Below are 72,089 nucleotides of genomic sequence, written 5' to 3'. Positions count from 1 at the left end.
GTGAAATAGCTTATAATATATAGAACATAATTAGTTAGCATATTATGCATTATTTAAGTAAATAATTTAAACAATTTCTTACCCAAATACATTAAAAGAAAATAAATATTTATAAAAAATAATCTTTCAACAAAAAACTTTTTTTTTGGTAACATCAGATGACATTAAATCTGTATACATATAACGTCACATAGAAACTCAATATTCACTAGCAATCCTCTAATTGGTAACTAAATGAGATTTTTTTTTTTTTTTAAATATTAGTGGCGTGTCACCATCGGAATTTAAAAAAAAAAATGAATAAATTATTTGTCTATTTTTTAATACATTGCTTTAAGGAAATCAATTTTTGAAATTCTTTAACTTACATAAACATTTTTTACATGTTTATTTTCATTTAGTAGTAGTAAGCAATAAGCAACGAAAAGGATATATTCTCATTTATAGTTAATTATAAAAGAAAGCATGAGTATACATATCTGTGCTGTTGCAAATGAAATTTCGCATATATAGCCAGGAAATCAGTCATACAAGTTGCAATAATGGTGACTCAATGCATTTTGATGTCTGCTTTTTATATTTAATAAGGTTTTTTTTTTAATGTTTTATGCTGTTTTGGGTAATTTATTGTATACATATTTACTATGCTATCGTTTCTGATGATTACATAAAAACAATCGATATATCACACAATTTTATCAAAAATGAATGCCGTTTTGTTAAAAATTGTTGGAACCTGTCATATATTTACTGAATTTTGAGAAATTTAAAAAATTAGTCAATTACGCCGAAATTTCTTTAAAAAATTAAGACAGAAATTCTTGCATCCAACATTCTAAAATGGACTGTTTTAAAAAAAAATTATATTTTCGAAATAGTTCTAGAATTAAAATTCCTGCTTCAGATATTCTAATTTTGTTTTCTTATAGCCTTCTGAGGTAATAAAGTATAATATTTCTCCCTACAAAACAAAAATTGTCAAAATACCTATTCTTAATGACTTTTTTTATTAATTTTTTCTTGATGAATCCAGAGATTGTCTGCATAGATCCGATATAGTAAAAGCAAGGATATTTCTTCAATATATTACAAGATTTTCACGCCAAATGTTCTTCAAATCTTAATTTGGTAAGGAACTACATAAAAAGTAATGTTCCAACAACCACGAAATTTTTTTTTATATACAATTTAAATTTTAACCCCATCAACTTCATAACTGCATTGTTTATTTTTTTTTAAAAAAATGTGCCCATTTTTTAATAATATCTTCGATTTTCATCGTTAACAATTCCGTATGCATATCGTTGTCATGAAGAAAAATATAAGAGCAAAACCAATACCGATATTCATGTCACGAACAATGCCCAGCGGGTAATGCTAGTTAAACCACAAACAGGCACAAACATATATTTTTATGGAATTCAACTGATTCTATGATCATTCTATTCATACACAATGTATTAACACAATTCCTTCCAGGTTCTCCATATCTTAGAAAAAAATATAAAAGGTTTTATTACCTCATGCAGTAATGACAAAGGTACTAGTGTGGTAAAGTGTTCTCTATCACCGAAGAACACATGTATCATAAGTTTCGTTTAAAATCACACAATTCATTCTTCATATTCGTTATTTTATCGTTTGCAAAGATGGTTATCAAATGCAGATTCTGAGAAAATGAATTGGATTAAACACAACATCAATCAATGTAGGTACAATAACGGCAATTTAAAATATTTTTCTGAAAAATTACTTTGCTGCCTTCAACACATAAAAAAGGATTCTCCTTTTGCATTCAAACTGTAGGTTAGACACAGTTGATAATATAACAAATAACCAGATAGAAATTGAAAAGACATTTAGATTTGACCATAACTGAAAATACCTATAAGCATGGTTTTGAGGACTTGTAAAATAAAAGAAAGTATATGTACTTGTGTTTCATGAATAATGTGCAGGAAAACGAATTCTTATTGTATTCTTCTTTATAATAATGTTTGTTCCCAGGGTATCACCCGAGAAAATATAACACAACAGACATTAAAGATTCTCATCGGTGTGAGCACTATAATGGCAGTTTAATAAGTATTTCCGAGAAAATCCTTTGTTGCATTTATCACACACGTAAGGTTTTTCCATGGTATGAGAACGATAATGTCTTCGCAGATCACCATTTCTGTTAAAGGCTTTGTTGCATACATCACATGGGAAAGGTTTGTCTTTGGTATGGATCAAGTAATGTCTATCCAATGTGCTTTTCTGAGCAAATGCTTTATCGCACACACCACATGGGAAAGGTTTCGCTTCGGTATGAGTTAAATAATGTTCATGCAATATATCTTTCTGAACAAATGCTCTGTAGCATACATCACACACAAATGGTTTCTCTTTTGTATGATTACGAAAATGCTTATTTAAATCAACATTTTTTAAGAAAAAAGCCTCACATACATCACAAGTAAAAGGTTTTTTACTTGAATGCGTCAGATGGTGAGCTTTTAAATTCTGTTTTCGGGAAAAAGAGGAATCACATAAATCACATTTAAACAATTTTTCACTGGTATGGATGATTTTATGCCTAGTTAAGCCTCCTCTGCGAGCAAATGTCATATTACACAAGTCACAAACGAAAGGTTTTTCATTGGTATGAATACGGTAATGCTCAAGAAAATGGCATTTCTGAAAAAATCCTTTATTGCATACAGTACACGTGAATTTCTTATCATTCAAATGAGTATGATAATGATTTCGTAAAGTACTTTTGAGAGTAAATGCCTTGTTACATACATCACATTCATAAGGTTTCTCGTTTGTATGAAGCCGATAATGTCTTTCTAAATCCCATTTATAAGAAAATGTTTTATTACATATATCGCATTCAAAAGATTTCTGATGCTTTTGATAATGTTTTCTCAAAGCCCATTTTTGGAGAAACACTTTGTCGCATTGATCACATGCAAAATTATTTTGTTCTTGTTTTATAGAATTATTTTGCATTATGAATGCATATCGTAAAGCTTCATTTACTTTAAGTATCACATAACATAAATGCAAAGCAAATATTTTGAGCAATATTTGTTAATTCTATAGCTGTATAGATGTAATAAATACAGCTGTAATAAATTTTAAATATTAAATCAACTGTTAAACATTTTCTTCCGATGCTAGGTAAACAATGGCATTTTCAATGTTTTATATATGACTTCCAAAAAATATATATCCTGATTTCCAAATATTGGATGAAAGCACATTTGTTTCCTTTATGAATTCCTTCTCCATGTAAAGATATGAAACCTAAAAAGAAAATAGAATTTTCAGATTAGCCTTAATGATTTATATGTTTTTAATATCTTCTATATTAATAAGACAAGTTAATATAGCTTATCTATACTAATAATAAAGATGAATGAGTATATTTGCGCTCAACAGGCCAGACCGCATATAAACAGATACCAAATTTGACAAATATACTTTGGAGAATGGGTATAGACATTTTAAAAAGATTATTTTTGGAAATTTTAATTAATTAAAAACTAAGCTGAATGCTGACGTTTCCCCGTGACAATATTTTAAAATAAAAAATTTGTCTTTTTAATGATACTAATTTAACAATCGTACGGATTTTTAGCGAATATTAAGACGGCTAGTATATCTATAAGTAGAAGATAATTCTTCATATAGAAATTTTTATGTTTGTCCACAGACAATAGAAATCGGCAGAAAAATAATCTTACGGGAAAAATAGTAGTGACTTATAAAAATGAATCTCATACATTATTATATAAATATGGCATAATAAATTTAAATTAAATTAAACAAACCATACTTTGGAACAGAAGGTAGTCGATTAGTTTGAAATAGAAATGCATGATCGTTTCTTGCAAAGGATTGCTTTCGTCTAGTGTATGTGACAAAGTCTAGAATAATGCATTTTCATTTGTCCTTACAGTAGTTCTTTTCATGCATAAAATAGGAATGTTTCAAACGTTAAGGATTTATTTTAAATATTCATTTACAAAAATGATCTAAAAAATTATAGTTTGGAAACAGGATGCCCCCCCCCAAATATATATATATATATATATATATTATTCTTCCTCAAATAGAAATGTTATCTTTTTTTTTTTCTTCTTCTTCTTTTTTTTTTCAGCAAGCAAGATGACGGGAAAAGGAACTTGAGAAACTTAAGAAAACCGGTGTACAATAAAGACACCATGTTTCCTTTCTTTCCTTTTTTTATCTCTCCCAATTTTACGAAGGTGGTATGAAAAGTTTCCGGCCTGACTTAGAAGTGGCACTCCCGGAATTACTTTGACTAAAGCACTTCAAAAAGCAATCTTTATTTGATACTTCTTGCGTATTTTCAAAGATTTCTGTTTGATTGTTTTAAAATGTTTTTCTTTAACTTTCAGCCGAGGATGGAGAAAACTGAAGTGGAAGCTGTATTAATTTTTTTTTTTATTTTTTTTTTATAAAAAGCTTATTGCTAGTGGATATTAAAAATGAACTAGATACTGCACTGGGGGAATCTGCTCCTTCATTTACAACCTTTAAAACATGGATTGCAGACTTTAAACGTGGTCGACAAGCACTCTGGATACGAACCTTTCTGGTAGACCAAAATCAGCCGCTACATATGAAATCGTTAGAAAAGTTCACAGAAATATTAGGAATGATATCCGATTGAAATTGACAGAGGTTACTAAGTCTGTTGGCATATCCAAACAACGAGCACATCATATTTTAATCGATATTTTGGATATGAGAAAGTTGTCAGTATGATGGTCGCCGCGTTTGGTGACCTTGGATCAAAAACTGTAGCGCATGATGATACCGGAGCTGCATCTTTCAAACTCAATTTCTTGCGACGTTTCGTTACAGCGGATGAAACATGGATTCATCACTATACTCCAGAGACCAAGCAGCAATCAAAACAATGGGCAGCGAAGGACGAATCAACACCAAAAAAAGCAAAAAGTGCGTCATCTGCTGGAAAGTTTGTGGCAATAGTTTTTTGGAACGATACGGGAATTTTATAATTGGATTATCTAGAAAAAGGCAGGGCCATTAATGCTGAATATTATTCTAATCTTTTGAATAGTTTGCATTCCAAAATCAAAGATAAAAGACCAGATATGGATAAGAAGAAAGTCCTGTTTCACCAGGATAGTGCTTCCGTCTTCAAAGGCTGTCATTGTGATGGCAAAACTCCATGAACTGAAGTTTGCAGGGGTGTTTGTGCTCCGGGGAAACCCCGGAATTCCGGGGATTTTGAACTTCGATCCCCGGAATTTCCGGGGATCGTCGTTCAAAAGGAAGTAGGAATAATAATGAATTATTTATTTTGATCTGGGTAATTTTGTTTGCTTTTAAAGTAGAAAACGCAAGGTCAGTGTGTGTGGTGAAAACTTTTCCTTTCTTTCTCCAAAGGCAGTGATAATGCGTGAAAAGGGGGAAAAAACTTCTTTTTTGTTCTTTCCTTATTGCGAGTTATGACTCATTCCCCCGGTTCTCGGACATTCTCTTCTGGATTCTTTTCGGCAAGTAGGCGCGGCAGAAAAAAAAGGGGGAGATTTCGTTCGACCAGATGTGCGCTAACGTGACTCTGGGTTCAAAGGTCTTATCTCTACTGGCGTGGCGCCAATAAGTAGAGAAGGGGGATTTTTCGCCGTATTAGCTATTTGTCATTGATCGCTTCGGAACTTTTTTTTCTTCGCTGTGTAAAATTTTCGTTTCATTTATTGATGCACGTGTAAATTTTTCGTTTCGCTTATTGAAATATTTTTTTATTTATGTACGGAAGAGAATTTCTAAATGAAATTTCAGCATATGAAACAGAAATTACCCCTTAAAAATTCATATCTAATTAGTTTTACAGCATTAGATTCAGAGCTAAGAAGTAAAACCAGTACAATATTAGCTTTTGAAAAATTATCATCTTTTATGTCCCATATTTTTAGTGATAATGAAAAGTCAAAAGTAGAAGCTGAAATAAGGTTATACCAGAGTGATATTGATATCAAAAAAGAAATGCTCTACACATCTGATGAAAGTGGAAATCAAGTCAAGTGTACAATTGATAAATATTGGTCTAAAGTTTTTAATTTAAAAGATGATTTCACAAATGATTATAAGTATCCTACATTGGCTAAATTGGTCAAAGCCTGCCTTAGCTGCTTCCATGGCCCATTAGTGGAAAGTGCATTCAACTTAATGGATACACTTGTCACTGACTATAGAACCTCTCTTAAGATTGATTCCCTAGATGCAGTGCAGACTATTAAATATGATTTAATGGTTTCTAAAGAAACCTCATGTGAAAAATATGGCTCAAAAAATCCAATGACTGATCCAATTCACAAAGATCTCTTACTGAATATGAACAGAAGTTGGAAAACATATCAAGAGGACTTAAAAACATGTATTTCAGATGAGTCACCTATAAAAGTCTCTGAAAAACCTTCTACATTAGCAGAAAAGCAAACTGCTTCTACCTCTGCATGTGCAGTTCTCGAGGAAATTTCTTCAACTGTAAATGAGGAAAATAAAAGTCAACCTTCCTGCAATTATGAAGTTCACCACAAAAGAAAGACAAGCCCACAAACATCAGAAAATAAAAAAAAAGCAGCAGAAATTAGATAATTTTTTTTAAAAGAATTAATTCAGGTAATTTAAAAGATTTGCATAAAATGTAGTAGTTTATATGTTTGAAAATTTATGGTTATTAATTTTGCAAAAAAAGTAATTCATTGAACTTTTATAATTAGGTCATTCAATACTTCATAATTGTAATTTTTCATTTCTCCCCCCCCCCCCTTCTCGAAACTCCAAAATGCCGGTAGTAAGTCCGTAAAAGTTTCCGGGGATTTTTTGGGGTCCCACAAACACCCCTGAGTTTGAAACTCTTCCTCAGGCACCCTATTCTCCAGATATAACCTCCTCGGACTATCTCTTCCCCAAGCTCAAAAAAAATTTCTGCCTGGAAGGAAATTCTATTATGATACCGATGTCATTTCAGTGGCGTGCCTACTTTGAGGCCTTAGAAGAAAACTCTTATTGAGAGGGTGCCCAAGCATTGCCGCACCGCTGAAGCAAGGGTATATCTTTGGAAGGGGGCTACGTTAAAAAATAAAGAATAAACTTTTCTACCCACCTTCGTATGTCATATGATGGACAAGTAAAATCATTTCCAGAAACAAATTATGAGACTATTCAGAAAGTAAATTGCTAATACAAGATTTCGACATATTTTCAAATATGTCACTAGAAATTTTAAGCAGTGTTTAGATTATAACAGCTTATACTATCGATAATTATTCGTCCAGATTTTAAATTATCATCTGATATCAACTGATGAAAGTGTAGCTGGCACAAATTAAAAAAAAAAAATAAATAAAGTTCGAATAGAAAACCTACACGTTATCTAAAGAACAACTCGAACATTGAATATCAACAATGTAAGAAAAATACAGCATAATTTTTTTAAAAAAAATCACGATATGAAAAGATTTGAATTTCGTAATGAAAAAATATTGTTATTCAAAGAAAAATATTGTTATGAAAGTGTTTAAAAATATTTTCAAAAATTTATTAAAATTAAAGAAAAATAAAATAAATACCATTGAAAAGACAATTATTTGAATTTTAACACAATGTGAGCATTTTTATTTATTTATTTATTATTATTATTATTGTAGCGACAGTATCAGAAAAAATAAAAATATCTCTTAAATTAATTAAAAATTTAAAAAATCTACTCCGTCCAAAAATATTTGAGCTAACTTCGTCAGCTCTAGGTTCAAAAGTGTGCTCTAGAGTCAAAATACACACGTTTTCTTTTATTAGAAGAAGAGATGACTATATAGAGCAATGAGACTGTGTGGGGGAAAACTTGTTAGTTTCAGAATTTAATAGCCACTTTACACTGATATCACGATTCTTGTTACCTCATATTTTTTATTCCGAAAATCGTGAGCCCATATTAATGATGAGCACACAATTTACGAACCTGACTCCCGAACATATAAAAAGTCATATTGCAGTTACTATCTACTGTCCCTGACGGAAGTTTATTTTTCAATGCAGAGAAAAAAAATTTTATCTCGCTTAATGACAAGTAATTATCATATCATCAATTAATTGCTGTATCAGTTTCAAAGAATGTTTTCATGTAATTTTTTTTTTCTATTTATGGTCATACAGTGTATATTTCTAAATAAACTTTGTATTGTTTGTACTTTTATACGAACGAGAAATGATATACATCCTCGTTGAGTAACAAACTGTCCTATTGGGCAATTTGAAAAATTTTGTTTAAAAATATAAAATACTTAATTGCATATTTTCCAATATTTTCTTTTCTACTACTTCTCATTTTGTATTTCGTGTAGTAAAAACAGAAATAAACCAGACATTCTTTTACTAAAGGGAAATTTTCCTAATCCATCTAGTTATCTAAGCCCTACAGAATAATTTTTTATAGTCAAAATATATTTACAGCATTAAATTTATAGAAATAAAGCACCTAATTATGATTACTCAAACTAACTTAAATATGGAAATTTTATTTAAATGAAATCATAACGACATCTTTCATATACAAAACCTAATTAGAAAAAAAAAAAAAAATGCATGTTTAAAGATATGAAAAATTCTACTAACCCGCCTATCTGCAAGGGTGTAAGACCTGAAACGACTAGTTGCCATGTTAAAAGGTGGAATATTATTATTAATACTTAGAAGATTAATATTCGGGACAGTGCAAGAGCACTCGCAATACTTATAAAAAGAATATTTGCGTCCCTTGAGAGTGCAAACACATATACATCAGGATGCCCATCATTTCTGCTGTTTGATTTTCCATGACTTTTCCAAGATTTATAAACGATTTTTTTTTTTTTTTACTTTTTTGGATGCATCTAAAATCTTCATAATGATCACATTTCATTTCCTTCCCTTCCCTTTATTTAATGCACAGCAATGACAGATTTAGTCAATTTGAAGTTCTAGGCAATGCATACAATAAACAGGTAATTTACTAGTTTCACATTTTTTTTAATTATTAATCAGCATTATAATAATTTTATTTAATTTTTAATTTTATTAACTTTGAGAAAAAGTATTTGTTTTTATTTATTTATTATAACTTAAGATTGCACAGCATTCACATGTGTACAAATTAATATTGAAACAGAAATTTAGTGTTTAAAAACATTAAAATAACTAAATGAATGTAACGAAACTTATAGAAGCTTGAATAGATAAGCCTGATATACTGATAGAAGCCTGATATACTGAATAGAAGCCTGATATACTTAATGAAGTTTCATGGAAGAGAGAGCTGTACTTTTGTCCAATTATATCTATGCTGGCAGCAGAAGGAAAAATTTGAAGTCACTAATTAATTTAACTTGTTGCTAAAAATACCTACTTTGATGAATTAAAATATTTATCTAATTTTACTATTAAAAATTAAGTATGATAGTCATAACCTTTTGTCGCGTACCATTTTCATGCAATTATTAGTGTATGCATTCGATAGACAGATTAATAGTCTTATTTTGTGCAAATCTTGATCTTTCTATTTTAAACCCAAATTCAATTATAAATGTTTAGATATAAACTTTGACCACCATGACGTGTTGCTTCTTTGACGAAGCCAGAGGTACAGTATTTCTTATTTAGAAGAAACAACGGGTCGTTTAAGAAGGTCATTTTTTTTTTTTTTTTTTTTTCAGATTGTGAAGAAGATAATAATTTGTATTTGCCATCGGTATTTGAGCCATTTCATATGGCCTGTTCGCAAGCGATTTCCATTTCAATCTAAATAATTCCTCACGGCAAGCCGCAAGAGACAAGTAAATTCCTTTTCATTTAACTTAATAGCTTCAAATTTCTTTTAATTCTAACACAAAAACCAATGGGAATGGTCTTCCCGAAACATTCTCGCGTACCATCCAATTAATTTTCTCCCGTTTCCATAAAATGGTAGACCTTTGATAAGGCTACGAATACCTTGTATGGCGTTCACCAACGCCATATAAAATACTTACAAATTACAAACCTGGTTATAGTTATAAAATGCAGATCTGTGGTATAAATCTAGCATTTTTACTAAATCCATTTTGAGAATATGTTATTTTTGATGCTTTTTTGCAGACTGATTCACACCAAAATTTGACACGAAACTACAATAGTAGCAACAAAATACATAGCGAATTTCAATTATTTAAGTCATTGCAGTTATGAATTATCGCGTTTGCATGCTTGGGAATGTTCGAATCGAAAGGTAGTCAAACAATTGATAGATTTGGTTCAAAATTGATAGAATCTCTATTTGAGATACTAAATCTGTGTACCAAATTTTATTTGCATAGCTCTTAGCGTTTTGTAATTATTGTGCTCAGTTAGTCCATTTGTAGTCAAACAAACTTCATCTGAACCGATTTTACTCACTATTTGATAAAAATCTACAAATTTGGTGAAAAAAAAACCGTATGTGAAATTTCTTTTCCTGTCTCAAAACTTTTTTGAGTTACTTTTGTCACAGACAAATGGACTGACAGATTGTCATAATGCCAAAAATGTGTTTTTCGGACTGAAGGATATCCGAAAAGAAGAGTTTAATCAACATTTTCAGTTCGATTTTTTTTTTTTTTTTTTTGACGATTACAATACCTTTTCTATACGTCGTATAAGATATTACATATTGAAGTAAACATAGGTAATGCTTATATTGCTATCGAACAATTCAGTATTTATTACAAAATAAGTAATATACAAATCCAGGCTTGTAACAAAGTTATATTATATAAAAGCTTCAAAGTTTCTAGAAATTGCCAAAAGTTTGTATTAGTCGGCAAGAACTAAAAGCTAAACTATGCATTTTAAACCTATTTGAAAAAATTAACTATCGTTTGCAAATATTTTTCTTTCAATTAATTGCAAACAATAACATTTGATAGAAAGTACGAATTTATCGTTTGTTTTTTCATTTATATTGGAGGAAAAAAATCGTTTGCTTTTTTTTTAATTGATACTGTTGCTAAAATTTTATTTGTTGCGCATTTAAATATTTCAATTATAACTATTAATTGGAGTAAAAGAAAATTTACCATCAGCTTAAAAAAAAATATTCTTTGGCACTAGAATATTGATTGCGTGCCATTGGTAATTAATTGCTATTAGTCGGTGAATAAAAGTCCCATACATAGATAAAGCTATAAGGATTGTCTTTCATTATTACAATATTTTTTAATACAGTATACTCTCAGTAATTCGGTAGACATCAAACCAAAGGACCATCAAATTAACAAAAGCTCCGGAATAATGAGATTTATTTAAAAAATATATATATTAAGACCTAAAAACACACAGCTTCTGGAAACTGAGTAAACGGGCCATTTTTACATAATGTTGCCATTAAATCTTTCTTCACCTTTATTTTATTTTATTAGTTTCATTCATTTTTTTAACTCCATGTGCATTTAAACAGTTTCAAAATTAGTAAATAAAAAAAAAGTAGAAATTTTATTTCATTATTTTCCCCCCAAAACTGTCAACATAAATTTTTGATGTTAGAAACAGTCAAAATTAGGAGCTTGAAAATCACTTTTTAGCCCCCTAACCTCGAAGCAATTGCTGATATCGAAAAACTTTAAATACAAAAGTTATGTATATAAATTTTTGAACGAAGGGTGGTTTGGGGTTCTATGGATTATAACCAGTGAAGATCTACAAAAATTTTCCCAAAGTCGTGTCATGAGAACCATTGCAATAGATAGTCTTTCTAGAAGAAATCTTCCTAAAAACTATCTATGTTAGGAAATTAATATGTTGAGGATCCTAAAATAAATTTTCTCTTCTCATTCCTCTGCGAATTTGAAGTTTAAAAAAAAAAAAATTACTAAGTGCTACGTGTGCTTCTACCCATAATTTGATATACGATATTACGTAATACCTTACCTAATATAATTTAGATAGGTTAATGTTTACGTTAATTTTATATTACAATTTTTTTCCCACGAGATTATTTTCCGACTTTCAGATTACTTTTCGATCTTTAGATTACATTATAATTCCTATTTTCTTCATTTATTCAAGTATTCTATCGATCATATCAGATCCAGCACTGAAACACTTGTACTGTTAATGTGTTTTAGTATCCTTGTATAGATATCATGTGTGTTCGAAAAAGAACGATAAAACCAGAATAGAATGGAATTCGGAGGTCAATGCAAGTTTTGACTAGCTTAGAATGTGTTTAGCTGACGTAAAACTTCTATGTTGTCCTTTGGCTGATGCGAAACAGGCATTAGTTACGGATGTAGTGATTTTGGTATGGGAGATATTTCAAAAGAAATTACTGCAAAAGGTGCAAAACCATTAGCCCCCCCCCCCTCCCTAGAAAAAGCTAATCCCGGAACAAGCCAAATATTAGTATATGATCGAGAGCTTACTTCCATCATACATTTGAAGCTCGTCCTATCTCTTTATATTTTGATCATAAACCTTTGACTAACGCATTTAGGTAGGATAACAATAAATGTTTATTTAGACGTTTGCGACAGCTGGATTTTATTTCATAATTTACCATGGATAGTTGATTCATAATGGTAAAGAAAATGTCGTGGCCCAAAATTTATTGCGAATTTGCAAAATTCAATTTTCGTCAAGGGCTGATTTAGAGTTGCAGGTACGTAGTCAAAATTTGGATAATGAAGGATATCTTAGAAGGTGAAATTTTCTTGAAATCTAACTAAAGTAGGAATGCCCGATTCTCATATCTCAGTATAACGTGAGTTCAGAAACAAATGGGTTCAAAATTTTGAAGAACTGAAGAGGAAAGATTTTGAAAATATACATGATATGTCACATGGCTTATGCGCCACCACAGCTTTTAATAATAAACAAGCAGTTTTAGCCTAACCAAAACAAGGACTTAATTAAATGGTGTAGAATTTGTATTCCATGCCAAAAAAAGTAAGATACATCAATTAACAAAACCCCCAGTACGTTAGTTTTTGCCACATGATGTGAGATTGCAACTGTACACATGAAGCTGATATGTTCTTTACCGATCTCAGAGAATTTATGTATTACTTAACTTTGGTTGATCGTTTTACACTTCAAAACATTGGAAAGCAATTCCGTTGAAAAATGCAAGAGCGGAAACCACAGCAGTAACTTTTACGTTTAATTGGGTTTCACGCTTTGGTTAACCTAAGAAAGTCACATGTGATCAGGGTGAACAATTTGAATTTGGTCTTTTTCAAACGCTGATAAGATTGTTTGGTATTCAATGCATCCGAACGGCTGCTTTTCACCAAAGTTCTGATAAGATGGTGCAGCATATACACAGACCTCTTAAACAGGCCTTAATATTCAGTAAGCATACGTGGTTTGAAGCATTGCCTCTTGCACTGTTAAGTTAACGTACAATTTTGCAGGAGGATATCAAAGCAATAGCAGCTGAACTCATATATGGTATGAGTTTACAGTTGAATGGATAATTTTTTATAGACATTACGATAAGTATCTCTTGGCAGGATTAACTGGTTCGTCCGTAAGAACTCATGCAGAGGCTTGGACCCTCGAATCCAGTACATCATGGTCTTAAAGCGGTCTATATTCCAAAAGACATACAGACATATTCGCAAGTGTTTGCCGAAAACATTTCTATAAAAAGGGCTTTCTATTTCACTCCTTTCATCGTGAAAGAGCGGCAGGATAGGAATAGTTGTGGCGGTCAACAGTCAAGACAAAGTTATCAGTATAGGCAGGTTCCAATAAAAGATCCAAACCTGCTGTCATACTGGCTCCATACGTACAATCGTAAAGTCAATTTTCGTCTCCTATCAGAGTATTGTAAAACTGGTGGGCGAATATTTAACGGTTCATGAGTCTACATATCAACAACCATTCTGACAGCATCCGTCAACAGCGAATTTTTCAGGTTGGGATCTTCTGTTGGCACCGCCATCGAGCTTCAGCGAAAAGTATAAATTGTGAAGATCATTGAAGAACTACGCTATTTTTTTCTCTCGCAATAGCAAAATTCAAGTGTTATTATGTTTTAATTTAAATTGTTGGAAATAAATGTTTTAGTTATTGTTTTCCAGCTATACCTTCTGAATTGAAGACATTCTACACGCTCAGCCACATATTGAGCATATATATTAAAGTCAGCAAAAATTTTAGAACAATAATATCTTTCAATTTAAATGGATATGAATCATTTACAAAGGTCTATATAAAAACTATTTCTAGAAGAATAAGAGCTTATCCCCAAAAAGATCTTTGGAAAATTTCATTTGGATTGTGACAGTTTATATTGAAAGAACAAATAATTCGTTAAGCTATCGGCTGATTAAAATTTATATTGGTCAGAACCATGGTGCTATACACAGGTTTTAAAATGCCTTCGCAATATACGATGTATTTCAAAGTCATTTACAACCCTTTAACTATTGAATGAGAATTGTTATATTTAAAGAGATGCTTATGAACAATAAAGTGATTAGTTTTATTCAATTTGACGAGATCATTTTGAATGCCTCATGGCAGCAAAATCAACAGGATTCAATTAAAATATAACAAAGTTGTCAATTGAAAATTTGAAGAGCAATATAGATTTAGCACAAAATGACATGTTGCGAGCAAGAATGCTTAGAACGCATAGAAAGCGCTCTCGTTTATTCATGATTTCCCATATTGTTACAATATAGAATAAGTTGTTATAAGATGCATTTTACTGTCGGCTCTCAATCTGCTCTCCACAGACTCAAAGCACATTTGGATTAAAGAGTGCATCTAACGCTGAAAATTTAGTGAGACGTTGATACACTTTTGTGGGGGGAATTTCATACATCTACTTTTCACGTAAGTGTGGGGGTCACTCTGTACTACCACAATAATTGGCGATGTTGACCAAAAATTTTCAAGATAAGCTTCAATTTACAATCTGACAGAAACAGAGTGTTAAATGTACTTATTGATAATTACTGGTTTTTTTTGTACATCTAGTCAGGAAGTGGTAACTGAAAATCACGAGCAAACAAGTAAGCAATGTTGCAATTCGTTCGTATTCACGTGCACAAGGTGACCTTTCATACTGGGTGGTGGATTTAGGCATTTTGCGGCCCTACACTGTGCATATTACGAAACCCCTTTTATTAATCTGGTAAATTGGTTTTATATTTCTAACTTAACAACATGTCAATCGTTTATTTTAAATTAATTTTTTATTTCATTAATTTTATGAAAATAGATTTGTTTTCATTATCATAACTCAAGATAACATAGCAACTTCGTTAGTACAAAATATCTTTGAAGCAAAAGTGTTCGGTGTTCATAAATTTTGCAATAACTAAGTGAAGGTACGCATACTTTATAGTGCTAATATTTTTTTTAATAGTTTATAATCGGCATAGATTGTATTTCTTACAAATTATTTATTTGATAATTTGGAAAATGAAGTTTTTTAATCGACATGTATGCGGCTTCTTCGCAGTTCAGCGGCTCTCAGCAGCTGCCTACTCGGAAATCCGTCAACGTTCGTACTAAAGCCTACAACTTTACAAATAACAATTTTCATAATAGTTTTCGAGATAACACTCTAAATTTCAGTTTTCTGCTGAAAATTGTGCCTAATTGAATGGCTACGAAACATCTAGTAAATTCCAAGACAGTCCAGTTGATCAATTTGCAAAATGTCAAGATTATAAACAGTGCCAGTTCATATAAGCAGTATATCGAAAATTACGCTCTGTGTTTTAATTCCCATTTAAAAAGGTTTTTTTCTTCTTTTTTTTTTTTTCATATGAACCAAATGGATGTCAAGTATTTAATAAGAATAATAGTAGAAAATATATGAGCGTGTTGGCACTCTATAGGATAGATTGTTTGATTCAGAGTAAACTAATTCAACACAGATAAACTTTGGATGATAGAAATGCGCACCTTGGAGTAATTTAAATGCAAGTTGCCACTCCATCTAGCTGAAATTTTATGCAAAAATCAGAGAAAGGACATATCATGGAATAGTCGATATTTCGAAGTTAAATTGGCAATTCTCCTTCGAAACTATCCTTCAAAAAAACTGCAGAAATTTTTTAAAAAACATAGTCATTGGTAATAAATACAACTTTAAATATTTCTAGAATATTTTTACTGATAATAATCAATTATATAACACATTGATATAATTATTTTTGACCATAAGTATATAGATAGAAGATAAATATTTTTATTTAGCAATATTAAACAAGTTGAAAAGAGAACATTCACAATTTTCTCAAAAGATAACAATTTTCAAGAAATGTAATTAAAATTTCTGCGAACTAATATTAAATCTGGAAGCTGAGAGTGACTGAAGAGGTTATATTTAAAACTCAATTCTCTCAAGTCACGAATTAAACACAACGGAAATAATTCTAAAATAGATCATTCAATTTTTATTATTCGGTCGATATCTTATGTATATTTTGATTACACTTTAAGCAATAGGAAAATACACTTCTTCATTTTACCGTTATTTGCTATAAACTCAAAGTCACACGACAGACGTAATATGTTATCCAACATCTAACTTTACACTGCTGTGGCGTCACATCCTTTATACACTTTATATACGTGATGTGCATTGGTTTTCAAAACTGAATTGGCTGATGCAATTGACATTTGCATGAATATGAGGTGACTCAAAAAATTCTTAATAGATGACTGCTCATGGTATCTTCTACACATTTCGACTGCTATTAGGAGCAATCCAATGCGAAAACTCACTGATTTTTGACGTTATATACCATAAAAACATTAGTTAGTTTCCTAACGTCACAGTCAAATGACAAACGTAGCCGCGTATGCCATCTAACATTTACACGCATGGAGTTTTACGCTGTGTTGTAATGCCATATTCATTAATTTTCATGCAAGATGCGCACTAGATTACAAATTTAAACTGGTCGGTGCATTTGATGCTTACCATATGAGCTCACTAAATTCTTAAACAATGACGCATTGCTGGTTGTAACTAATGCACATTTTGTTTGCTAACAGAGGAAATCTAAAGAAAATGCTTCCCCTTGTTTGATATTATCTACTAAAAAAAATCATTTCCAGCGTATCAAATTCTTAGGTAACTGACTGTGGATCTTCAGATGGCCATGGATAAACTTCCTCTCCAACTCTTCCGACGTTGTCGCTTTTCTTTTCCTCCAAAAGATTTTCCACAGAAGGCCCTGCATTCGAATGGATTCGATAATGTTCGTTTAATTTATTCTTCCGAGTGTAAGACCGATCACATATCTCACACGCAAAAGGCTTCTTTTCTGCATGGGTATAATAATGATGCTTCAGCTTACTCTTCTCAACGAAAGCTTTATTGCATACTTCACAAACAAAGCGTTTATCTTTCATATGATACCGATGATGCCGTGTCAAATTGGCTTTAACACCAAATGTTTTATCACATATAGTGCATGCGAAAGGTTTCCACTCATTATGTGAGCGGTAGTGTTTAGTCAGTTCACTCTTTTTAGTGAAAATTTGGTTGCAAACTTCACACATATAAGACTTCACATTTGTATGAGTTTGATAATGCCATTTTAGGCTATATCTCCAAGGAAACGCTTTGCCACATATATTACACACGAAAGGCTTCTCATTTGTATGAGTCCGGTAATGAATTTTCAACTGCGATCTTTCAACGAAAGCTTTGCCACACACATCACAGACGAAAGATCTATCATGACAATGACAGTAGCGGTTATGAGAGATTAACTGATACTTAAAAGAAAACGCTTTATTACAGATATCGCATATGAATGATTTCTCTCCACTATGGAGTATCAAATGTCGTTTCAGATTATGCCTTTTGGTAAAAGTCTGATTACATTGATCACACTTGAATCGCTTGTGGGTTTTAGTGTGAATTCGACAATGAACTGTTAAAGCACTCTTCTGAGAAAATCCGACGCCGCAGGTATCACAAGTATAAGGCCTATCACTACTTGAGTGCGTTCGATAATGTTCTGTAAGGCTACTTTTCTGAGTGAATTCTTCACCACACGTCTCACACACAAATGTTTTCTTATTCGCATGAGATTTGTAATGTCTAGATAAGCTTATTCTCCAAGAAAACGCTTTGCTGCACAGAATGCAGACATATGGCTTTTCTTTTGTATGCATACGATAATGCTCCACGTACCTTTGTTTTCTGGCAAAGGATTTGCTGCACACATCACACACAAATAGCTTTGGATTTTCGTGCTTTGTACTTTCATGATTTTGCTTCATTACATTTTCTTCCTCCATGTTAAGTGAAACTATATTACCGCATGTTGCGAAGAGGGCATCATTTACATTTTTTGGTACATTAGACATTCACGATTCCACATTTCCTGAAAAGGAAAGTTTTCTTTGTAATTCTATGTTTCAACCTCTTAAAAAAAGTACTCGGAATACTAACAAAACACTTTCAAAAAATATAATACATGAACTGCATGCACAAGTTTAAAAAAATTATTAACAACACTTTGCAAATAAAATTTTCCAAAAAAAAAAATGTAACACATCTTTTACTGTAACGCAGATTAAAACTATATGCATCAGTCCTTAATACATTTTATTAAAAAAAAAATGGAAAAATCAATAGAGATTTTGGCATCATACGTGGTCTTTTTTTTATAGCAAAATTACTCAGGTAGGTTCAGCCTAGCTTTCCTTTCATGTGCACACTCTAATCACCCACAAAATTATTATTTAAGAATGATAATATAATGGGGGAAGGGAAGGGTACTTGAGAATCAATGGGACAGAATCTAAAGAAATAAAAGGAAAACATTTTTGATAAAAAATATCTTTATATCTTAGCCCCCTCACAGAAATATTATTTAGTTGCAAAGTTCTAAACAAGTTTTCCCAAAATGATTTTTTTTTGTCGCATGGTTATTGGACTTGTGAGATATAATAGCAAACCGAGATTAAATCCAGAACATTTATTTCCCTCCCCCCAGGTACTGCAAAAAAATTTTCGAAAAAAAAAAATAGTGGAAGAGACAAACATGCAGTAGATTGAGAAAAGTTTATGTTACACATATAAATCATAAGTCTATGAACACGATGCCAAAAATTAAAAGTACTTATATTCATATTCGTTAAAAAAATAAATTTAAAAAGAGCCAGTAAAAGATGGACAGAAAATAAGAAGAAAATGCAAACAGTTCTCAGGAATATGCAAATAGTTCTCAGGTACATTGAATAGTACTTTTCATCAAAACGAATAAAAAGATTTTTATTTTTTATATGTTACTCATATTCAACAATTTTTTTAAAAAAATTTATTTAATTTTAAAGATCTGTCACAGTATTTTGACCAAAAATAATTACGTCGAATCGAATAAAAGTATACTTACATTGCATAAAATTTTTTCTGCATTCAAGTTTTTCACCCATATACATACCATAATTTATTTTCTTTTAGCACATATCTGTCATTAAATGTTTTGTTAAACAATTTACAGGTTTTTCATTGGTTTGAATACGATGATGTACCATTAAAATAACCTTTTTTTCTTAACGCTTTATTACAAATATCTTATTCAAAATATTTCTCGTATGCATCGCTTCGGTAATGTAACATTTACTTATAGTTTATGTGAAAAGACTTATCACTTCGCACATGATTTCAGAGATGCACGAATGTCCATACGCACACAATTAAAGAGAATTTGAAACAACATACAGCTACAAATAGTGCACATGTGGTTGTCCTTTTTCTTTTGGATAGCAGCAAGTCTAGTTAACGTTTGTTAATCTTGAAACACCTTCTCATATTAATGACACACTAAAAGTTTCCAATTTGCATGATGATGCCAAATCTTTCATAAATACAAGTTTTCTAAACTACATTATAAACAGAACGTTCTTTACAATTCCTTTCCTTCAGAAGTATTACAATGCTGACAATACATCGCTATTTTTTTACATGAGCAGAAAATATCTGCCTAAATACATTTTGTCACATTCTGCGATACATTTGCATAGTCACGTAGATATCTAAAAAATCCATTTCAAATAACTTAATTTGATATATATATCAAATGCAAGAAATTTTCCATCTACATTAGAAATATCATATTTTTCTTTCGGAAGAAGAATTGTATTGCTTATAACACATCGAACTCCTTTAGTTGCTTTGTATAGTTTACCAAATTTGAAGAATTCTCAAATTTATCTTATTCAATAACATTTTCACAGCATTTCATTGAATCTGAATTTAACACTTCCTCTTCAAAAACGTCATATAAACACTTCAGTGAATCTGTAGAATTAAATCGTTCTTCAATGGTCCTCTCACAATGTTTCACGGAATTTGAAGAATTTCGGTTTACCTATTTTTTTATAAGCTTGAGATTGCATTTCCTTAAAGCTCAACGAGGTTCTTCCCTCAAAACTCATTTTAGATATTTCGCAACGTGTTTGAAGAGAAATGAATTAATATTTTACCCATATATAGCTCTGTACTTTTTTTTTTTTTTTCCTTCGTAAAAATTTGGCATTCCAAAACCCAGAAAAACGTAAACTTTGAAACAGAAGTAAGAATTTACAATTTAAGAGAAAAAATTCTCTTAAATGGACAAAATTAAAGGAAGCTGACACTCTCTCTATCCCTCTTCCGCGGCACATTAGGTGATGTTCAGGCTGGACAGATTTAGTTTACACCAAGTCAAATCGGATTTTAAACCAGGAACATTCTGGCCTGAAATCCAAAGCATTACAAACGGGACACCGAACCTCTCCCCTATTCTGAAAAGCAGTTTATTATTTGTTTGTGTGTTTTCCAATTCTGATGCAAACTGTCTTCTTTGTTGGTCTCTGTTGTATTCTTGGTTAAATTATTTTATTGTAAACCACTTGATATCATTCATTATTATTATGCTAAATGATAGTAATTACCAAATGCCAAATTTATTTTAATTAATAAAGGAAAATAATCTTAAATATTTTTGTTTTCATTTTTACAACTTGCCTCATGTCCGAATTGTAACAGCTGACTAATTTGTAAAAAAATATTTCTGGTGCTATATAATATATGTGATGAATGAATAGTTAAGTTATAAAAATGAGTGTTATAACCATAGAATCGTGAATGCATTTAAAAATATAAACATTTGCCCAAAGAATTTTTACAGCTCCTCCCCATCTTTCTTAGTTGTGATTCGAACTTCGAAATAAGTGATGGTCGTAGCTTACAGAGGTCACATTTCTATAGACCACCGCAGAAAGTAATCAAACAAGGTGAGATTTGCGTATCGAAGTCACCAAGATAACAGTTCTCTATCTTTGTAATGAATTGGTCACTTGATATGATTACACATTGTAAAGATAGTGACACCACCCCACTATTATGATAGTCTACGACGAAGTTAAATTTGAAAGCCTTTATCATAGTTGCTCGTGTTAGTAACAAACCAAAAGTGTACTGCAGAAAATTTGGCAAGAATTGCATTATAGACCTGGTGTATGCCATGTAATAAATTTAGAGAATATTGAGCATCAGATTTCTTCCCTTCAAAATTTGAATATATTATTTCATGAAATATATAGCAAATGCTTTGAAATCAGGGCAATTATTTTAACTCACTTTATATGGTATTATGCTGAAAGATAATTGGAACTGTTAAAGAACACACAAAGCGTTAAGATGTATTTAGTATTTTCAATTAGATTCTATAAGCAGAATATCTACAGTAGATAGAGTGGATTTTTTTCCCCGTCACCTTTCCCTTCTTCTCAATGTCAACAAATTAAGATAAAATGATTTTATTTTCATACTCAAAAACTAAGAAATTATGTTCGCGGCATTTTTATAACGAAAATGATATTAAGCTACAAATATTGTACCATTTTGTCTGGAATCGTATAGACATCAGAAATCTCATGGAATGATGTAGAATTTTGATATAGACTGGATTCAATTTCTTTTGTAGTTTATTTTTAAACATACACATAAAAAAGTAAGTAAAACAAAATGGTCGTCAGTGAGAAAAAAAAAATTGTGTTCACAATGCTCGAAAAATTATTTTAGAAAAAGATATACATAAAACGAATTTTAAAATGCTACTTGTCAATATTGAATTTTCTCAGAAACAATTTAACAAGTATTCATAATTTCTTTGATCTTAAGATCAAAATCATTTAAAGAACAGCAGGCATTCTTTGGATATTCCTTTGTCCTGCTAAAAATAATCAAGTTGAAATACAAGTTAATGTGTTCTTGTTTTAAAATGCCATCTAAATGTAGCCTTTTTTTTTTTTTTTTTTTTTTTTTTTTTCTTCTCCCTCCCTGTTCTAGCGATGGTATTTTAAAACAAGAACAAATGAATTCTTCTTTTGTAAGACAAAGGGGTAAAAATAAAATAGGAAACATCTAAAGTGTTTATTATTTGAATAGCTCCCCAGAATAAGAAACAACTTGGTTAACTATAGTAATGAAAAGAGAATTTCATAATGAATTAAATTCTTTCCAAATTCAATCAAACTTTTTCAGAAAATTTTATATCAAGATATCACTTTTGCTTTTATGAAGCATATTATATTGGACTAATTTAAATTGATATAAATCAATTTATTACCATTTCTTTTCAAAATTTTAAGTAGTAATGTACTGTTTGGTAAAGACTTATTTTAGATGAAAGATACAATTTGTTTAGGTTTGTGATTTAGAAATGATCTTTAATTAAATAATAAACCTTAATTTTGATTTGTAATGCTTCGCTTCTTTATTCAATACTGAAAAAGAAATCATTTTATATAAATTTTATATTACTTCTTTCTTCTGAATTGGCTGCTCAGCATTAAATTCACTCTGGTGTATGTATATATATATATATATATATATATATATATATATATATATATATATATATATATATTGAAGAACAGTGTAATTTTTTATTTCCCTTGCAAATTTAAAAGAAGTCCCCCCTCCCCCTTTTTTTTGTTTTTAATAAATTTAAGAAAAAGAATTATATTTTTAAAAAGAAAAAAGGGGACTTCTTTTAAATTTGCAAGAGAATAAAAAATTACACTCTTCTTCATATAACTGCATTCATATTCATTATATTTTTTAACTAAAAAAAATAATTTGACATTTACGAAAAAAAAAGTTAATGCTCCACAAGCAAAGATACAATTAAAAACTAAATGTAATAAAAATGTAAAAATTTAGAGCTCAAATTAGATTTTACAAAAATATTTGTAATTTTTTTATTAAAACATCAACTTCTTTATAAGAAAAAATAGATATACTTAAGACATACTAAATATGCAAATAGATCTAAGCCCAAGCAAAAAAAAGCAAATTTCTGATAGTGCAGCAAACTGTACAATTTGAAATAAATAAGTAAAGTTTAGAGATTTCATAGTATTAAATTAAAAACTGGAACAAAAAAAAAATTTAAAAAATATTTCATTAAAAACTATGCTGATGCAAGTAGATTTAACAATTCAAACACAAAAATCAAAAGAATGCACCAAATGTGCATCCTCCATATCTCATGCAGGAAAAATTGCTATCTTAGTTTATTGCACCATGGAAGGTTTAGAAATATATCTGTTTACTATTTTTATAGTCCAAGTTCTTGAAGTCCAAGATTATTTTAAAAGTTTTATTACATGCATCTCAACATTTCAGATGTGTCATTTTACTCAGAATGAAATCCATAACATCATAAAAAGAACCTCTTTAAAATTTACAAGAATATAAATAATGCCTAAGTATAAAACATTACCTTGCGGTGATTATTAAAAAAACTTTTCGATCATAAGAATTTTTATATACTGTTTTTTTATATATAATTCCCTATTTATGAATCAAAGAAGCAAAAAATATTTAAATAGTATTATTTTCATTCATGTTCTTTCTGTCCATTTAATTATATCATGTAATAATAGGATTAAAATATCACTAATCATTTTTTACAACTTAGATGTAGATTAGATATTAGATGTAGATATTATATAATTTTTATCTGAATAAAATTGAGCACAAAATCTTTATAAATCAAATGAAGACACAAAATTATTCTGAAAATACCACACACATACACAAACACATAAAAAAATGAAATTTCTGAACCCTCAAAGTATAAAAGGCTTTAAATACAAATTTTACTTATTTCATAATCTGGATGTGAAATTTCAGTAGAATTATTCATGTTTTCCATTTCTCAATAGCAATCACTGAACCCATCACAAAGAGGAAGGGGGGGGGGGTTGAATCAATTAGGGCCAAGCAATTAAGTAAAAGACAAGGAGGAAAACAAATTCTAATTTCTTACAGGTAAAACAACTGTTCCATCCTGTAAATAAAAAAAGCTACCACATCTACACCATTTTATTTTTTAGTATAATTTTAACAATTATTATTTGTTAATCTTAAAGTAATTTCAAATAGTATGCAAAAAATTATAATCTTTTATTTGTCCCAATTGCTCTTTACGCAACATGCAAAAGGCACCAGAAAAACAAGACAATGAAATATTTACGTGCTATATAAAATATGCCATTTACTAATAATAATACTTTGATTAATGAAAAAAGTAATTAGGATCTTCTTTTAGTAATAACTAAGCTCATTAACAAAACAAAGATTGAAAAATTAAGCATTTCAGAGAAATTTTTTTGAAAATAAAAACGAACTCTAAAGTTCAAGCATTGATACATATTTCTCTAATTTACAGGTAATAAATTTTTTTTAAAAATTATGCAGTAAAAACTAGCCTTACTGCATAAGGCAAGGTATTTTATAATAAAACAGAATATGAAATTTTATAAAATCAGTTAAACACATCTTTGCATTAAAAATACCTGTTATCAAGTTCAGCATATGACCATTTTAAAGAATTTTTTCAAATGTAGAATGAGAAACTACAGAGGCTTGTATCTAAAAGTTTATTATCTTTGCTACAAGAGTATTAAAAAAATACACATAACTAAAACAAACCATTTAAATAAGACTGGATATTTAAAAAAAGGAATTAATAGCTTCTTATAGAGAGGTATTTTGTTAATGATTATGAAGGAAGTAGTAAATAAAATATATATATTCAATAAAGGAAAACTAAAATAAATACTGAAATATTACGATAAAAAAAATCTATTCAAACAGGAATTCAAGAGAAAAAAAAAAAAACTTTTAACAGAAAGTGTTTGATAAACAAATAGTGTATGTCCAGTGGAACCAAGGGTATAGATTAATGTTACTGGTATATTAAATTAAATACTGCGGTTGAAGAAATAGCCAATTATAACCTTCATGTTATAAATTTTGGAAGAAATGTTTTTTAAAAGAATATATAATTGCATTTTATACTCAGGTTTTATTACATACCACCAAAACAATACAAAAAAAATGCTGAAATATTTCTTATTGTCTGTATTAAGAAACTAAAACCATATTTTACAGTAAATCTCAGACAAAAATATTATGTCAGATTATACAGATAAACATTGTAAAATATAAAGAATGTTTAAGATTTTATATACTTTTGAGTAATTACCCTTTAGAAGATAAAGCGCTAAAGGAAAATCCTGATAACAAATTAGAAAAGCCTCTCCTTTTCTTGAATAATTAAAGTATAAGGTTTGAAGTTATGGTCAAATGGAGTTTTTTAAATTTTTTATTATTATTATTTTTATCAAGAAGATTAATTATCAAACATGGTGTAATTGAAGAAAACAAAGAAATAAGCAATTAGTACAAAGATTGTTTAACATGTAAGATGTTTTAACTTTCTTGAAAATTAAATTCCACGGGAATTGTAATTTTAATTCATTTAAAACAGAAATTATCCATAAAGAAAGGGGTAAAAAGAATTCATCACTGAGACATAAAAGTCTTCTACTTTTTTTTTTTTACAATTATTCTCTTTTATTCTTTTAGGATTATACTAAATAAAAAAAATTATGATTATTTTAAAAACAAACTTTAAAGGAAAATTTATTTTTAATGACGATACAAAAATATATAGGGATCCATAAACATAACAGACCAAGCAAATCTTCATTCTATAACATCGTTAAAAAATCATAATTTATTAATTACAAAACATTACTCCCTGTAAGATTTAAATAAATGAAAAAATAAATAACATACTGAGTGTAAGATTATTTTCTGAATGTTTCAAGCTCGACATCTACAAAAAATAACAGTGGAAATATCCATTATTCTAAGCCTTTTCAAAAGGAAAACGATAAACATTCCTTCCTTTGAAATCATTACACAGATTCAACCGAATAATTTAGACATCCTTTCGACGAAAAATAATAATGACAGATCAAAGTTAATAAGACAATACAAAAAAAAAATTGCAATATAATGCATATTTTAACATTTAATGTATAATATAGATATTATACATTATATAATATCTACAGTATATAGTACATACATTTATTTCAAACATTCGTTGAAGAAATGAAATAAAATTTCTTACCTAAATTTTAAAATAAACTACACTGTTTCGGTTAAAGGAGGTAACGCGCAAACATAAATACGGTTTTCTGTTTGTTTATTGTTTACAGGTTTATTAAATAGTTACAGCTACAGTTAGAAAATCAGTTTATAGTATTAATTAAACATTAATGCTAGAGCTATCTATGTAGCATTTAAATTCTGAGAACACGATAATTTATAAAATGGAAAGCATAATTTTTTTTTTTGCATATATTACTAAATATTTAAGAGAAATATTTTGCTTCAGGAATAATTTCTTGTTCTAATCTGTTCCCGCTTACTACTTCGACTTCCAATGAAGTGTTTTTTTCTAACGATACCACCACTTTTGTTTAGTTTGGGTATAGTGTTTCATTCCATTGCCTGTTTTCCTATGCAATATTTTATCAATGTGATTCTCAACAGTTTTTTTAAAATGTTAGCACTTTTTTGGAAAACGCTAAGCTTTTCGTTTTTTTTTTTTTTTTTTTTACCTACCCGTTTTTCTGTTTATTTTTTTAAACCTATTTTTATATTTCAAGATATTTTGAAAACATCACATTAGAAGTTTTCATCTCGTTTGCTTTGAATATTAATCTGAAATACAAACTTCTTTAAAACGAAATAATTACAATAACTATCTTTTTATCGTGATATAGAAAATTGTTATTCAATGTACTCAGAAGTCAGATGTTACTTTTTTTTATATTTTTAGTAAGAAACTAACAGATAAAATAATCGATAATTAAAGGAACACAGTGTTTCCTTTGGAAGATATAAAACTGATTTGTACTTAGCGTTTAAAGTAAAAGCCAAATGGGTACGCGATCTGTTAAATATTAATATCCATTTTAACCTTTTTTCTTGACTTTTACAGTTTCAGTATATTTTGGAGAAAAATTTTAAATACAGTCATTCTAATTGACCTTCATTCAATATTGCGCTTTCTAATACTAAAAATAAATTAATAAATAAAATTTTTTTAATTAAAAATATTTCTAAATATTTTATGCTGTTTAATATGAATTAGCAGCTATCTGTTATCATTCTTACTCTGTTTATAGAAAAAGAATTTATTTTTATTGAAGCATTCGACGAATGACACAAATATTTTACTTATTCATTTCTCTTAAAGATTTGTTTATTCTTATTTGCTTAAATGAGAAGAAGAAGAAATATATCGTTATTTCAAAATTCAAGTACCTCAATAAAAAAAAAAATTAAATGATTATTATCTGCCTTCAACAACCAGCTGTTCATCCACCATTTATGTACTCAAAATAATTGGCAAAACCAAATAATCAGTCCTCTAGCCACAATCATGGTAACGATTCCACCAATTTTTATTTTGTTTGAAAGCTAATAATGTCATTTGCTCTCAACCACAGAACCTTTTCAAGAGAATTTTCAAAAACACTGAATTTCTTTAAGAAATTCTTTGACTTTGTGAGGAAAAACTCTTTGATAGAGTTTTCTATCAAAATCGCTTAATAAAATATCTGGTGTACTGATTACACCATTATTTCATATTAAAATTTGTGACTCTAAGATTGTTCATCGTCATCTATCCCTTGAACCTCTATTTTCGAAAGATATTACAAGATGAAACTTCGATAAAACCACAAATATCAACAACTGGACTGATTTCGTCAATTTTCGTCGCCAATTAATTTCGAGACTTTTCAAGCATTGCTAACCAATCAGAAAGGTTTGTCATTGTTAAGTAATCATAATTTAAAATTGAATTTTTTTTAAATCTTGATAAGACATATTTTATTAAAAATGGTCGACGTGATTATATTAATACGATTAATATGGTCTCCGAAAGAGGGTGGTATTGGTAAAATTAATTAAGTTGTGTAAGTCCACTGTACCTATATAAATTAAATTTTATCACTATAAAAATATAATAAAAGAATAATTCGAAAATAAAATAAAAAATAAACATGTTATTTTAAATTATACTTGTAAAATAATGGCAAAGATTCTGAAAGGTAAATAATATTATAATAAAGTTGCCACTAGTTAATTCGGCGACGAAAATTGACGAAATTACTTCAATAATTGTGGTTGAGAGCTCTTTCAAAATTTTTAAAAATATCTCTTGAAATAGAGATATATGGGTCATGAATATTTATATGAAATAAAAAAAAGTTTGAAATCGGTTCTGTAATCATGGCTGGAGAGTTATGTTGCGGATTTCTCCCATAGAAAATGTACGGTAAAGTTGTGATTTTTCGATTTCTCTCGATAATCAGAGTGCAGAAACTTTAGATGATATATCTAGAAAATATGAATTTAAAAAATGGACAAATAGGGCTTATGATTGCGCGATATGTTCAACGGATTTTCTTATTACTTTAAATATATAGATACAGTTGATATATGATTGAATGCTCTTAATGCACATTTCATTAGAGCACACGAATGAATGAAGAGAATGAAGCTCAGTATTTGTGTTCAACAATAGTATTGTTGTTCCTTATGGTTAAATTTTCGTTTATAAGTGATTCATTTTCTTATTACATTTTTATTCATCCTTATAAGAAGCATAATGAAAGTATTATAAGCATAAAAAATGAAGTTCTGACTTATATTCATATTTCAAACCTCACCGAGTTCGAGAAATATATTTTTGGCATTATGTTTGTCTGTCTTTGAAAATGAAAATTAAAAATGATTTGAGGTAGATGGATAAAATTTGTTATATGGATTTGCCATCAAATTTATAGATTTCTATCCAATTTTGAACAAATAACCTTTCACAGAAAGTTTGTATGGCTGTTCGAGTGCAAGTGAACTCTGTAGTTACAAAAAGGCAAAGAGCTAGGTTGATACAATTTGATACACAAGTTTAGCATTTAAAATACAAATTCTTGTTAAATTTTGAGTCAAATCTGTCAAAGGGTTATATGTCTGTACTTTTACGTGCATGTACCGCAATACATCATAAATACATACTAAAATCAATAAAATTCAGCACATTATTTTGTGACTACAACTATAATGCTTTGTCAACTATTGATTTCAATCGAACGGGTACAAAGAATCCAAAATATTTTTTCCCCGATAGGTTCAATAAAAATGCTAGATTCAAGCCAAAGACATATATTTCGACACTATCGTTCACCAATGTCATGCAATGGTAAACGATAGACGGTTTTATAATTCGCGGTCTTACCCAAGGCCAGCAATTGTATGCGGAGGAAAGGGATAAGACTTATTAGAAAGTATGCGAGAAAGTTTTTGAGAGACCACTCCAGTGTTTAACATTAGCAAGTAAACATAATGTTAAAAGAAAACAGATGGAAACGATGTTGTAAAATTCGACTCATTTCACGTAAAAAGAAAAGTTTAAATACTCTCAATAAAAAAAAAAAAAAAAAAAAAAAAAAGGAATAAATTTTCTTTTCGTATTTACTCATAACTTTGAATCCTTCATTAGACATTCTATTTCTTTATTTTTAATAAAGAATGATTCTGCATATATTAAGAAATGAATAGGAATTTTCAACATCTTTATTACCAGTAATACCAATATTTCAATGAGAAAAAGTTTAAATACCATCTTTTAGTATGCAATTAATCTTCTAGAATGTAAACGAAAATATTTAAAAAATTCTTATATATGTAGTTTTTTATATGCATAATCTTCAAATGTCTTTTTAATAATTTTATTTGAAACCATCTCACAATTAACTCATCAATTATTTCGATAATTGCGTGAAGCAGGTGTATGTTTCAAAAGCTGCCTTCGTTTAAAAATTTTTTGTATGAAATATTGTTATTTTGACATTTTATTAAATTTCTCAATACATGTCCAGTCAGTAGGCAAATTTTTAATTGGGGATTTAAAGTAGTGAAGACAAATCAAAAATTTAAATAAAAATATTGGTTACTGAAATTTTAATAAAAAAACTTTCTATATGAAACAAGTTGATTTAAATAATAGCATAAGAAAATGCATATATAAGGCAATTGTAAAGGAAAAAAAAATTCTAAAACAATATTTTAAAATCTGCTATACTTCCATACCACTTACAAATTAATAAGATTCAGAATCAAATTTATATAATATGCTGAGAATTGAATCATATTTACATTAAAAACTGTTCACGTACTGGCGGAAAAATATGTCTTTTTTTATATCTTAAACTTCTCTATTTTATACACATGAACTAAGCTAGTAATTGGGTATTTATACAATTTTTAGTTTTTATTTCCAGATCAATTAAAAAATAACATATATCATGGTAAAAGTGATTTGATATGGTGACGATTCATTTGTTCCTCTTAAAATCCCTCCATTTTTAAATTTTGAAACTTCTTTGCCTCAATCTTTTTTCCAATGTTCTGATATAAAGATCGTGAGTTGTCTTTTTGTGATTATTATTTTTCCCCTGATATATTTTGAATACTGATATTTTATTTCTTTTAATTTTCTAACAGCTCGGAATATTGTTTATTCAGCGGGAAAAAGACAATTAAAATATAATGCTCCATTAAGTGGAGTAGAACGGTTAAATTTGATTCTAAATGCATAATTTTCTTTTTTGCACACCTTCAAGAAATAAGGGCTTTGTTCCGAATTTTTTTAAGGTTCTTTCGTACCTTGCTATGTATTACTCAAAAAAACTGTTTGATAGTTTCTGTTCCTTATACGAACATTTAATTTAATTTCTTTTTTTTTTCTTTCAATATTTTCTATCAGCGAGAAAAATCAACTGATTTGAAATGAAAAAAGTTAATTTGATTTCCTCGATTATAAGTCAAACAATATAAAAGAAATCAAAAAGTTATCTTCGGAAAAATTCCGAAGCTCTTTCGCTTTTGAGCTTTTATCTGAAATTATAATATTTATGAGACATTACTAGGTAGAAATTATTGAGAAATTTCATAAATAATTGTTTGAATTAAATGTAATTAAAATATTTTTCTTTAGTTACTCCAAATACGCTTGAGTTATTTTCACTCTCAAATATATATATATATATATATATATAACTTACTTATATATATAAGATTAATTAGAATTTCAATTAAAACTTGCAAAAATTAATAAATAAATCAATAAGCATAACAGTTAGACGAGATTTTAAAAAAAAGAAAATTAATTCAAAAACACGTATTTTAAAAATTAGCAGTTATTACAAAACAGTAATTAAAAAATAACTGAAAAATTCATTAAAATTGGCTGATTCGAAACTGATGGTGATTCAATTTATGAAAAACTGAAAGTTTAAAAGTGAGTAGAACAAATGAAAATAATTTTTTTTAAGTTAAAAATTGTATTAAAATTTCATTGTTAATAATTAACTGTTTAAAAAATAATTCAGATGAAATTTTTTAATCCTAATTTAATATAACAAATAATTTTCATAAATATAATGAGTAAATGGAAAGAAATACATTGAACGGAACGATTATATAATAAACCTTCAACATAAACAATACATTTCAAATCTAATACATTGAAAGATTTTATTTCAACGCATTAGATATGAAATTGTAATGTGTGTTTTAAGTTATATATGTGTGTAAAGAATGCAAATTATTAATTTATAAATTTGTGTACATGAATATGTAAAATAAAACAGATATCTTCACATATAAAGAAAAACACCATCTTTGTGTATTTATGTGGATAAACAGTAGACAAAAGGCTTATCAAAATGCAAATATTTCATTTGATTTGTATAACTAAATTTAACTTTGACAATTTATAATTAGTTAATAAAATAATTCAGTTACTATATTTCCAATCTGAAGTATGCGAATTCTTTGATAAATTTGAATAGACAAAAGAGTAATGGGAAATGAAGCTTATAATATACATAAAGTTAAAAGAAATATAAATAAATTCAATGAACACAAGAGGAAGATATGATCATAAAAGTTGATCACGGATATTCTACATAAGGCTTGATTAAACACTGCATAACCTTCAGCATAGATAAGCATCTAATCCTATCTATTCCACATAAGCAACGATCATTTTCTAAACCCAATAATATAATTTCTGGTTCGTTTGTTCAGGCTTAAAATTTCCAGTTGTAATTCTACGACTTTATTGCTCTTTCGAAAAAGAGAAATCGCAAAATCTGAGATAATGTAGCTATGTTAGGGTCCTGTTTTGCACCAGCAAAAAGGCAGTTTATTAATAAATTTAAAAAATAAAATAACTCATAATGTTGAATTACGTTAGACGACGAGGACATCACCTGAGCTGGCGTCCCTCTTTCCAAACTTCTGTGTCACGTCGGCTAGTATGGTAATAAATCAGTCCATATAGTCTGAGAAACTGTTACGCCAATAGGGTGGTAAAGGCACGCTCTCACGATGTATGAATTAGCGAGCAATAGATTCAGATATAGGATAGGCATTTAATGAATTCGGATTTCCAGCTTGGAGCTTTCAGATTTCGAAATTGAGACCTTATTACTGGATCACCGCTGCTCTGCTAAATAAAAAATACCGCAAAATATTATTTATTTACCTAAAGTTCTTGAAGATCTATTTCGATGTTACTAATGGTTATTTTACGACGGATTTCGCTGTTCTGGAATATATTTAGGCAAACACCTGATTTTTTAAGCAGACAGCTCATAAGGGACTCTTCAACTTTGAAAAACTTCGAGGTCTTATTTTTTTTCCCCCTTTTTGCAATATTTTCAGGATAATCCACTCTTCAACAATATATCTATAAAATTTGATTTCTCTAGATCAAACAGTAAGGCCTAAAGAGCACCATTATCAATAAATAGTCGCCTTTGGCAATCAGTTAATTCACCTGGGAAATCGGTTATAATTCATTTAAACTATCAGATATAACTTCAAGTCCATGATTTCATCAAATAATCAGATGTAAAAACCGTGTTACTTTAATTGTCTTTCATACGTTCTGCTCATTATGTATTTGAACATTTCTAAAGGTGATCAGTCCCATGACATCATAACGCTATTAAAAACATATGTGTGAGGTTCATCTCTCTTCTAACTTCCGTGATAGTGCAATTTAACTTTTTTTTTTTATTTATCTTGTAAATTACACAGATTTAAAATAGAATCTTCCTTATATAGCTTTCAACAGCGGAAGAAAATCACGTCACTAAATATTGGATGAAACAATAAAAACGGTTGAATCTCAAGAGAACAATGTTGGAATTAAGTAAAATGTTTATGTTTAAAAAATTTCCAAAATTAAAAAAAAAATTGCGTAATTATTAAATTAGTACCATTAAAAAGACTTTTAAAATAAATAAAATCGCTCCGAAATGCACATTTTCACCCTCTAAGGTATATCAGTGATAAATTTGGCATCTGAGAGTAGGTCAAACGGTCTCGTGATTTTAACGAATCTTCATGTTTTAGATTTCCTCGAGTTCGTAAAACACATTTTTGGAAAATGTCCGTCTGTGACAAAGATAACTCAAAATGGCTTTGAGCTACACCGTTCAAATTTGGTATACGGTCTTTTCACTAAATTTGAAAATTTATATCAAATTTTGAGTAAAATCTGTTCAAAGGAAGTCCGCCTATTCGGTTATAAGACAACACGATAACTGCAAAATGGAGAGCTACATAGATGAAATTCCGTACATTGATATAATAGTTATAGCGCAGGCACCTGTCAAATTCTGAATCAAATCCAACAATGGGTTGACTGTCTGTTGGTCTGCACTTTCAGAAACATGTAAACATAATTCAAAAACGCAGCGGCTTAAATGTATCAAATTTGGTTTGGGATTTTGTGATTGCAAGTGCAATTTTGTATCAATTTTTATTTTTAATCGGATGAGAAACGTGTTTACAACATAAATTGGATTTTTGATATACTAACGCATGCTAAGTATTAATCGCGAAATAACTCGCCATGGATGGCACGATAGATTCAGTAAAAATGCTAAATTCGTGACAAAAGTTAGTGTTTCATAATTAATGTACGCCAATGTCATGTAAGGCGTTCTGTGGCATGACAAGTTTATTAGAGAATATACGAGAAAGTTTTGGGAAGACCACCTCCACTGGTTTTAAAATCAAAATTTTGAAAACCTAATGGTGAATTCACTTTTAAGACAGGAGTCTTCGCTTCAAAGAATAACTGTAATGAATTCACGCGACATTTGAAATTGATAAGCGTCTGAATTTCTTAGATTTTATATTAGATTATTAAATAAAATAACAGAAATAAAAATTAAAACTTACGCGCCGCCCTAATTTATACATCCTAAAATTAAGCACTAAAAATCTAACTAGTAATAAATCAATTTTTACAAGCTGTCGTTGATATTCATTCTAATAACGATTTAGTATTTATTTTGCATTTTTATTAACATTCAATACTCAGAATTAAAAAATATGTATATTGAATTTTATTGTGATCTAATTCTAGAACTTTGTGATTTCATGATAAAAAAAGATATCGTTTCAACAATTTTTTTGGTAAAAAAAAAAAAAGAAACATTTTATTCAGATCACAGTATATCTTCAGTACACGATGCAGAATCAGTTAAAAAAAACATTTATAATTTGAAACATTTCAGATTTATAATATAAATTGAAAGTCAAAATATAAAGTTCCAGATAATTCGGTATAGGAAACACAAAAAAAATTGTAAATACAATTTTTGCAGGACACCCAAAATGGCAGAAAAATCTTTTAACAAATAAATAGGAAAATGTTTAAAAAACGCACATACATAACACTTATCTAAAAACAAACAATAAAAAATGCCTATATCTAATGCCCACAAATAAGACCAAAGGAAATTGATGTATTCATTATTTGATAACATTTTACACCTTTATTTTTAATAGATTAAAAATGAAAAAAGCTTCATACATGACAAAATTTGTGAAGTTTTATTCCATCAATTGAGTAGATTCACTCAACGAGTAAAACTGATAAGGGACGAGCATTCTGAGATCAAGTAGTAAACACGAGATAAGTACCTGTGACTCATTTCTCTTTACTTAACACTAATACGTAATATAAGTAACAACCCGTCAAATATACAAAGGATTGTAAACTTCCAACTGATAAAAAACATGATTTAATTGTGCTAATGGTTCAAACTACAGATTCGGGAAAAAAAAAAAAAAAAAGACATGTATTATTGGTTTATTTTTAACCCTTTAATCGCAATGCACGTATAGGGCCGACTCTAGAGATGGGCAGCCTGTGAAGAGGCACAAGGCGCTGAGCATGTACGGTTGCCAATTCCTAATCATAATTTTGAGAATTTATGCGCTTTATATGGCGATAGAGAAAAGAAATGAAAGCCATCAGATAGCAAAAGGATAACATCGAAACTGAGTGCGATATAAAGTTCTTTTCTTTTCCTTCACAATGACTTTTGGCGAATAATGCGATTGTTTCCAAGATCTAATAGCAGAATAAATATTAAAATAGTGTTGATGTTGGAGTTTTTCATTGAAGAGTGAATCCTTCACTAATCTTATACAATCGTGTGAAAATAAAAAAAAAAAAAAGACTCAAAAATTATATAGATATGTTCTATACATTTTTTGTCCGAAAATGATTATATGTGTGATTTAAATCTGTGTGTCGCAAAAATAGTTAGGCTTGAGAAGAAAAAAAATTTATCGATTTTTATTTCTTACTTACAGTCTGCACACTTCATCCCTGAGATTCTAAAAAGCTAAGCGATATAAAACAACAGTAAGCCATTAACCAGTTTTAACTCCATGCGATTTTTTAATCTTCCATTGCCTTTTAAATATACATTACATCGTAAAAAATACCAGTATACTTCGACCGATTGAGGTTTAAGCATACAAATATACACGCATACAAAGGAGGAACACGCCATAATAATTCTGTACAGGGCGCCAAGAATTCTTGAACTGGCTCGGTCTTCATTACTAAAATTCTACTAAATTAAAATTAAGTCTTAAGAGAAGCTATAATTCGACGCAAAAACTCCACAGAATTCACAAACATCATGTTCCATGGACTCTTGGGGCCATCTTAACAATTTGACTCTAATCCTTTCAAAATCGTACTAGAAATTTGACTGCACGTGGCTCAGATTTTTCACTATTAATAAAATAAATAATCAACAATAATACACTAAACATTTATGGGTATATACGATTGAATTAAAAAAAATATTCTCATGAAAATAACTTGGAAAGTTATATGTATATATATTTAAATATATTGCAGTATTGCATCTAAAATAATCCAACTACTTTGCAATGTTAAAGAATATTCTACTAATTCTCTAACGTAATACATAATATTCTTTAATATAGTATTCCCTAGCGTGATTAAAGAACTAAATCTGTTGTACAGCTGTAATATTAAGTATAAGAACATAATGTGATCAAAAGTATCTGACACTTTCGGATTTGTGTATTTTTTTTTCTTCCGAATATTTTTGAACTTTAACTATGTATATTATGTACTATAACTTGTATTTTAACGTAAAGATTCAGTAATGAGTGAATTAAAAAGATCAACCATAAACTTCGTTGTATAGAAAGCAGGTATCGAGACTTTCAACAATGGTTTTATGTGGGACAATATTTTCATGTATTTTTGTGAATAAAGCATGTATGTTTGAGAAGATATAAAACTTAAAAAATATCTTCCCCTCTGAAGTTTTTTTGCTTATAAAATGCAGTTTTGAACAAAACACTAAATAAATTTATAGAATAAAAGTATTATTAAAGCATAATATTAAAATCTGAAATGAATTCTAGATATACTCAGGGATAAAGGAGTATTTTTAATAAATACATTTTGACTGCGCATGCGTGAAAAACAGTGCATTTTCCCTTTCGTAATTTCAAATATATATAGGGCAACTTATAAAAAATTCCAGCCAAATACTATTTAAAATTCAGAAAGATATCCCTGCTGTAGTGAATTAAATCTTAATTGCTCTCGAAGAATAGCTAAATTATGAAGGGCCTCCCATTAATTATTCTTTGAAATTGAATTTTCAGTTGGTTTCTTTAAAGGTTAGAAATACATTAAATATTTCATATTTATTTATAACAAAAATTGCAATATCTTAGATATTATAAGTACCCAAAAAATTATAATTTGCTTAAGCCTTAGACTTCTAACATTATGCGATTTCATTTATAATAAAATTTAAAGCATTCGAATGTGTCAGTTATTAGCAGGAGGCAGGGGCACCTTTAGTTGTAATGACAACTTCTATTTTATAAGGAAACCTATCCACTAGAATTTGGAATGTTTCTGGAAGGTGAGATCGCACGCCATTCTTGAAAAAGAAAGTTGGCAAGTTCTATTAATGATGTGGTTTGTATAGTCTAGCTATAACTACATTTCAATTTATAATATAGGTGTTTATTCCTATGATTTCTTTTATAGATGTGGCTAGAAATGTCCACAAAGCACGAACTGTGCAAAGCTAATTTCTGGGATGGATCTTGAAAAATTAAACTGGCTTGCTCAGAAATCGGATCTCAATCTTGCAGGATATTTCTATAATTTTTCATTTGCTTTAATAAGTTAATTTTTTTCTGTAAATTTCGTATTATTTAATTGAAAATTCTACATAATAACGAGAAAAATTTAGAATTAAAAAAAATTGTTACATTTTTTTAAATATATATGCTATATTTACGGAAATGTATAAAATTGAAATTCTCAACTGCTATTGAGAATTTCAAATTAATATCTGCTTTCTGTGCAACGGGGCGAGGTAAAATCCTTTCCTTCTTCGTCAATTTGCCGCCTCTTTTATACCCTCGTGAACAAATCTTCATGGCGAAATACAAGTTAAAGTACATATGTTACATGGTTCAGTACAAAGACAGTTCGTTCGCCCTTACTGAAAAGATGCGCAAACTTAAAAGCACCGGATATTTTTGATCACATAACATGTAACTATTTATTTCATCATTGATAATGAAGTGATCTATTTTATGCATACTTTAGGATTTTATTGCTACATCTCTGTATGAATTTTGTTGAAGTTACAAATATGTTTAATTAAATAGCACTACAAAATCGAAGCTCTCCAAGTTACTTGCTAAACCATATTTTACCACAAACATATTTTGGAATTATATACATTCTTTTCGTTCAAAATAAAAATAAAATCTATATAATACATTTTTAAGTGTTCTTGGCCCCATGACAGAACTCGATTACCTCAACAAATACAATTACCCTGCGCCTGGGTTGAATAAATACAACATATGCTCCGAAAACAGAAGATATCGTCTAACAAAGTAGAAGAGAAAATGAAACACTTTAAAATAATATTAACGGCAATATTAATAAAACCTTTTTACTCCTTAAACAGTGTTTTGATTTTAAACTTCTGGGCTTTCACTCTGAAACATACAAACGATGGATAATTGCTACTATTCAAGGAAAGTGTCATGTCTTGACTACAGTTTTATTTTTTAATTTCATAATTAAAAGACGTTGTTTTGGGAAAGCATTGTTGTATCGATTCAAATAAGAGTTCCTAGAATACATAATATGTTTAGATATCATAATTCTCATATCGAATTATACAATCCATTCTAGTACAGTCATAGGTACAGATGCAAACTATCTAATAAGCTTGAAATTAGATAATTTGCATTTGTATCAACAATATGAACGAATTAATTTGAGTTTATACATATAAAACAACGACAATCTGTAGCATGAAAAAATCTCATAATTTAATTGCTAAGCTCTAATTGCAAACAAAATATTTTATAGAAATAATATTTCGTATCTCGAAATTTAAATTGCATATTAATATATGAAAAATCTTTAAAGTCATATTCACTAAAATGAAATACAATAAATTTCAAATAAGAAAACAAATATGATAAAATGCAAAATAAGCTGATGATTAATTTTCAATGCTGAATTTTCTCGAGCAGTCCTATAGTCCAAATGAACTCTGAAAAGGCTAAAAATTTGCACACAGGGCGAAAAGCAAAGCTCAAGAATCACTCTTTCCTGTCAAATCGTAAAGCATAGTATCTTAACATGAACAGAATTAGCATCCGGGAATGTGGAAGTCGTAAAGTAAAATCCTACATCAATTAGGAAAAAAATGATTAGCGCGAAAAATATACATTTCTTATTTCATTATAAAAATATTATCTGGAAGAGAAAGGAACCAAGAGGAAAGTCACCAGATTCAATAGGTTCACAATCATTTGCAAGACAAGGATAATTAAAAAAAAAAAGTCTTGGCTATGTACATTTTATTATTGGCACTTTCTAAATGAGCAATTTTTTTTTTAAAAAAAATCTCGCACAAGAAATGTGAAAAATCAAGCAACACTGTTTTCAAGTTCAATTGGTAAAAGCAACACTGATTTCAAAAACATAATTGCAAAGCTTACACAAACTTAAAATGATATGTAATCGAATTCATATATTCATTTCAAATTGGTCACAAAATAAAATATAATGACTAAGAAAAAAAAAAACATTAAACACTGCTATAACAGAACTTTGAAATTATTATCTTGTAAGCTGTACAAAATAATAGCACAACTTGGTTTCTTAGTTCTTATATCACATATTTCGTCACATAATTGGGAGAGATACTTTTTATGTTTACCAGATACACCGATAATACAATCGAAGCTCCTCTGAATTGCATCCACATTTGCAGATATATCACAAGAAGATATTATATTATTTACAATTTCCATTTTTAAATCAACAGGTATCAACTCCCAAACGCGACTAGAGGAGGACTGTAAGGTTTGCTTCACATTATGCTCAATGTGTTGCTCACGTTTCTTATTGTTATGAGTCTTATCAGTAGCTAGGAAGCGCACATTAATTGCTAAAGAATTCGAAGTTGATGTAGAACGGCTATATTCCGCTTTGGGGTCTTGCAAAGTTTTTGAACAAACCTTTGGTAAAAGTTCTTTTATGTCAGACTGAATTATACGTTTTTCACTAATTTTTTCCCTGTCCACAGAACGCACTTTAATAATACCAGGTTCTTCTTTACGTAGAATTAAAATATGCTGTATGCCATGATTGCGGCAGAAGTCTTCAGCGTCATCGAAGGTGAGATTTTTATCATACAAAACAGTTGCTCGAACTCCTAATTCCTGAAGTTCTTTCATCAACGATGCTTTTTTATCAGCTAAACCAGCATCTTCAGAGTGAATAAGAAAATCCGCAATGCCAAGCATTTGAGATTCATTTTCAGCTGCTATAATACTTTCGATAGCAACACTTACGCCAACAGCAGATTGGTTTACTGTTTTTCCACTTTCCACCAAAGATTTCAGTTTGAAGGATTGAATTAACTTATCATAGCGACCACCAGCTGCAAGGATATTGAACACATTCTTCTTTTTTGAAGTTTTTAACGCACAAATGCATTGAAAGAACATGCCCGAGAATAAGTCAATATTGTGCACAAGACCAGGACAAATCAAAATAGGCAACTTAACACCTAATGCTTCAGTTAGAGACACAATATTTGCCAATTCTTTCAGGCTATTTCTAACAAGCACGCAAGCTTTTCCTTTCTTTTGGGTAACAGGATGGAGAAAACCTGTTATTTTGTCGATACTTTCTTCTAATTCAATAAATTGGCACAATCTGCTTATTGACCTTTGGCTTAGGTTCAGATTATTCTGCTCATCCACCAACATAGCTTTAGAAATGCTTTTATTCTTTTGCTCTCCTGCTATATCATACAGATCATTTTCAACACTATCTTCAATTTCAGAATACAACATAATGGCTTTTAACAAAGATGCGTGGTTTAAACGAATACAATAATTTCGGCTTTCTAGTGATGGAAATTCGGAAATTATTTCAGACACAGCAGCAATAATTTCTGCATCTGGTAAAAAGGAATTAGGAGTTGGAGTGACTATATCAAAAGCAAATTCAAGTTGTTCCCTGGGGTGACAGCCGAACACTTTTTGCTGCCGATAAACTTTTCCCAAAGAGTACCGTTTCAGATGGTCAATTTCTCTTTGTGCAATATAACGAGCAAACGGCACTCGCAGATTGTGTGGCAATGTCACAATACCACCACCATGCTCCATGATTTGTACATAAGATTCATTAATGTTTATCATAGATGATTTTGGCATAAGTGTAGGCGCAGAAAGATAGACGGCAGCATGAAGTCTCATGATCTTATTTAAAACATCTACCACACAACTAAAGGTCTGAGAAGATTTACTTCCAAGTCCCTGGCTCTTCAAAACATCAATGTCATATGTGAAGTCAAACTCTGGAGCTACTTGCTGATCAAATAATGCACTGATCATGTGTTTGTACATTCTACTTTGTGGATTAGAAACTATATTATGTAGCAGATTGTTAAGTTCACTTTCTTCTGTAAGTAATGGCGGAATATATTTTGAAGTTATTAATTCGTGAGAATTTGGCCGCTTTGTGACATCATGCTGTAAAAGCCATCTGATGAGTTGTATCATTTCATCTGTCAATAGTTCATCAGCATTCTCTGGAAGTTTAATCTCTCTCAACCGTAGATCAGATATTATTATATTACGTTCCATCAGCGTAACGGGTGGAGGATAGCACATTTCGAAAAATATTATGCCTAAACTGTATATGTCTACTTTTTGACTGTAGCTCACTTTACCAGAAGCCATAATTTCGGGTGCCACATAAAATGTTGTACCTACTCTTCCTGTTTGAGTACCATCAACTACTTCTGACCGGGATAGGGGTTCCAGATCAATACAAGATGTATCATTAACCGCAGACTTCGAAATCACATCAGTAGCGAGTCCAAAATCTCCAATTTTTACATGGTCATTTGAATCGAGAAAAATATTCACAGGTTTCAGATCTCTATGAATGACACCTTGTTGGTGCATATAATGAAGACCTTCAACAATCTCTCTAAACAGGCGCCACACGAGAGATATATCTTTATGCAGACCATTATCAATCGCTGTTCTTAACGTACTCTTTTCACAAAACTCCATTTGGATATACATAAACTGCCTAACCTTAACTTCTGGAGTGTCTCTTTCGGAATTCAACGTTTCTTGATCTATACTTGAACTCTCACACGCATCAGTTCCAATGTTTTTCACCATTTGGTTATCAGCATTTGAACTCTCCTCAAAGACAATGAAACTTTCATCATCAGTAGATGATAAATCTTTGTCATTGATTTTCCACTGGATGGACGATTCTGTCATTTCAAAGGTACTTTTCTCTGATTCTGATACATCGCCATTCATTCCCTGCTGACCAGATCTGTCTAAAGTAGAAACTGCTTCTATCCAGGAATGGTAGTACCTTACAATATTCTCATGATTTAGTCTTGACAGCAGTTTAACTTCTCTCATAATCTTGCGATTTAGCTGTTTGTTAGATGGATTTAATGGTATCTTTTTCAAGGCGTATACTCTGGAATCTAATTTGTTTTTTACTTTCCAGACATGTCCAAAACCTCCCTTCCCCAGTTTTTTCAAAATATCGAATTCTTTGCATAATCGCGAACCCTGAGCAGCATCATTATCAAGAGAATCATCAATGCAATCCTCATTTTCATCTTCCTTCGGTAGCATACCAATTGCAGACACATGAGCAAGAAAAGGATGCGCTAGAAGTTGCTCTGCGGACCATCTCTCTTGTTCATCATGCAACAGGCATTTTTGCAAGAAATCTTTGAAAGTAGGATTTAGTTCATCTGGTATTGTAACAGGTACCATCTTTGCTGTAGGATCAATTAAAGATCTTAATAGCACACCTAGTCGATAAATGTCACTTTTCTTTCCTCCTTTACCTATGGTTGGGGGATAAATATTTATCTCTTCATCATTAGTCAGTGATCTGTATAAATCATATAATCTTTTATCTAAACTATAATCTGCCATTCGTATGCGACCATGTTTATCAATAAACAGGCTAGAGGCCCTCAAATTTTTATGAACTACAGAATTATTGTGTAGACATTTTAATGCTTCGAGAATTTCACGTGTATAATGCTGTATCTGAGGCACTGTAAGGCGAAGAGTATCACTCATATGCGATAAAGTGCTGCCGGGAATAAATTCTTGGAGTACATAAACGACAATTTTGTCTTTCTTGCTAATATATGACATTCCTAAATAATGAACAAGGTGCTTAAAATTAATTTGTCTTAATGCCTTAAACTCCTGCTCAATGGCTTCCAAACTTTTGCGATAAGCAGCTTGTTCTTTTTGTAAGGCCTCCCATTCTTCTCCTTTCAGTTTGTGGTTAACATTAAACTGCAGAGTCCATTTGATTATCGCAGTAAGATTTCCAGTAACATTATCCATTCCTGAATATGTGGCACAACCACGATCACTGTGTCCTAGGCATCGACCGCACACAATGGTGAATTCTTTTTTATTTTCAAACTTAATTTTACTGTTTAACATTTCTTTACATTCTACTTGAAGTTCAGTATCTGTACAAATTTCTTTACAAGAAGAAGTGCTTCTACTTCGCTTTCGTGTCATAGATCCTTTCCTTGTGCGTTGTTCAATACTAGCATTCATATTTAAAGAACTGCATTCATCTGCAAACCGAGTCTTCCTATTGGCGTCTTTCAGCGCTTCCATTTTGCGTTGCTTCTCTTGCTGGATTGCTAGAAGAGTTTGATGTTCTTGCTGTTTAAGCTCCATTTCCCGTTTTTGCAATTCCTCAGCCTCCTCCAGTTGCTTTTTGTTTTTATTTGATATCATCTCTTCAAAAAAGGACTCATAATAATGTGGCTTCTTATGATTATACAAGAATGCCCGAGAGAGACAAATTAAGTCTAAAATAACTTCATTTCCAACTGACTCTTTGGCTTTGTTTATCAATTGTTCCTTAAGTTTTGATAAATTCTCATTAGAAATGCCTTTTGGATTTTTCAAGTCGATAAAAGGAGTGGTTCTTGGATAATTTTCAGCACATTTGATATACAAGTCAACTTGCAGATTATGATCGTTGTCACCAGTCATACTCTCTTCAGGATATACAGTAATGGCCATTTCAAGTGGTTTCCATTTTTGCCCTCCACTATTCGTCCTCAGATCTTTAACTTCGTTAAAATAAATAGACGAGATTGACAGGAATTCATTTTCTTGACACTCCCTGAAGCTCGGGTCTGTGCTCATGGCAATATAACAAACATCAGTTTACCTGAAACTGAAAAGATAATATGTGTTAATAAGTATATAATAATTCGCAAATTCAAATAAGTTTTTTTCCCTTTTTAAAAAATGTATAAACCAAAGAACAGTTTTAGAAAGTTTTTAATATTCTGCATATTACTATTACAAAACTGAAAGCTTATCCATGAAAGTTTAGGTCACAGAAAGCACTAAACATCTAAACCTCCCTAAAATCGTGCAGTTCGCATAAAATTGTGAACCTTGGGCAAGGCTGTTGAGTGGAGGGTTTTCCGAAATTTTCTTGCATACTTTTTACTAGAGAATATGCCAGAAAATTTCAGGGGAACCACATCCGCTGGTTTCATTGAGTACTTAACATAGAGAGCAGAAATTTTAAATTTCCCATAGTATTACATCGGAAATCAAATGACAACTTTGAACTTCTTATGCACAAAATAAACAAAACAGAAAATTCATCCATAAAAAGGAAGCATGAGCAATCATTTCTGTTTGAAAATTTGTGGCATAATACTAGAATTTATTTTCATCTCTTCCAACACCAAGAGTGTAATAAATTTTTGAAATACTGCATAAAAATGTTTTAATCAAATAAGAAATTGAAATGAAATTAGGTTTCAACAATATTCATTCTTTGATTCCTTTTTTTTTTTTTTTTCAATTATTATCATTACTTCCAAATACAGTAAATAAACAATGCTAAAAGTATCCAACACATTTTTTAGAAATATCTTCCAGATAAATAATACAATTTAAGTTGCTTTAATATTTTTAAAAATGCAGTGTGAAAAAAGTAAAAAATGGATAAAAATTTAAGAATTTTTTTTGCATAAATATATTTAACAAATTAAGAAAGTACAAAAAAGAGGACATGTGACTTCCTGGTTCTTATCAAGCATAAGAAATAATAATTTTAAAGAAATATAAATTTCTAAATTAATGTAGTAGCTTTGCTGTTTAATGATAATACACAATATAATCAATATCTACAGCGACTAAAAAATTACTCTATTCTTAACTTATAATTAAAAATATGTATGAGTACTTAAACACATTTAATCCTGTGCAGTATAAGCATCTAAGCAGCAGCCCATACATATGGGATGAATTTTGAACAGATTTGATAATCATTTATAACCTACTCCAATTTATTAGGGTTTCAATTATAATTAACTTCAACATATTCAATACTGGAGATGTGCTCGGGAGCCAGCATTATACAAAATTCTAAAGCATATGGCATATGGCTGTTATAACCTCATGCAGCAATTGATTGCAGAAAAATGATAATGATGAAAAATGTCAATGTGCTTTACCTATTAAGTAAAGATACTTATCTCTTCACCTATGCACAATCCAATATGGCAATTTCAATTGTTAAATTCATAACAATATTTTAATTCAACAGTGGAATTCATACTTCTTAAATATTTACTTATACCATGAGCTACATATCATAGATAGTGAAGGAAACAGTTTATTCATTTTACATGCATTGCAAATGAGGATATTTCAGTATTAAATGAATTATGGGAAACTAAAACAGTGAAAATCAAAATAATTATGATAAATTTAAAATTGCATAAGAGATTAATTAAAGAATAATATGAAAATACTTTATATACCAAATATTTCAACTCCTAACTGTTCAAGAAACCTTGAAAGATAATAACTCTCTTGTGTCTCTTAAGTGAATCATTAATATTTATCTTTAAGCATTCATAATATTTCATTAAAAATAAATAAAAGCAATTTATAATCAAAAGATTTTTTAAAAAAGCGACTCTCTTAAAGGTACTTAATTGAATTATTTTAAAGACAATTTATAACAACTGACAAATAATTGATTCTTCAAGACAATTAGCTTAAAACATTGTTAATATTTGTGTTATTAATTTCTCAGCTTATTACTAATACCAGACAAATATCAAAAACATGGTAATACATTACTTTAGTTTCTACTTAGTTCTTTACATTCAGATTTATTAGAAGCAGTCTTAGTTCCATAATAGACAAAAACATTTTTGTTCAAAACACACAAACGTTGCATGAATCATACCAATTACGAAAAGACATATGATTGATAGAAAATAGCAGGAAATAGTTTCACAACTTATAAAATGATACAGAATAGCTATCAAGACCATTAACTGAATTTAAAATTATCATAAAATAAAATGTTGCAAATCTTATAGATTGAAAGACAAATAATATAAATATAAAAGACTTTTAAATGGAACAATCTAAACCAAATGAACTTTGATCCATAAAATCCCAGTATTACATTTACAGGACAGATACATTTCATTTGCATAGGTAAACCAAACATATTCAACAGTCCCCCCCCCCCACTTCTCATTTTGTCTAACAAGTAAATATATAACATGAAACAATTTTCAACTCTGATTAATTTTTGAATAATGTAAAGAATTTGAAAACAATCTTTGGCAAGATTTTAAAAATCTCAATATATATCCATAATAAATTATTGAAAAATGATTTACAATAAATTATTTTTAAAAAATCCTAGAGAATATTTTGGAATATAATTTCATTTCCTAGTAATCTCAACCTTGTTGTTTTTCACAATTAAAAAAAACAAAAACAAGAAATTTATTTAAAAGTTTTTTTAATTTAAATATATGCCTGAAACTAAATTGGGCATTAATAGATAAATCTACATTTTGACTACAGAATTGAAACACATCAAAGTATTAAACCATGAAAGCATAACAAAAAGCAAATAACTCTAAAGAAATTATAGTTGATGACAAGTGAAGTTTATATCAGAAACATACAAGCAGCACTAATAACAGTGTACATATTTACATGCATCTTGGAACTATAATAATTAAAGAGCTGTTAAACATACTTCTCTATAAAAAGCAACTGTCTTCATATAAAATATTATTAACAAATAAAATTCTATTATATTCAAGTACATCAAGATTTTATTCAGTGCCATTTAAATAATGATAGCCTACATAACTTTCCCCACAAAGACATTTTGATTTGTCATGACTGACTTGTTTAACCATTTATGTTTTGGAAGTTAATAATTAAGAATGAATTTCAAACATTTATGAATTAATAATAGAATGTACATTCAAGAAATTTTTAAAATCAAATGCTAGTTTGAAGAGGCACAATATTAAAATTATATAGTTTTATTTTTAAAAATAAGTTTTTAAATCATATAGTTTTTATAACTAAAATATTTTTAATATTCTTAGTAAACAAATAGTTAAATACGAATAACTATTTAAAAAATTCAACTTAAAATTTTATAATAAACACAATATCGAAAAAAAAAGAGTTACAAAATGATAAATGCATAACTTGAGTAGAAATGAAAATAATTTGAACCTGATCTTTAACAATAGGTTCCGATTTTAGTTGAAAACCAGGAGCATTAATTTTAGCATAAACAAATGATAGTTCAAGCGAAAATTTTCAATAATAAATAAAATCAGGTTCCATGACAATTTTTTAAATAATTTTGACAAAATTTCACATTTATTTATCATTAATAAATACTATATCGGCTTATTTTATTTTCTTGCTTAAAAGTATACATAGAGTATCATCCAGTTGTATAAATAGGTTTATGAAATCGAGTAAAAAGGTTGCAAGAGGAAAAAACTTTAAGGAGCTATACAATTCTAAAAATATTATGTACAATGCTACAATTGCTGTTGAAGTATGTTTTAATAGCTAAGAATTTATTAAACATAAATAAGATAAAATATTAGCATTAAAAGTTATTATAAAATATGTCAATAAACTGAATAAGTTAATGAAAAAAAGACCAAGGATCCAATTTTCCTTTTTATTAATTTATTTAATAATCAAAATGCTAATAATAATTTAATAATCAAATTTTTATGCTATATTTCTGATTTGTTTCTTAGATAATAAAACTTGGAATAATTGTTCTTTTCTAAATGATTAAATTAGATTTAAAATTTTAAAAAATCAAAATCATAAATTTGGTTTATTTTGGCAATTATTCAGCAAATAAATTAAAATTCATTTAATATAATAAGGAAATGAAATATATAAATTTTAGTATGTTCATATGAAAAGAGCAAAACAATTTTCATTGTGTAATAAAAAAAATCATTTATCTACATGCAAAATCTTACAGTAGTGTAGTTAATGACTAATATTTTACAAATCATTTAAAAAAATTATAAATATAAACATTTTAAGAAATCATGAAACTTTTTTTTAAAAAATGAATCATATATAAGCATAAAAGTTCAGTTATTTTAACAATAAATAAATATTTCAATGCTATAAAAATACACATAATAGATTATTCTAAAAAGACTATAAAAGATCATCTGCATTAAATGCTTCTATTTGCAAAAAAAAATATCTTTTTTTAATTTTTGACATTTAACATCAAAAATAGTCACAACCTAAATACTTTTTAGTTAATCTTTAAAAAATTAGTTTATATTTATGATAATTTCAATCCTTTTCTGAAAGGTTTATTGAATGATGAAAAAATTATCTCCAATCAGGTTGATATAAACTAAATTTGCCCACAGATCTACAATAACCAATAATATAATTTGTTAGAAGATAAATTTCAAAAGAAAAGAATAAGAAAACTTTACTCACAATTAGGAGTTCCTATTTTACCTAAAAATAAATTTTATTCTATAAATTAAATTATAATATCATTAATCTTAAAATAAGTAAGTATTATTAAATACTTCAGTCAGAAATTCTACTACTTAGACTGGGAAAAAAAAAAGAAAACAGTTTCATTTAAGTTCACATTTATAAAATTAAATTCGATACCTAGAATGACCATGAAATTAAGACAATAAAAATTTTAGTAAAGTTTTAACCACAAATGAAACAACCTCATAACATGATTGCATCAGAATAACACTACATGTACTAACAGTCATGTACTCATGTAATTGAATCAGCCATAGGAAAATACACAATTGTGAGAGGTTTGGGGTTAAATTATATTTATATATAATAAAAGACTTTTCCTCAAAAAGCAAGAAAGTAACAAATACAAGATCTTTACAGAAGAAACATTTATTACATTCAAACATTACATTTAGAATATTATAATTAATAAATTGAAAATTAAATATTTTATATTAATATAGTGTCATATTTCAATAATCAGGAATTTTTTATGTTTACTATATTCCCAATGCATAAGAGCATAAAAAACAGAAACTGTTCAATGGCTAAAGAAAATGATATTTTCAAATTGTTAACCTTTTAATAAACTTGCTGTATAACATATTATTTCTGCATGCAACTTAAACACTATGAATATTTATTAATGATCACGAAGATATAATTTTCAATATTATAACTGAAATTCATATACTAATTTTTATTTAAATTCATTATAAAATTTTATACTTCATTGTTAAAACATATAGAGAAACATTAGATTTTGATAAAATAATGACAATTTTAATATAAAAAGATAACATTCATATTATGTTGCTAGGTTCAATATGAAATGATATGTTTAGTTATCATAATAATGAAGTACCAAATTTGATGAAGCAGAAGTAATCAGATACTAATAACCCCAATATATGCTCACTGGTAAAGAAACAAACATATATTGATCAAAGTAAATTAAAAGAAATACTTAAACTAAGTAGTAATAATTTTGAATAAACAGTACAAGTATAAATATAAATGAAAACAACGTGAAATGGAATAGAATGAAATTTTTTTAAAAAAATTAAGATACAAAATATTTATATAAAATGAAAAAAAAAATATGCTGTAAATCATTAAAACATTCCCGCCTACTATGATTCATACCGCTTCTTATAAAACGTGCGTTATTTCTTAATCCTCTCCTTCAAACCAAATAAAAATAATAAAAAGAAAATTAACATGCCAGCACATGTCAGGTGAGCAAACAAAATATGTTATTCATCCACTAAAACAATTAATTTAAAATGACCTGCATTCTAGAAAAGCAGCTTTAGAAGCATGTGAATGTTCTCGTGCTTCCACTACTTACTTTCAGTGAATAAAATTATAATAGGATACACATCAATTGCTAATACAATGATTTACCACACATCAGCATTCACCAAACTAAGTTCCAATTCAAACTTAAACACTCTTTACACATTTTTCATTTTGTTGCCATACGATTCGTATACTTTCGAGTTGAGTTATTTTATGCGGTTTGTTGACGAATAAAAGGTGGCTTAGAAACAGCATGAATGTTAGCATTTATTTTACTAATAAATCGAGAAGGCTATGGAAGATTTACTGCTAAAAATGATTTATAACACGTGTATTAGATTTTAAAATTTTCTGAGCATGTAAAGTTTATGTTTACTAAATTAGTAAAAAGGTCCATGATCTATTTTCGTTTAATCTTCATGAACAATTTTTCTGCTTTCAGATTTCAAATGATTAGAAAATAATTATTTTTAGAATATCGAAAAATTGAAATTATTATATACAAATATCTATGAAATTCAAAGCAGAATTTTCACGTTCGTTTTCATTAATATTGTAATGTTTTCAGGCTGGCATTTTAAAAATTGATTCAAATCTTTGGACACAGAATGCAATAGCTAATACGATAAAGTCAGACGGAGAGAAAATGAATAAATCAATCTTAAAACACACTGCGAAGTATCGGAGAAGAATTTCAAACTTTTGAAAGGATTTTTAACATTGAGTTTGTGACAAAAACTAATGGCTGAAAGATACGATGATATCCCAAGTAGATCTCTATAGTAGATAGTTAGTACCCCAATAAATTCTCATAATAATACTTTACAGTACAGTATTGAAACAGTGTTAAAATGTCATTCGTAATAGTATTAAATATTGGGCTCTTATGTTGTACCTTCTATTAAAAAAATATTTCCAATTGCTGCAATTCAGCAAATAATTCTTAAGCCGACAGTCTAAAAATGTTAGAAGTAAGCAAAGTGGACAATTTCGTTTCCCCCCCCCCCCAAAGTTTCAACTTTCCGTTTTTAGGCATTAAAAATAATAGATATTAAAAATAGATATGTTTGCTTAAGGGACTCTTCATATCTTCCAGTGACCTTCGGTTTTTTTCTTCATTTAAACGATTTCGTTATGTAATTTAATTAATAACAACGGGAAATGTACGAGAAAAATAGGATTTTGTTCAAATAAAAAAAAATGCAGGAAATATGTCCGTTTTGCAATTCTTTTCCCTGAGTTTTACATTTTGTTTATTGATTCGATTATTTATCGCTGGATCTTTTTGCTGCTCTGAAAAATATATGCAGAGAAAGATATAGTCCAAAATATTTGTCGAAATATTAATCCATAATTGCATATTCTTTTCCTATATAATTAGGCAAAGAAAGTTACGAAAACCAAACAAAAAAAAAAAAAACTGAACAGTAACAAAAACTATTTTCATCTTATTTATAAATAAAACTTGAAGTTCGCTTCTTTGTTCTTGATTTTAAAACTATATATAAAAAGGACGCACAATTCGATACTTTATAATCTTTGGGCCAGGATAGCCTGGTTGGTACGGCGTTTGATTCGTGGGCCTTGGGTTGCGAGGTTAAACCCCGCCGGCCGAAGACTCTCCGTGTGTGTGGTGGCTAGCGCACGCATAAATCTGTCGTGGTCGCAATGTCCTCCATGTAGAGAGTTATGCTACTGGGGGTACTGAATCAGGGGTGATCGTTCTCCGATTCAGGTCTAAATTACGATCTGTGGATGAGTGAATGAATGAAGTTCGCTTCGTAAAAAGGGTTGTAACGCGCGAGTACTAAGTCGTACTCTTGGCCCTAGGTGACGCGACTGAAAAACAAGAGACGTACCCTTGGCTTAAAATCACTGCCTTGTAAAGTCAGTGGGCTTGTCTATGGCAAGTGACATTAGAAACAATATTGTTATCCCTAAAAATAAATAATTGATATGAAATTTTAAAAAATGTTTCATCAAGATTATTTTTAGAATGGGTAAAATATGGTAATTAAAAGTTTTACTTTAAAATAGTATTAAATAAATTTTTGTAATGTGGAAATTTTCAGCAAATAAAAAATTATTGATAAAACTACTGATACGACATTTAATGTTCGAGTTATTAGCTTCTTTAGAAACCACTTTTATTGACTAATGCGAAAGATTTGTTAGCTTCTAAATTTTCCTTTAGCTCTACAATTAAAATAGTGGTTATAAGATTTTAGTAGATTAGGACGGAGGCATGTCTTTGGAAACTTCGATTATGCTTATTTGCGATACTTCCATAGTTACCTAATCAGAATGTGAATAAATTTGTTGAAGTAGGTCAATAAACATTGATGCGAATATAATAAAGTAGCTACTATTTTTCAAAACAATGACGATGTTTAACAATTTCGTCAAAATGAACCAAGAAATCTGTACGTGAAAAGTGATAAATAGCATCTATGAACCATCTACAGCAAATTGCACAGAAAATGGAATTTAAAAAGTGAAGAGTTAAATTAAAACGTTAGAATACTTCAAACAATAGTGAACAAAGTATTCCACATACAATGGATATTTACCTTGTAGGTATGTTGCGAATTCATTCTCGCCAAAATAATTTTTCGCTAAATTTTTTAGAAATAGAATGTGGCACGATCGGCAGCAATAGTTTCCAAACTAAAGATTCCGAGAAACGCTGTAGAAAATTAATGGAATTAAAGAAAGGAGTCAATAAATGCAGTAAAATGAAGTGCATGCAAAAACTTAATCGAAAATAATGAAAGTAAGCAGAAGTATGTGCAGCAGAAAAAAAAAAGATCTAGGGATATGAACAGGAAAGATCGAAAAACAGTGGCATACAATAACAAAAGATGGCAGCCACATAACCCCAAACAAAGCGCCGCCGGAAAATTTTATACCTAGCAAGGGGCTAAATGACTATATCAAAGCTTAACCCTAAATATTTCTGAATGCTATAAAAATTGTTTTGTAGTCATTTGATTTCTAAATGTTAAAAATGTTACTACTAGTTGCAATTATTGCAGTCGTTGCTTCTTGTTCTCTTACCGGGTAAAACGAATCTTGGAAGTACAAAAAGATGTAAATAGCGAGCCCACTTCTCAAAAGATTTTTCCCACAGCTGCTCATTTTGCTTGTATACAAATGTGCTGGTAGAATTCTTAGAGTTGATCAAGCACGTTTACCGATTTAAAAAATCTCGCATTTAAAATTCCGACATTTGAAGAGACTTCGAAGCACAAAGATATGAAAAACCATTTATTGTTAAATTAACATGTTTGATAAAAACAGCCATGTCAGATGGCAAAAATATTAGTACATTAGTATCAAGATGATCTTTCACTCATCGATAGGCTTCAATCTAAGAATCAGAGGTTTCTCTGGCTTGTTATGCAGGTGGTTGATCATGCTGACTTCACCTCCATCGTAAGAAACTTCGAAGTTTTTAATTATCTGTAAGCAAGAAAACACACTTTTGACTGCAGGCAATTTATGAATTCTTATACAAGTTACAGTGTATAAGAGAACACAAGTTACGAATTTAAATAAGAAAAGTATTTTAAAAACGCATATGGAATTGGAGAAATACCTTTGTAACAATCAGAAGGAGCTGACGGAGAGCAAACGTTTTGCCGATACACATTCTCGAAGAGCCTCCAAATACGGACATAATTTTTTGATAATCTTCTCTTTCCGGAATGAATTTCAGTGGTTCTTCAAAGAATTCTTTTTGTCGACTGGCGACTTGAAAATGAAGGAGGACATTTGTCTGAAAATAGATTTGTTCGTTAAATATTTGAATGTATCTTTTGGAGGCAACTTGTTCATAAGAAATAAAATCAAACTATGCCCATATTACTTACGTATGCGGGAACAAAATAACCTCCAAGAATTAGATCTCTTTGGATTATTCTTCCATTGCCTAATACGGGAGGATTAAGCCTAAAAAGCAAGAATTTGTATCATTGAAGTAACTTTAATAGATACGGAAAATTGAGACTTTTCGATCTGTAATTAAAGCTACATTTTCCAATTAGTTTGGGCCATAATAGACAGTGAAATTTCTCATTCGTGTTAGGGAATTAAAATTGTATGCCCGTTAATGATCGCATAGTTATATAGCAAGTACTTTGTACTATTTTAAAGAGATTTGTTTGAACGTTAAGCCCGAAGAAAATTAGTGCATTTCAGTAAAGCAGCCAAACCAACCAGAGTGGTCGCCCCAAAACATTCACTCGTCAATGAAACTATCACCATCCTCATTAAACATTTTCATCGTCGCTATCTTCATGAAAATTGCAATCATCGGGAACGACCGTGAGCGCCAGCGCCACCGACTCCCGGGTTCATTTTTTGAATTCTGCTCACGAGAGTTGCGTTTTATATTACATTGAACAATATCGAATGTATATCTTTATCGAGAGATTGTTACTAAATTACAGTCCTATCAAATTTTGGCTTCAATGTCATACCAAATATCGACCATGTCATTCCGTTTCGTTTCAGTTATATCGTTTAAAAGCATTCGAATGTACAAAATATCGGATAGTTACAGTAAAATTACTCATTGAATTATAAATCATTCTAGGCAAAGATAGCATTTCTGAAAACATTTATGCGCGTTTAATGCCTTGATTAATAAATTCTTCAAGTCGTGTTAACACACTATACAAGATTCCTAATCAGTCAACATCTGCGTTTATTCTGAAAGAATGGCAAAGTTCACATCATGAAAGAACCGTTTTTACAACTTACGACTGAATTCTTTTTCCGCTCGCAATAAAATAAATCCAGTGTAGTACGTAAAGCCGATTTTAAGCAGAAATGTCTGCAATTAAACCGGGATTCCACGTTTTCGTTGAATTTTGGAATAGATCACTTTAGCAAGAAATTAATCCAATGACATGCTTTCGAAAAAAAGTTTCTGGAAGATTGAGAGCTAGTGACAAAGGTTTTGTAGAAGGCAAATTAAAAATTCAGATATATAGCGTTTTCCTGTGAAATTGATTACATGGTAAAGTTCTGTAGATAGCTGTGGCTGATGTATCAGTGACCCCGGATCTTGGCAATTAAGATGACAATTCTGAAAAGTACTGGAATTTTACCAATATATTTGCGAAGATGCGATATCCTAAAACAAACGACCTATTATGGGAACTATAAGAGAAGGCATACAGACGCGAGTCAATAGAAGTAGAGTAAAATCCGGTTTTGGAGTGTTGATCTCCAACAAGATCTGAACGTTGTGTTATTGTTAAAGATTTTCTACAAGTGTCATTTTGTGCATGCTTCGTCTGTTTTTCTATCTGTGTTCCACATTTTTTCAGCATCGTTATCAAGTTTTCACTGTACTCGTAGAACGGATTTTTTTTATTACTGCGTTGCGACATTAAATATTTCATTTAAAAGTATCACACGAGTAGTTTAATTATATACTGCAAATAGTTGTCGATTCAGATTGGTAGTAGTTATGTTTTTGGAACTTGGAGTTTGTTGTTAAAAACGATACTAGAATTTGAATTAACATAAGTTGATGTTAATTTGGTAATATTTATAATATAGTAAGATTTCGTTTAACAGTAAAATTGTCTGCATTTCATTTTTGCTGGCACACGAATGCAAATGTATATTATCTGCTTGCCTATAAAACGACGGTAATTTACTATAATAAACTCTAAAAATCAGGCTTTGGACACTAGATTAAAAAATTGCCTCATGTTAACGGCGAGTTAGTACTAGTGTTGTTTTAATAAATTACCAATGTCATTTTGGAAATTACCTTAGAGTTTCATAAACGATGGATCCAATATAATCCTTAGGCCCTTTAAAATCAAAATATTTCGAATTTTTAGTGGGCATTCGCTTTCTCGCCTCGTCTCGAGCTTTATCTTGGATATAACTATTGAGAGCCAAGTGGTAGAAAGCCATTAGTGCTGTGAGTGGCACCTGAAAAATGTAGAGAGGGCTAGTCAGTACAGATCAAATCGATTAAAAGACAATTTAAGTAATTGGTAAATGAAATGCGAGAATTCTGTGCTTCCTTAGAACCAAATATTGATATACTATGTTAATTTCAAAAGGCAAATTTCAAAATTGGTTCATTTCATTTATAATTTTACTTCGTTGACCAAAAGGAACACCTGCTCCCCAAAAGCATTAGAAGTCGAGTTAACATTTATGCTTCCTTGTCACTCGAAATATGCCATGAAAACAAACTGAGGGAAAGTAGTCAACTTCTTGCAAATAATTCTTTCACCATAGGAAGCAGGTTGGCCTAGGTAACACTACTTACAAGTATTGCCATTTCGCTCGGTAGAAGTTCAGGGAATAGTATTTAACCACATGGTCCTCATCTTGGAGCATTTCTACTGGTATGGCCAGACCAGTTGCATTTGGTGAATTATTAACTATCAAGTTTCACAGGGCTAGCCCGTCACATTTTACTTGACAGATTCTCTTAAAACAATCATGAACAGGAGTTGCTTTAAGACGAGAGCTCGTTTCAACATCTGGAGGATGTTATTTAATAAAGAATTGTGCCGATTTCTCATTTTCGATTTGCTAAAATTAAATGTTTTTTCGACCATCTTCGCCAGACGGGTTCAGCAAAACTGGCCGATTGTTTAGAAATCTATAAAAAGCCTTTCATTCTAGCAATTATTGGAATGTTGCTTTACGATCATTAATTCCAACTGATATTATAGATACGTAGATTTCCATGTTTTCCCCGTCATATTTCTATTAATCTTATCTAGAAAAGTCAATTGCCGAGATACTAAAGGTAAATAGGTAATACAGAAATTACTTCAGCTAGAAATTGATATGAAATATTTTTCCAGTATCGCTTTTTGCAGGCTAAAAGGACAATATTTCAGATAATGGTATGCAAGAATATTAAATAAATTTATAGTGAACATCATGGCAGTTACAAAATGGCCATCATTAGTCTTAACCTAGAGGAGACGAAATTTTACAGTATCATAACTTTTAGAAGTACATTTATTTAAAGTGTTAAACTTTCAAGTTCGATTTTAAAAAATTGCCTATCTTAGTTAAAAATGGGTATCAAGTGTTTTGCTTAAAATTATCCCATCTTGTCGGTTTATCTTGTTCAATTACTTAAGATTTGGCAAAAATACTTATCCAGATCAATTAAAAACTACCGTTCATATCAAATACCCTTAGAATTGATAAGACGAGATTTTACAACAAAATGCTAATACTATATTAAAAACTGATATACGATTATAATGATTCAATGCCGGATTTAGCATGTGGAGCTCTACTCCCTTGAATCCTAGTTTTTAGGAAGAACTGCTCGACAAGTACAGATTTATATTTTCAATTTTATTCGTTATAGTGTAAAGTCGTGCTTTTGATGTCTCATATAATGACAAGTGGCATCCTTCTACTAAAAGGTCTAACGTTATCTACTAAAATGCTTTGGTACCAAGATTGGAAGTTCTCTACCAAGAAAACTTCCAATGCCTTACTGGAAGTTTCCGTCCTCGCAATTCTACAAGTATTGAGTAAGTTACTCTGTTCGAATTTGCATGTTTTATTAGAGATTGAAACATGACTACAGATCAAATAGTTTGATTTGACATCACTTAAGTTTTAATGCTACCAGTTTTGATACTAAAAGTAACCATGCGATTCAGAACTCAAGATCTTTATAATCCCTTTTGGAATCCATGCACATTTGATTTAATTATAAATTGGGATTTCAAAATATGCTAAATTCGAGAATCAAAATGGGACGATTGTTAGAACGAAATGACTAAAAATTAATGGATAATTGCCAAGAATCTGCAACCATAAGCAGGTTTGAATATTTAAAATAAAGAATATTCCATTTTTCAGAAATGGATCAAACTCACCGTTTGTAAAGAACCTTGAAACATATCCATTATCAATGTGATAACATCCTTTTCCGTGTACGAATCGTTTTGAAGCAAAATTTGAGCCACACCTTCAGTTTCAGGATCCAGTTCGATATCTCTCATAATGCCATCAATGTATTTTTTCAACACACTGAAGAAATAAAAACAATTTAAGTTCGTACAATATTTGATACTTCGCTAGCATTCTCGATTCTAAGCATTTTCATTCGCAAAGACATGTTCCATTATGATAATGCTAGACTTAAATTTCTGGAGATAATATGCCATGAGTCATATGCGACTAGCCGAGGAATACATCTCTAAAAATTAAAAACCGATTGTTAATACATTTTTTATGGACCATGTTCATTCTGTATTGTGTTACGATACGAATATTTTTTTTTTACAAATTAATAAATCTATAAAGTTTACTTAATTTGTTTTAATCATCAGTTTCAGCCACTTTATAGAACCCGTGTCATAATATTGCTTAAAAATAGTTTGCCCTAAGAATATAAACAAGTAATTAAGTTACTCGCTACTAATGAAGTTTTTATAAGAGAAATGGATAAAACTAGAAACCGAGGTTTAGTTTTTTATTCTGAAAATTTAAAGAAATCCGAGGGAACAACGTCTGTTTAATTTTCAAGATCGAATATCAGGAGAATATAAAGCGGCAATCTGTTTATCAATAGAAAGTTTAGAATTTGCAGGAAGTATGCAGTATTTTTTATAAAAGTCTTCGGTTTGGCTTATAATGTTAGAGTTCGAGTTGGACATACTACACCAAATGATCATTGATTAATTTAGGCAGTTTGTGAATTTCTTAAGTTTTACAGCACGCTTCATAAACAGTCGTACTGGCCAGTTGGACTTCTTAGAAACTGTATATCAATATTTTCCAAAGTTTCATTTAATCTGACAATCCGCTTACATTCGAGTATTGCTAGAGCATAATGCATAGTTGAAAAGTATGAAAAACGAATTTACGAATGCCAAATCAATATATAAATGCCGTTGGGTTTTAAGATGCGGTCTACAACAAGCCTTGTTAAAACAATGTGCTAATGTAGATGTTTTTAAAACTTTGTATTTATAGGTTAGTTAAGCGACGTTTTATTGTTAAAATTTCTTTTTACTTTGAAAATAAAGATTTAAAGCGGCAAAAACAGTCAAGGGTCACTGAAACTCGACCCCATTTAATAGGCAAAGTTTTTCAAACAGAATACTCTTTAGAACATCTTACTTGTATTCGTACTGAATATTCTTAGAACTTTGATACGACACGAGTGAAAGATCGGATGCGTGTGAAATTAAATCAAGTGCAGTAGATTACCTGTAAAAGAAATCTTGTGCTTCTACCAGTTGCTTGAAACGTTCTTCATACATAGTTGTGGGTTCCATTGTGGTCAGAGCGATCATTTCATCCGTAACAGCTGCTGCCGCTACCATTTTGTCAGCTAGCTCGTTTCCATTTTGCGATAAAGCATTCAGACGCCTGTTCAAAGCAACAACGCCAACGCCTAGAAAAACATCAGCAAAGTTGAAATGTTTCTTATTATTGCACTAACAGTCATTCACTCAAAGTGCTGGCATTCGTTCGAAGCCAACATTTGGAACTTAAGCATGGATAAATCTATTTAAAATCGAACTCGTGATATAAATATTTTCTATGCTTAAGTTTCGCCATCAACTTGCCATGTTTCACACAACTACATGATCTACAGAACTGTACAAGATAATAACTGATGTTGAGAGGGTTTCTGCATTACATAACCAGATTCCATCTTTACAAGAGTTCGAGTAATCATTTATTGCTGGCGACTCGCCTTTATAATGCGATGAAGAGAGTCAAGCCTATGTTCGTGTTTAGTGTTATGTTTTCCAATTGCGAATTGGGGAGAAAGTCTGAAAAATGGCATTGCATACGTCAGTTTGTTAATGTACTATGCACAAGCCGCTTCATTTTCAGAGACCAATTTCCGCAGTATTGCAATAAAAAGGTTAATTTTATGTTCAGAGATTTGGCGACTACGGTCAAACTGACAATTTTTGCCAAATCTCTGTAGCATCACGAAGTTATTTCATAGAAACATCAGCACTTTAAGCTCAATTGTATAATATTTTAGATATTTAATTGGAAGTCGTCGCCTCTGAGGAACACAAATTCAAAAATTATCAAGTAGTCAATCGTTTCCCCTGAGTAATTAGTGGTTTCTATAAATACTACAAATGTAACGTTGAAGTTTTTTTTTTTGAACTTTAAGAAAATTTTATTGCATTCCCCGACATCAGATGACCCTGCTGATATCCGTTTTAATTGTTTAAGACGCTTGCATTTACAGTTGCATAATTTCATCTGTTTAGAGAATTGTCAACCCCTTCGCATATAATGACAAGTCTGACTGGCCCTTCCAATTACTGAATTAATATTTTTACTTTATTATAATTCAATTTAAAACAAAAATAAGTTAGAAAAACTACAATTACCTAAAGGCCTCGTCTATTACAAGAATTAAAATATCAGTGAATGTCCTAAATAGGATGCGTCATCTAATTAGGAAGTCAAGCAAATTTGCATGCCAATAGGTTTACAAATATAAATTTGATTTTGTTTAGGTTATATCCGCATGTACAGATTGTTTAACAATGTCTGTAGATATACGCAATGTTACTAGCAACAGAACACCATTAAGATATTTACTATCACGCCTTTATCGTACAACAGAAGTTTCTGTTGCGCAATTATGGATTTAAGCGATGTGGCTTTTTTTTTTGGATAATCTTAAAATACACTAGCGTTTGGTTTCTGTAATCAGCGAACTAATTTAGACCTTAGCTTTTTGCTTCCATTGGCAGATCCTGAAGATTCTACATCCGAGTATAGTTGTTAATTAAAAACTATTGAAAACCAAACAGAATACTTCGGCTTTGCCTCTTTCCCTCCAGTCAATACAATTCAGGTAAATTAAGAAATAATTCACTTTTTCCAACTGGACCCAATTAAGACTTGGGTGATGTCCGACTCCATAATCACTAGATGAAATATTTATTAACAAGGTTTTTAGAAATCACTCAATTGATTGGCAATTTGAGCATTCAACATTCGCAATACCAATTTGTAAAGGATAACCAAGCTTATAGCAAGAATTTGAACAAATGCTAAAAGCATTAGCCTTTTCTAATTCTGAAGCCTGAAAATTCAACTCAAAATTTTAACATTCTGCGACTAATCACTAAAACTAAGCTTACTTTCGAATGCCCAGCGGTGCAGCCACGGAAGCAAGTCGATTTCACCTGTATCGTTCAAGTTATTCTTGATTATACTGATCAGATCATCCACAACATCTTCAGCCATTGATCTCGAAGTATGAAGATTGAGAGCACTAGCAGCACTACGGAGATGACGCCACTCTTGACCTTGGCTAAAAGAAATTTTAAATGGTTTTAATAGACGACTTGAACCACTTTTAGTGATTTATTGAAATTAATCAACAGATTAAATTTACAATGAATGCCATCGTGCGTTGTAGTTATCTGCATTTTCCAGAATTGTCGATTTCTGTCAGCGGCGCAAAGATTCGGATTTTACTTTCCTGATTTCACTTGTAACCCTTTGCACCATGGAAAGTAGTTGATTCATAACTATGCACTTAATACAAGAACTTGTTTATTGTTCCAAAAATAAATTTATATAATTGTTTTAATTTGAATTTCCCCGAAAAATATCGGTCTTATCACCATTGTGTAGGCATTTTTAACACTCAAAACAGAAAAGATAAAGCGTCAAAATGATGCACCGCCTTGAATGGTGCACAAGAGGGGTCAGAGTGCCAAGGGTTAAAGGGTCTAAACAATTGGTACTAAGCAGATATTTTCATGCCTTATTAAATAAACATATTACAAAATTATATTTTGCTTCTTAAAAATCTAGCGATTTAAATGATAACTTATGCATGGCATAGATGTATTGCATAATCTTCCATAAAAATGAAATTGGCATTTCTGTAGAATTTAGAAATTGAGATTAAATGTTACACACAAAGACAATTCAAAACTGTAGATAAACCTTTGCAAGAAAACGGAAAGAGCAAGAATACCCTGGGATTATAGTCATCCGAAATGCAATTCATTTGCAATATTATATAGGTATAACAAATCGAAAAATTTTGCTTTGTATTGGGAAATAAATGGATCGAATTTATAGATACTGAACATATACCCTCTGTAATTATAAAGCAGTATGAACAATAAATCAATGGGAATGGTCCCGATAAAACTTGGTCTATTCTATAGTAAAGATATCAGGTAAAACTTTGCATGGCATTGGTTGGTTGAGTTGTGTTGCGTTGCATGGCGTAAGAACCATACTTGACCAAGCTGCCCCTGCATGGCATTGGCGTATTAAGTAAATATTAATATTTGGCTCGAATTAAGCATACTGAACCTATCGTGTGATCTTTGATTAGCCTTTTGGCGATTAATCCCTGGCATGAGGTTAATAGTACCTGAAAATCGAATTTCATATGCGTCTTCCCCAAACAAATTTGGCATAGAACTTCACTTGAACTCGTAAACTCTTGTTGAATTCGATGCATTCGAAATCATTGCATGTTTCAGTTGCATTTACACGTCTCTGAAAATACAAGCCGACGGAAGGTTAGCCCCTCATTGGATTCGACTCAAAATGTAGGTATCTACAGTATAGATAGTAAATCTATTGATGTACCGATTTTTATCCAACTAGATTTCTTGGTTTTTCAGAAATCATGCTAATTTGTATTCGGACATACTCCCTCTGACCGGATTTTGCTCGCGATTTTAAGAAATACCACTAGAAAAAAAAATGGCCCTTTAAAGGGTTAAACCAAATTTGTATGTTAAAATATTTTTAAGCTTGAAATTAGAATAAGAAAAGGGAGCTAATTGGCTAAATTAGCTAATTGGATAAATTTCATTTGATTAATTAAGTTAATTAACAAATTAAGACGCATCATTTTGTGCAAGATAAAGAACTGAAGCATCTAAGCTTCCCGTCTTTCTAAAAAAAATTGTCAGAACTTATGCCAACATGCATAATTTCATACAAAGATTGATAAATTTGGTGGGAAGCATACTTCCCACGGCCCTAGAAAGGGTTAAGGTAAGGTGACCATTCGTACTGATTTTACAAGTACAGTACTGGTTTTCAGGGCATAAGTCCTGGTTAGTCACTAAACAAAACCAGTACACGAAAAATACTGGTTTTAGATTAGAAAACATTAAAACAAAAAAAGTAATAAAATAAAAATAATAAAATTAGAACTGGCAACCCTGATAATTCCATGTGATATTGTCAGGTGTCGTATGAGCTGGACCGCCACGACGTCACACAAGCCAGTGGTGGTCTGATGTACTAACTACTGTGATGTACCTACCTTATTATTATCATGGCGGCAAAACGACGAAAGTGCGTATTTAATGATGATTTAAAATTAAAGTATACATTTATTAAAGAAAGTAATAATATTGATCCTAGTGAAGTATATTGTGAAAAATGTAGAAGTACGTTTTCTTATTTAGTTTTTATAAGTTTTTTTATTTACTTAGGTATGCAGGTTGGCCGTTGGGTGGATTTTTGATAAAAATTTATAAAATTTGGGCGTGGCTGGTCAAAATTCATGTTGTCCTGGTTTCAGGTTAAAAAAAAAAAATGGTCACCTTAATTAAGGACTGATTATTTTATCCCTCTAGTTCAAAATATTTTTGGGTTCTTTGTCAAATGGAAGGACATTTTTAAAAAATCTTCAAACTTTGGAGACTTGTCAAAATTTCAAGTTCGGATTTTTTTTTACTACAATGCTTTCTCTATACTTTGTGTATGAGAAAATAAAAATCTGAATAAAGTCACAATTCGAATGGATAGTTTGTTGCAATACGTCTTTCAGCCCTTTTGAAACCTGCTGCAAATTGCAGCCAGTATGGAATCGTGCCAATACTAGCCATTTAGCGTTATTTCCAATTTCAAACACTTACCCTGCTCCCAAGCCAACGCCACTGTAAAGATGTTTCCTTTCTTCTCTGTACTGCGCAACCGCATAATGGCTTTGTCTTATCGGAAAAGAGCCGTCGTTGCTATAGACTATTTTGAAGTCATCGAAGTGGAATAGATGCACGTTGTATTTGCCAAACGGCATGGGTTCTTTCACAACGTATCCAAATTTCTTGAACCATTGCTCGGCTACCTGTGGGAGCCTTTGGGGATCATATCCTAGGAAAAAAAAGCGTGACAGCATTCAAAGAATGAAACACTGAAAATGTTTAACTGAAAATATTATCAATTTGTTGTCTGGAAAAGCATGACGTCTTTCGGTATACGCTTTAATGCTACCATACGCGTCAGTCTCCGCATAAATCCTTTTTGTATAACCCATAGGCATCCATTGATAGTGTGATAAAATAGTACGTCTATCTGGAAACAATTTCGCATTTTTGTGCCATTTGATACAATAGACTACAACAATTATCGCGCGCCATGTGCATTCATATAGGATGTTGCTCATTTGGATATCGACAGCAAATGCCCATTAGTATGATTAGATTTTATTTACCAAGTTCGACATATCTTGAGAGAAGATTCAATCTTCAAATTAAACACCACTTGTTCAAACCTTTTTCAAAGCGATTTTAAAGAGATTTAATTGTATCCTTCGCTCTATTGGAGATTGTAAAAAAACACTTAAATTATTATGCAATCTACGAAATAATACGAATACTACGAAAAAAAGCCGAAGCTCAGCCGTTTAGAGGTTTCTGATGCAAGAAGCTAACACTCCATTAAATATATTAAATGCATTTTTTAATGCTTCACAACTTAAGTAAAATGTTGCGTTTCTTTTCCCAGGATTCTTTATTGTTTGTAAGGGTCCTATGTCATAAAGTATAGTTTATTCCTTCGTTCTAGGCGAGGCTGCACTTCGACAGTACCATCAAGTTTTCCGCATGGCCTCTGGCTAAGTCGGGGTATCGCACAGTCATATCCTGCACTGAATGCAGTTTCTTTTAAACTCGTCTTGCAAGAAACATGCAAATGGAAATACAAAAGTACAATATTGTGGGTGACATACTGATTAACGAATTTCGGATCCAACTGCTCTCAGAAGGAATTAAGAAAGTCGTGCGATTCAAGTAAATTTAGAAGCAGCCAAGCACAACTACATTTAAACAACGAAAGTTACCTCCGCAAAACTTTCAACCTTGGCATGCCAGAGAATGTCTTGTATAGTATTTCGTAACTCTTGTACGCCAGTGCCAATTTTTGGCGTGAACGCAACATTCACTGAATATTGCGAACGCAACATTCACTGAATATTGCGTCATCTTCACCGAGTTATGTGGCGATTAATTTCTGGCACACTTATCCAAAAATCGAACTTGTGTTCGATATATGCTTTTCAAAACTAATTGAAAAAAAATGATACGGAACTCCACTTAGTCACAAAATCGCATATATTTAAGCCATTTAGTTTTCGAATTATCACGCTATGTTTTTGAGAGTATAAACTGAAAGACAGTCGGCTCTTTGTTGGATTTGGCTGAAACTTTGACAACCGTCTACATTATAGACGTTAAATCTGCACCAAATTTTATCTCTCTTCGTTTTGCATTTATTGTGTTAATTTATGTTCGAACAGCCGGCCTTCCACTGAAGAGGTTTTACTCAAAATTTTATAGAAATCTGCAAATTTAACATCAAGACGATATACTAAATTTCAACCGCTTAACCTAAAATTCAACCTAAATTTCAACTCCGAGCGTTTGAGCCACCTTTGTCACAGTTAGACACACATGGACTAAAGGTGGGTTTTTTTTCCCAAGTTTAAAACAATAGATTCGTCAAAACCTTTCGAATTTTTTTAACGATTACTATACTTTATACTATGCATACTAGTAAATAAGAAAACTAGCATTAAAATTTAGCTTTTTTACTCCTATATCTTTATGGAAGTTCTGATAATTCCAATTTGATTCAAATAAGTTTCTCGAGAATGATATTTAACTTTTGATCAGAAATTTGAGCTAAATATTTTTGTGCAGATATTGCAATGTAGATGAATTACACATTCCCCCCCCCCTAAAGATTGAGTTAGTCTTATTTATCTGGAATCATTATGGAAACAAATAAAATTCTTACGTTCTGAAATTGTAGGAATTTCATCAAACGACGCAATTCTGTCTGGAAACTTGGATCTCCAATACGGTTCCTTCTCACCATTAGAAACGAAAGTCCTCCACGCACCCAAACATAACTGAAAAAAAAATCCATAGTCTGTTAAGATAGTTAAGCATTATTCATCGAATTTAAAGCATAACCATCCTATTAGCACCAAATGCCACACATTGTCACAATATTTTCACGATATTGGCAGGCATTCAGAATATCCAACATCATCGTTGAAATACAGTACAATATCTTACTCTAATAAAGCACGATACCATTAGGAACTAAATTTGGCATAACAGATATTCTAATTAAATTTTAAAGAATAAAATGACTTATTCAAAGAACCGAAGTCACTAACACTAAATTGACGGGATGGACGTTTCTTGTATATCGACTTTCTGTTAAGTGAGAAGATGGGCAAGGAAACTACATTCTAGTTTAAATATTTTAAAAGCTTATTTACAGACAAAAGAGATTTAATAATTTCAATAAATTTAATGTAGTTTTACAACACATTTATTCAGTGCATTTTTCTGCAGATGTATTCCATTATGCATCCGTTTTTCCTCAAGCAGTTATTTTACATCTGTTCAGGTGAACAACGGAGAGTTAGTATTAGACCCGATGCCATCTAAAGTTATATCTAGTGAATTGCAATTTTTTTCATTCAATGTTTTCTCCGCGAGTACCATTATATCCATTATTGGCGAAATAATTCCACGAATAAAGAAGCGATTAACTATGAAATTACCTTGTCTATAGAGAATTTTGAAGTTACAGAATCGAGATTAAGGTGTATATTACCGTCAATAATAGTCAGCATAAATAAGATAGTAGTAATGGTTTTTGCAAGTTTGCTGACGAAATACAAAACACCATAATATTGGTAGGTCCCGAGTATATTTTGTTAAGGTTTGAACACTTCGGGATCACCGATGATCTACAATAAGACCAGTGCCATCAATGGATGGTGTAGTTTAAAGAATACAATATTTGACTCGGCATCAAGACGGAAGATGTCTTTCTGACACATCTTGGAATGCCGCTATAGTCTCCAGATCAGCAATTCCATAAAGTCGTGAACTTAAACGCGAATAGATGAATCACTTCGTCTTAAACTTGTTTGATATTATCCGTATTATAATATCTGCCTTTCCCTTCAACCAAGAAAAGGCTCGAAGGGAAAAGAAAAAAAAAAAAAATGAATGAATGAATGAAATAGTTGCCGTCTTCATACTTTAATTCCTCCTGAAGTCCTGTCAAATATTTAGTTGATGAAAATAAATTTCCGAGACAAGAAAAAGTCGGTGAAACTACAATTTAAGTCACTACTTTAATAGAAAATGACCTTTATCGGATTTGAAAAGTTCAGAATTGTTTCGGCATAAATTTACGATTCAGACAAAAGATTTCGCTATTTTTAAACATCTGTTATTCAATTTTTAACCGACTACTAAAAAAAAAAAAAATTAGACCGATTTATCAACACTCAAGGAATGAAAGCAAAACTGCCCTTACAATATAAAAGAAAAATACAATTCCATATAAACAAAACCGATTAAAAGCAAGGTAAGATCTTAATATATTTAAACAAATTTAATAAAATACTAATGGTACAATCAAACAAATAAGATTATAGTTTAATACGAAACTCACTTTCCGAGAAAGACGCTTTCCACTAAGAACAATCATGGCTTTTCAATCAACAACCAGTAGCTAAAGATTTGTCGAATCCAGCGATATATATATGTTAGACGAGACGATTATATCGATTTAGATTAATCGTTATCATCATCATATTTATCAACTAATCTTCTGGAATACGTAAATATGGTTCAGGTGTCTTCTTTATCGAGATACAAGGTTCAAATATTTTGCAGAATAACATTAAAATAGATTATTCATCAAATAAAATTATCGTGGATAACTTTAACTATAACATTGTTATAGTTACCTTTATCCACGATTACCATAATTTGTACCTCACCTAATTTTGTATCACTCCTAGAAATTTGTATTTTATCCACATCTAAAATTTGAATGCGGATACTATCATGTCTTTTATTACTTTTTGCTCGACTGGACATTATAGCAGCGGCTTGGCTGAAAATGGGAGAGATTTCTTTGGTCAATCCATGAAGATGAAATGATTCTGTAAGATTCAATGTCAATGAAACTTGTTAATGATTTTTAGATTGGAACTAACAGCAACATCACCATCATAATCGGCTTTCATATACTAGTTCATTTGGAAAGACAAATAGTTCTGAAGATCTTTTGATGGACATAGTCAAACAGCTCAGGCAATCGAAACAGCTTTACGCAATGAAGACCGAGGGAGCCGTTCGCTTATCAAAATAACTTTAATTATATGCTGGTTTTATAAAGTTTTGGGATCGAACGTGGTTATCAAATATACGCTTCGGGGGGGTGGGGTATTAAATTCAAGACTGACTCCATCCAAGATGATGTTTGAAGGACAGGTATACATAAATCTAACGCCCTGGAAAAGTCCCACGTTAAATTGATAACATGGAAAATAAAGAGTGGCATTCAATCGAAGATAGGGGTCAAAATTCTGGCATATATAAATTTAACGCCCTGGAAAAGTCCCACATTAAACTGAAAACTTGGAAAATAAAGTGTGGCATCAAATTGAAGATGGTGATCCAAGACTTGGCACATACAAATCTAAAGTCCTGGAAACGTCCCACGTTAAACTGATAACTTGAAGAATAAAGTGTGGCATCAAAATTGGTTTTAGTAGTTCAAAATAATGAACAATTTGTTAATGGTTCAAAATTATGGTCTGTTCTACGATTTCTTGGCTAAATTTCTGATTCATGTGTTATTATTTCTTATTCATATATCAGATAAATATTAAAATGTAATCAATAGTTTCTCATCATCGTGGGGATATCATTTATAATCCCTTCACTAAAAAATATTTCATGTTCTTAGAAAAATGTCAAGCAATAACTTGGAATAAATCATTTTTGTTATATCTGAATTAAAATGACGCAAAAAAAAGAAATGGAAATATGAATGTTTACATTAAATATTGGATCTATCCAATGATATTAACAAAATTATAATTTTTTAAATTCTGCATCAATGGATTTATTTTCATCTAATGTAAAATCCATTTAGTAAATTACGATTTTTAATTTGAAATTATAATTGTTGTATCCTATTACCAGTTTATAAAAACAGAAATGCGGTTGTTGCTCTGATATAGATGTTATTCAGAAATATTTTATTAAGAGTTCTAAAAACCAACAAGAGTATTTTTTCCTCGATTCTTTTGTACATTTAAGTCCCTTTTGAGTTTAGCTTGGTCATACATTGATTGAAGAGAACGAATTAAAACTTTTGAAATTCCTTCAAATATCGGTGGACCGGATCCAAGATTTAATACATATTTATAAATGATATTAACCCATTCGCATACAATGACGAGTCTGACTCGCACATCGAATTACTGAATTTTTAATTTTAAATCTGAAATCAGTGAAAGTATTATGTATTTTAAAATGTAAAACTCACTAAGAACTGCTTCAGTATTTCAAAAGTTCTTATATTATTATAGGAATTAAAATTTTAAAAAAAAGTCTCCCTAATGGAATGTGTCATCAAATTAGAACGTTAAATAAATTCTTAAGTGAAGGGATTATTTTCAAAATATAAGGCTCATATTTGTCTAAAAATGCATGATAAAATGTATTATTAAATAAAATTTATATATAAAATTTAATGGAGTATATTTTTAATAACCTTGACTCAATAGGGTTATTTTCAACTTTAAAATGTTTCTAATGTCTTGATTTCTGAGGAAATTATATAAGATTCATAACTAAGACACCTGTTGAGTATTAAAATGAAACTGAATGTACATTTTATGTTTCGAGTTTTTTTAGATGGTTAAAAATCAATTTTAGTTTAGAAAAACAAAAATAATAGAATAAGAAATTACTAAAAGAATATAATGCATGCGCATAAAATATATTTCTAAAAAATTAACTCTAATATGGAATTATAAGATAGTGCCCAGTTTTGTACCAAATATTATTTTTATATGGTAAGCAAAGAAAAAATTATTTCGACTCAAATATTTTTTTAAAACTTTAGTTTTTAAACTTTTTATAAATGATATTCTTTGTTTCAAGGAGTTTTTTTTTCTTTTTAAAGATTTTGACGTCTTTATATTATACTATATAAGAGAAAAAAAAATCATAACTCTAAATCAATAATTCGCAAAGAGGCCTTAGAGATAATCCATCATTCGCCTGAAGAGCACAATTATTACTTTATATTCCAAGCTAATTGAATTTAAGGTCATGGCATTCATATGAACGAATAGAAACAATTTTCCTGTTTAAATTTCCTCCAGAATTTGATAGAAACCTTAACTTTTGATGCAAAAACCACAGAAAGAATTCATTATCCTTGTTCGACTCAGAAACAAATAAATATAATTAAAAAAAAAAGCGCCATGGAAGAAGTAAAACGCGGAAATTCGTCAAAATTTTGAGATGGAAATTTTTGACTATTACAGTTTTTTCTTCAAACACGAGAAGATAAAAAATTAACTGCTTATGTATAATTCCATAGTATTCGCACAGAAATAATAAGATATTAAATCTAACAATTTAAAAACTGCAAAGAAAACTACTCTTTTTTTTACAAGAATCCTAGACAATAATTTTTGGATGATTTTATCGCAGATGAGCATAGAGAGTAAGATTAAAGTAAGATTCTGGAACTTTGTGTCGTGCCTTAATATGCCCATTTTTTCTTTCTTTTTGTCATTTTAGCATTTGAAGTGTCTTGTTTGACAAGGGATTCTAAAACCATCCGACATTTTGCGCATGCGTTAGGATGGGTTTAATTCGTCAAAATAGGGGTGAGAGGGAAGATGAAAGGAGGAGATGTTTACATTATCTATACTTATATAAAACTCAATGTGTGTGTGTTGGCGCTCTGCAGGCCAGACTGTTTGACCTACAGCTACAAAATTTGGCAAATGTATACCTTGGAGGTCGGGAATGTGCACCTGGATTTCCTTTGTTTAAATTTTTAATTAGAATGTTAATTATTAATTAAAAACTAACTTTCCACCAAAAAATCTTTTCATTTTCCCCATCGCCAAATGAGTAAGGCTTCAGTTTTTTTCCCCAACAGCAATGAGGCTAGGCTTAACAGTTTTCGGTGGATTATTTCAAACGATTTTGTTTATTTTCTTAATGTTTGATGCATTTAAAATTAAACATTGTTAATGAACTGATCTTTCAGATTCATTCTGAAGTACCTTTGAATTAAAATAAAACAGAATAAAGGAAATTAAAAATTTCTAATCCGCGTAGCGTTACCCCAACTGGCGTAGAAAAATTCACGCATTTGC

At 30.2% G+C, this 72,089-nt stretch overlaps 3 protein-coding genes across 4 annotated transcripts; all 3 read right to left on the bottom strand.

Moving 5' to 3' along the window:
* Positions 1-16,339: 16,339 nt before the first annotated feature.
* LOC129988049 (gastrula zinc finger protein XlCGF26.1-like) lies at positions 16,340-26,581 on the bottom strand. Its single transcript, XM_056096146.1, has 2 exons — positions 26,502-26,581; positions 16,340-18,401 (listed from the first exon to the last, which is right to left on the bottom strand). The coding sequence occupies exon 2, from the start codon at positions 18,382-18,384 to the stop codon at positions 17,134-17,136; it is 1,251 nt and encodes a 416-aa protein (XP_055952121.1). The 5' UTR covers positions 18,385-18,401; positions 26,502-26,581; the 3' UTR covers positions 16,340-17,133.
* Positions 26,582-35,059: 8,478 nt separating this feature from the next.
* On the bottom strand, positions 35,060-50,763 carry LOC129988113 (eIF-2-alpha kinase GCN2-like). 2 transcript variants are annotated; one of them, XM_056096243.1, is made up of 3 exons: positions 50,643-50,724; positions 49,247-49,267; positions 35,060-44,633 (listed from the first exon to the last, which is right to left on the bottom strand). In XM_056096243.1, the coding sequence occupies exon 3, from the start codon at positions 44,600-44,602 to the stop codon at positions 39,956-39,958; it is 4,647 nt and encodes a 1,548-aa protein (XP_055952218.1). In that variant the 5' UTR covers positions 44,603-44,633; positions 49,247-49,267; positions 50,643-50,724; the 3' UTR covers positions 35,060-39,955. The 2 variants fall into 2 exon arrangements, with proteins under 2 accessions (XP_055952218.1, XP_055952217.1); XM_056096242.1 differs by lacking the exon at positions 49,247-49,267 and having other exon boundaries at positions 35,060-44,627; positions 50,643-50,763.
* Positions 50,764-53,847: 3,084 nt separating this feature from the next.
* On the bottom strand, positions 53,848-68,444 carry LOC129988671 (cytochrome P450 302a1, mitochondrial-like). The gene is made up of 10 exons (XM_056096941.1): positions 68,345-68,444; positions 66,659-66,773; positions 64,501-64,735; positions 61,738-61,910; positions 59,822-60,008; positions 58,483-58,636; positions 56,382-56,548; positions 54,466-54,544; positions 54,192-54,371; positions 53,848-54,055 (listed from the first exon to the last, which is right to left on the bottom strand). Exons 1-10 carry the CDS (start codon positions 68,378-68,380, stop codon positions 53,942-53,944), a joined length of 1,440 nt encoding a protein of 479 aa, XP_055952916.1. The 5' UTR covers positions 68,381-68,444; the 3' UTR covers positions 53,848-53,941.
* Between the last annotated feature and the right edge of the window lie 3,645 nt (positions 68,445-72,089).

The sequence above is a fragment of the Argiope bruennichi genome, chromosome 10, assembly GCF_947563725.1.
Source record: "Argiope bruennichi chromosome 10, qqArgBrue1.1, whole genome shotgun sequence".
NCBI classification, from domain to species: Eukaryota; Metazoa; Arthropoda; class Arachnida; order Araneae; family Araneidae; genus Argiope; species Argiope bruennichi.
Note: the sequence above shows the minus strand (reverse complement) of the source record. Positions and strands in the feature narration are given on the sequence as shown.

Coding starts and splice junctions, on each gene's coding strand:
- LOC129988049 (XM_056096146.1), bottom strand. CDS start 18,384: ATGTCTAATGTACCAAAAAATGTAAATGATGCCCTCTTCGCAACATGC.
- LOC129988113 (XM_056096242.1), bottom strand. CDS start 44,602: ATGAGCACAGACCCGAGCTTCAGGGAGTGTCAAGAAAATGAATTCCTG.
- LOC129988671 (XM_056096941.1), bottom strand. CDS start 68,380: ATGATTGTTCTTAGTGGAAAGCGTCTTTCTCGGAAA. Junction 64,736..66,658: donor AATTCCTACAATTTCAGAAC/GTAAGAATTTTA, acceptor TTTTTTTCCTAG/GATATGATCCCCAAAGGCTC. Junction 54,056..54,191: donor TCCTTCTGATTGTTACAAAG/GTATTTCTCCAA, acceptor TCTTGCTTACAG/ATAATTAAAAACTTCGAAGT.